The sequence below is a fragment of the Sus scrofa genome, chromosome 8 (genome assembly GCF_000003025.6).
Source record: "Sus scrofa isolate TJ Tabasco breed Duroc chromosome 8, Sscrofa11.1, whole genome shotgun sequence".
Taxonomy (NCBI): Eukaryota; Metazoa; Chordata; class Mammalia; order Artiodactyla; family Suidae; genus Sus; species Sus scrofa.
Window position 1 is genome coordinate 40,868,758 of NC_010450.4, and position 66,517 is coordinate 40,935,274.

General features: G+C 44.7%; 1 protein-coding gene and 1 long non-coding RNA gene across 3 annotated transcripts; one reads left to right on the forward strand and one right to left on the reverse strand.

The window, feature by feature from the left end:
- LOC110262089 lies at positions 4,325 to 11,049 on the reverse strand. Its single transcript, XR_002346634.1, has 3 exons — positions 10,900 to 11,049; positions 6,503 to 6,630; positions 4,325 to 5,307 (listed from the first exon to the last, which is right to left on the reverse strand). It is a non-coding gene; the product is annotated as an uncharacterized LOC110262089 (long non-coding RNA).
- On the forward strand, positions 11,336 to 15,171 carry GSX2 (GS homeobox 2). 2 transcript variants are annotated; one of them, XM_003128986.4, is made up of 3 exons: positions 11,336 to 12,042; positions 12,857 to 13,567; positions 14,274 to 15,171. In XM_003128986.4, exons 2-3 carry the CDS (start codon positions 12,994 to 12,996, stop codon positions 14,612 to 14,614), a joined length of 915 nt encoding a protein of 304 aa, XP_003129034.1. In that variant the 5' UTR covers positions 11,336 to 12,042; positions 12,857 to 12,993; the 3' UTR covers positions 14,615 to 15,171. The 2 variants fall into 2 exon arrangements, with proteins under 2 accessions (XP_003129034.1, XP_020956922.1); XM_021101263.1 differs by having other exon boundaries at positions 11,336 to 11,744.

Genomic DNA, 66,517 nt, shown 5'->3' on the forward strand with positions numbered 1-66,517 from the left:
CACGGCAACACCAGATCCTTAACCCACTGCGTGAGGCCAGGGATTGAACCGGAAACCTCATGGTTCCTAGTCAGATTCGTTTCTGCTGCACCACAATGAGAACTCCAAGACCTTATTTTATTTTATTTTGTTTTGTTTTGTTTTATTTTTTGTCTTTTTGCCTTTTCTAGGGCCGCTCCCGTGGCATATGGAGGTTCCCAGGCTAGGGGTCCAAGGGGATCTACAGCTGCCAGCCTACACCAGAGCCACAGCAACTCGAGATCCGAGCCGTGTCTGCAACCCACACTACGGCTCACAGCAACGCCAGATCCTTAAACCACTGAGCAAGCCAAGGATTGAACCCTCAACCTCATGGTTCCTAGTCGGACTCGTTTCCGCTGCACCACAACAGGAACTCCAAGACCTCATATTTTAAATTGGCCATTATTCTGATAGGTTGTGTCTTGTGTTTCCAACTAAATACACCAAGAGTCCTGTCTGGACAGGGGTCATTCTCCGGCAACATAAATAGTATTGTGACCATTATTAGGTCCATTGTTTGGAACTCCATGAACTTGCCTGATCTCAGAAAAAAGCACAGGTGAAAAGCCCCCTTTAGAATGGCACCGATGCAGTTAACTTTGGCTGCCATTGTTCCTTTCTGAACTATGCCTTCTGCATTCATAATTAACATCTCTGTTGCTTTAGAGCACCTGGAACTGAAAAATAGTGTATAACTGAGACAGGGATTAACTTCTAAATGGAGATGGCATGGAGATAACTGTGAATAACCAAACATTGAATTAATATTTCAATAAACAATTAAATTGTTCTTTTCCTTTTCTTGTCTCGAAATGTTTAAATTTTCCCCATTCAGATAAAAAAGTAACAATTTATGCCATTCGAGGGATAACAAAGAAGCAACTGTCATTTATTTTATTACATGCGAACATCTTTGAGGAAAAAGTATTATCTTGAAAAATTTGTTCAGAATTGGTAATTTTATATTTACATCTATTTTCTGAATCACATTACATTTTTTTTACTACTTCTGTAGTTCAATACAAGACACTGTTGCTCTAACAACAGTTATTGATGAATGACCATTGAGAGATCCATGTTCTTGAAAGATGTCAATTATTACTAGTATCTGTGGAAGATAATGGTGCTGTGTATGCCCAGAGAATGAGGGACATTGTCTTGCTAAATCAGTTTGTAGTCAATGAGCTCATCAGCTAAATCTGATGGACTGACAGAAAACCCAAACATGAGGAAGGAACTGTAACTCACTAAGAGAGTATGGTGGTTTGCCCAGAGCAGTCAGACAAGGCAGGGCATCCAGCCAAGTCCAGAGATTCAGGGCAGACTCCAAATGAGCCTGAGCTAACAAGACAATATCTCTTGTTTTCAACCCTGTGCAAATTATAAACACAAGAGGATGTGGCCATTATGTTATGTTCCCCCAAACCCCGCTCATTTAGCTGGGGCTTGAGCTGCTACATAATACTAAGGGCAGACAGTGGAGGGAGAACCTCAGCCTTCATTCTGGGGCCAAGATTTAAAAGGATCCACAGTGAACCCAGTAACCTACTAGTTATCCTTATTGAGCCAAGTGTCTCTCACCCCAAAAGACACTGATTTAGATCCTAGTCCTAGATCTGATGTGGGCAAATCCTTTAACCTCTGAATACATCCTTGTGGAAATAACAGTTATGGGGCGGGGGGTGGGGGGAGTCCTATCTAGCTTCTAAAACTGTGCAGATCCAATATCACAACGTATTTAAGAGTCTTTGTAAACTCTAAAGTGCTGCGCAGAGGTAAGAAAGAGGTGCTGTTAGGCATCTACCTAGAACACTGGCATTCTTCTTTCAATTGTGTGTCTTGTATTGACTGAGCATCTACCATGCCAAGCACTGTTCTCAGTGATGCCAATGGACATAAATATCTTCTAGGAGCTTTCATTCTAGCAGGGAGATTCAGACAATAGACACGGTACAGTATACAGTATGTTGGAAAGTGATAAGTACCAATAGAGAACAAAATAGAGTGTGGCAAAGGGGGTGAAAGTATAGAGGACACAACAGGAGCTTTGGTATTTTTTTCTTTTTTTTTTTTTTAGGAGTGCACCTGCATCATATGGAGGTTCCCAGGCTAGAGGTGGAATCAGAGCTGTAGCTGCCAGCCTACACCACAGCCACAGCAACACCAGATCCGAGCTGTGTCTGGACCAACACCACTGCTCATGGCAACACTGGATCCTTAACCCACTGATCAAGGCTGGGGATCGAACCCTCAACCTCATGGTTCCTAGTTGGATTCATTTCCCTTGTGCCATTATGGGAACTCCCCTGGTATTTTTTAAATAGTGAGAAATGACATTAGAGGGAAGACTGGAAGGGGAGGAAGTGAGCTTGCGGGGAAGAACTCTCAGCAGAGGTGAAGGCCAGGGCAAGAAATGGCCAGACAAGCAAGGAAAGTGGAGGAAGCAAGGAGACCAATAGCAGATCAAAGAAAAAGACAGGGTTAGATGGGGGGCTCTTGGCCATTGTAACATCTTTGGTTCTTTCTCTGACCTGATTTGACTACTATTTTTAGAGGCTCATCTGGTTGCTGGGTTGAGAACAGACTGTAGAGGCAAACCCTGGTCAGGAGGCTAGAGTGTGATATAGACCAGTGGAGGGGAAGGTTGAGAGCGGTCAGGTCCTGGATACCTTGAAAGGTAGAGCCCTTGAAATTTCCCAACGGATTAGGTGTACAGAGAGAAAGAACAGAGTCAAGAAAGAGTCCAAGAGTTTGGATCTGACCCTCCAGAAAATAGAGGTGCAAGCAATAGAGACGTGCTTTTGTGGAAGGAAGCTGGAAGTCCTCCCCCTTTTTTTCCTCGGAGTTGCAGGGCGTCTTCCTGCAAATGTAAAACTGGAAAGAGGAACAAAAGTAAGATGGTCTACTTGGTGACTGCTAGAGGGGCTGACCATTCACACTACTTCATTTCTCTGGATGGCAGTTTCTCTTGTAAGGTGAGAAGGGTCAGCTCGGTAATGGCAAATTTCCCTTTCATCTGCTAAATGCAAGAACCTAGATGTGGGAGTTCCCTTGTGATGCAGCAGTTTGCAGCAGTTTAAGTATTTGGCATTGTCACTGCAGCGGCTCCAGTCACGGCTGTGGTGCAGGTTCGGTCCCTGGCCTGGAACTGTCCACGTGCCACAGGCACAGCCAGAAAGAGAGAAAAGCAAAACAAAACATAGATGCAGCAACCAGCTATCACACTTTTCAAGATTTATTTCGTCCTTGCTTCCTTCCTTTCCCTCCTTCCTTTCTTTTTTTGTCTTTTTAGGGCCACACCTTTGTTACATGGAAGTTCCCAGGCTAGGGGTCCAATCAGAGCTGCAGCTGGCCTGCACCACAGCCACACCTACGCCAGATACAAGCTGCATCTGCAACCTATGCCACAGCTCACGGCAATGCCAGATCCTTAACCCACTGACAGAGGCCAGGGATCGAACCCACATCCTCATGGATACTAGTCAGGTTTGTTACTGCTGAGACCCAACAGGAACTCCCAAGCTTTCTTTGATTTATTTGTTCTTAAAAAAAAAAGATCTCAATAAGGAAATTCAATCTTTGAACATGTCCTTTTCGGTTGAAAATAAAATTATTTTGTGATCCTAGTTAGAACTTCAAAAGAAGAAACTTAATGAAACAGCCTTCTTAAAAAAAAAAAAAATTATGTCCTGCAGGTGTTTATACAGTATCTTGTTCCAGGGAGGTACATGGCTAATCAGGAAACATATTTCCTGTCTTATTAAGCCCTCCATACCCCTCTGCTTGAGGGCAGAAACCAAAATTTATATTTGTATCATCAGCATTTGGCAGAGCAGTTACACACAAACAGAAAGCCCTGTGGAAACTCCACTTTGAGTGAGACAGGCTATCTTGTTCTCCTGGTTTGCCCAGCACCTAAGGCAGAGCCTGTCACACTGCAGGCACTCCATAAAGGCTCATTGAGTAAATGGATGGAGAGATGATCCAGAAGGGAGTGAAGAAAAGAGGGGATCCCCAGGAGGCAGTGCTCCCAGAGACCCTCCCACTTAGCACGCCCGGGCTTCAAAATGAGGTTCCCGTCCCCGCCCCCCTCCTCCTCTGGCTGGGCAGTTTCCAAGAGGGCCTGGCAGTGAGAGATGATGCCCAGGCTGTGGAGCTGCCCAAAAGGTGGGAGGGAGTGAGCAGTCGAGAGGCAGGTAGAATGAGCCGCGCGTCCCGCCCCCCACCCTCCAAACATTCTCTTCCACATCCACAAACTCAAACACTCACCACTCCTACTCTTCACATATACTCTGGAGCGCTCACACACGTGCTTCCACGAACGCACACACCCTGGCACATACTCATGGGACCCTACACTTTTCTCACACTCACATGCCCACTCATACACCCTCGCCAGCACATACATTCTCACACCCTCAGTCTAACCCTCACATTCTTATAGCCACACACTCCTATATTCACAGGCACACTTAGGCTTACAACCTCTCCACCCAAGCTCCTAAAACACCTACACTCTTCACTTTTACACTTACACCCACGCTGCTCATATTCACACTCCACAGCTCTTCACACACTTGCTGACATGCACATTCACTTGACACACACCCTCCCGCACACACCCATTCTCACGCTCATGCACGCTCACCCCGTCACCTTCTCACCCACGCCTCACTCGCGCGTGCGCAAACACGGAATCGCACTCCGGGCTAGCTCAGCCGCTCGCGCATGCGCAATTGCACCAGCTAGGAGGCGAGGCTGTTGTGTGGAGCTTGGAAGCTAGTGTGCTTGGAGTTTGGGGGCTGTTGCTCACGGAAGTGTTTTCAGGCAGTGGGTTCAATGTAATCTCTTAGAATCGCTTCGTTTTTCACAGAGAAATAAGTTAGCCAGGGAGAGGGGGAGACAGACACCGGAGAGTAGGTTGTGGTTCTCCCGTGGTGGCAGCCGGAGAGCTGGGGAGGAGCGGACGCACCCGCACCGTCTCAGAGCCTATTTACCCCAAACTGGGGAGCTGCCTTGAGGGCCTTGTACACACTCTGCCTCCCTCGGCTTCGCCCAGACCTGGAGAGCGGAGGGACTGAGCTCGGACTTCGGACAGACCCTGGCCGCGCAGATTGGTTCCCAGGCTCCCGTCCCTGTCACCCCGAGGACACAGCGCGAGAAGTTGTGGGCTAAGGTGAAAAGGGGGAGGGTCTTAGAAAGTCCTCAGTTTAAATCCTTCTGCCATTTCTGAGCTGTGTGGTCTTGGACAAGTTGCATAGCCTCTCTGAACCTCATTTTTCATATCTGTAAAATGAGGGATTAATTGCTCAACAAATATTTATTCCACTTCTAATATATACTGAACGTTTTATATCACTAGCGAATGAACAGACCCTTCTTGCAGGGGAAGTAATCAACGAGGGGAGGTAATCAACCAGGACTGAAATAAGCCTGCAGACATTTGTATTGACTATGATGAAGGCCTTTGAAGTAAATGAGTAAGATGTTGCTTTTGCTTGTTCAAATGTCTTTCAGCACTTTCTATGTTCTGGGAGAAAGTGAATAAAAATAATCACATTCCCTCTCATCCCAATTCCAGACTGTGCCCCTTCTGTCACATAAGCCACATTAGACTAGCCATTGTAACATTAACCCAGGAGTGGACAATAAACAAATGAGAAATAATAAAAATGCCTACCTCACAGGGTCATGAAAAATGAAATAATGCATTAAAGGCTTAACTCATAGCTGGGCATATAGTAGGTGCTCAATAACTGCTAGATATTAGGAAATAGTATTGCCGAGTGCCTACAATTCCAGGCTTCTACATTCTGCAGACAGTCGGAATCCTGTCTGTGTCATCTTTAGCTGTATTATCTTGGATAAGCCTTTGAACTTTAATAAGACTCAGGATTCTCATTGGAGAAACAACCATAAAAATGGAGCTTTATCCAGCAGGGCAGTTTCACAAGTTAAATGAGGTCTTGTGGGCAAGGCTCTTGATTTAGGGCAAGGCACACAGTGAGAGCTGGAGATGTGATGGCTACAGAGATTGCCATACCCTCTAATGGCAGCTGTTTACTGTAAAATAAGTCAGCAGAGCTGGAAGTTTCTTCAGGCCAAAGGAGCCTTGAAATTTGGGTCGGTCGTGGTCCAAAATAGGGGCTGCCAGGACAGGCCTTTGACTGGGGATGAGGAATGGGACGTGGCGTGGCAAGGTTCTCCTGGCAGGGCCAGGTTGACAGGATGGTTAAATGGTATCCCTGGAAACCGAGGGCTAGAGAAACTCCGGGCTGGACGCCTTTAGGGCGCAGACACTAGGCTGCAGAGGCGCCTTAGCAGGCAAAGCACAGCCTGGAAAAGGCGTGCTGGGGCCGGGAGGCGATTGGGCGTAGGCTTCTGCTTCCTGGCTTCTCACTACCTCATTCCCAAGCCTTAGGACCCATGGAGCTGCAGGTTGCTGATAATAACAAAAACTAGTTACGCTGCAAGTTCTTACCTATCACCAGGGCCGGTGCTAGGCTGTCCTTAGTTCCTAACAAAGACTAGAAAGCGGCGTGCATTTTTCTTATTTCACAGAGGTCGAAACAGATTCTTCTATCAATCTCCCTGGCCTCCTTTCCGTTCCTGCAATTAGTCAAAAGAAACTCTTCCCGCCTTTTGTGTGCACCCTTCGGCAGCCCGACACCACCCACCCCTCCTCCCACCACCCCCTGGTCCCAGGCTGATACCCACTTGTCCAGTAGGTCACTTCAGACTTGGGGTTTATCCACTCCCCAAAGCTGTGAGGGCTTTACTTTCATATTCACGCGGCCTTTTGTAATTCACCAACTCTGAGATGATTTGTCGATTTGACATACTGGAAACTCCCGGGGACCCACCTTGTGCAAAGGAATCCCGGAGCACCAAGCCTGGTGGATAGTAGGCACTCAAGACACACTTTCAACAACTACTAATTGCTGAATGAGGCTCAAAGTGGTTGCTATTATCGCGGATAACTGAGGGTATGTTTTACTTGCTCATTATTTCTCAACCCTCACCTGCCTCAGAACCATGTAGAAAGTTGGCTATGGTTTGTTTGTTTTTAATTTCAGCCTTCTGGCCACATCTTTAAATCAAAATCTCTAGAGCATTTGTAGTCTCCGGTTGATTTTTGTAGATGACCAAGATGGAACACCAGATAGGCCAGATTGCTGAAAAGTTATAAAGGTTCATTCTATTTTTGGTAACATTAAAAAACAAAACAACTGTCTCAAATCCCATCACTAAGCAGCTATTTAGGCCTAGCGCTTTCAGCAGCTTTAGGCCAAGGGAAGTGGAGAACTGACGCTAACTCAGCCCTCCCCTTACGCTCCCATCTCCTAGCTTCCAACCAAAAGAAAAAAAAAAAAAAGCCAACTTTGCAAAACGTAGTTTAAAAAAAAAAAAAAAAATGGCAAGCGCCAAGAGAACTGGAGAGGGAAGGAGGGAGGTGCAGCATTTGCTTCAATTATCCGGATAATTGTTCCCCACCTCAAACCATTGTTACTAAAATGAAACAATATTCTATTGGATGCAGTCTCGGCCTTTTCAGGCTTGCTCCCCGCGGCGTCTAGCACACGCTGGGCACGGAGTTGGCGCTCAATAAATTTTTTTCCGATGACAGAGGAGCGCTTTAAGGATGGGGGAGGGATGCCTCGTTGGGCTTCTGGATTTGGGGTGGACGAATATTAATTAAGGTGCAGCGGGAAGCAGAGAGGCTATGGAGCAGAGGGGATTGGGCACCGTCAAAACTCTGTTCTGTTCGGAAGGCTGTTCCTGAAATTCTCAGCCAAACTCCTCACTTCTTTCCCAGAACCTCCCCCACCCCCTTCTCCAAGGGCCGAATTGAACTCTTTCGCCTGCGGTGAGCACAAAGGCGAATTCAGGTTTCTCAAAGGCCCATCCGTTCTGAATAAACACTGGGGAAAGGCAAGATCATTTTTTGGTGCTGGGTGAGCAGCACAAGGCCCTCTCCAGGGACCGGCCTCTCCTGGCGGTGCATTCAAAGTAACAGTATTGGGGCAGCCCGAAGGGGCAGCTGAGCCCCTCGCCACTCAGCCAGCGCGGGAATGTGGGGGCTGACTCCCAAAAGCCCTTTTTCATCCGACTCTCGGCTTTTCAAGAGGAGCTTGGGTTCTCTGAGAGTGTGTATTTGCTAATTGCAGCCTCGACTTTAATGAGATTCTTTTAACTCCCCCAAGCCTGTATGCAGGTTACAGCCTTATCTGGGGACCTTCGTTTTCCACCCTGGCTACACATCCTGTGAACAATCGCCTCTCCGGCTCCTGAAAAGAGAGCGAGCGCCCCATTTCTGCTGAATGCACGTCTCGGTTCATCCAAAGCTGGCGGGCTTTTGATGGCCACAATGCAAGTTACGCCCAAAGAGTGTCTCTTTGGTCAGATCGACAACGCTTGGCTTCACGTTTGCAAGTTAAACGGGCAGAAACCCGGCTGAAACTCCCACGCCAGACGCCGCCGGGGACAGTTCCCTCCGCCCCGCTCGGGGCAGAACTGGCTAGTTGGTCCAGGCAGGGGGAGGAAAGAAGAAGGGGGAGTTGTTGGAAGGGGGAGCAGGGAAAGGGTCCTGATTCTCAGCCACCATCTAGAAGAATGAGGAGGGTCATTTTCTCTGGCATTTTCCTCATATATGTACATATTTTTCCCCATTTTGCTTTGTTGGCAGCTTTGCCCAAACAATAACAACAACAAAAAATCAAAAGAGAGCTTTTCCTCGTCTTCACCTAGGTAGCTGCTTTCCTCCAGCCCCTGAAAATGTGACTCTTTCAAAAAAAAAAAAATCAAAATTTATGATTATTCAAATGTTGGGGACTGTGAAAAGAGAGGAAGAAAGAGAGAAAATTAATATTGCAGCTGTTCTTCTGATTAATGAGAGATAATTGCTCATGAAAAGTCACCCCTGTGGCATTTTGTTGTCTCCTGGATCTTTGTTCTTTTCCACTATTATTGAGGACTTTCTTGAAGACTAAGCGGTTCTTTTCAATTTTTGGGTATTCAGAAAGGGTTGCCTGGTTACAGAGAATGGGGAAATCTCGGGCTATATCGGGTAAGATGTGCCACAGACAGCAATATCACAATGCCACTCGGAGAAAAGGATGGATACAAGTTAACGATGCGCTTTCAATAAAACATTCATAGACTTGTTCACGCTTTGATAATGACCTCATTAAAGGGAGCTGGGGGCAAGTAAGTCCTGTCTCCTGTTTGTGTTCGGCTAACAAAACCCAGCTTTGAGATCATTCATCGCTTTGGAAACTAATATGAAATCAATGTAAGAGGAGCAAATAAATCGAGGCAGCCCCGCTAACTCCTGGCTGTCCTGCCCTGCTCTCGGGCCGTTTGGTGCAGGAGAACCATGTAGCCAAATGCTGAGAGTGAGAGAAAAAAAGGACTGGGGTGAGGGCACAGGGCGGGTGTGTGTGTGGGGCACTTTGTCCAAAAAGTGGGAGTTACGGCAGGAAAAAAAAACACAAAACTGTAGGTCCATCAATGCATCAATGGGTCAGAACTCTAGGGCTAGTTGACTAAGTAATGCTAAGTCCATGCCCTTTACTTTCCCTGACTTTGCCTGGGAAAGGAAACTGGAAGGGAATGAAGGAAGAGGAACATGTGGGGTTCAGGTCTGATGTCCTCCCAGACAGGGGGGAAAGTAGTGGAAGACTTTCTAAAAGCTATATCCAAGAATTCAGATCTCAAGGTTGAGCTGCCAGGAAACTGCTCATCCAGACTCAAGTTGGAGAGTCCAGAGGCAAGAAGGTGGCACCTCTTAACTAGCTTTGACTTATTTTTTTTCTCAGTTGGGAGCAAGGGTGGGATGTCCTGACTGGGCAGGGATGGGGGATGGTGAGCGACAATTTTGTTACCTTCAAATCTGTGACGTCTTCTTGCACTTAAGGAAGACAAAGCCATCCTCTGTCATCTCCAACAAGGGGGGGGGGAATCAAAGGAGTTCCCCCCCCTTAAAAGAACTAATTTTCTCCTTGAATTATGAAAGTAATGGCTTAGGTAACAGCCTGTACTCTGTACCCGACTGCTTAATACCGAATAAATCCTTCCACGTGGCTCCCTGAGTCGTGGCAATTAGAGCTCATTATAGGCTCATAAGAGCTCTCATTTCAAGGATTACTTAATGGACGATGAAATTTTATCGGACAGGATCACTGAGAAATAAAATTGGGTGGCAGCAGGGGCACCATGAGGGCACGCCAACGGTCTGCCCAGGGTCCCTTTCTGTTCCGAATGTATCTGAGGTGCTGCTCTTCTGGGGAAGGGTAGGGCTGGGCAGGGGCAGCTGAAAAGCTGCCCAGTGCCATAGGAAGGGGGATGGTGGCAAGGCACAAGGCGGGAGGTGGGGGGCTGGCTTAAGAAGAAGGGGCTGGAGTGGAGGAAAGAGGGGTGAGAGAGGCAGAGGGAGGGAGGGGGAGAGAGAGAGAGGCTGAGAAAGCCAAGGAAAATGAAAGAGTGAGAAGAGAGACGCCAATGTGGAATATGACCCCAAAATATTTGCCCTTGGTGGGTCAAGCAATTAACTGAGTACCCTAATAGACAAATTTCTCAGACATGGTCTCCTTCCAGTCTCAGTATGACCCTAAGCCGCTGCTCCCCTTGCAGACCTAAGCAACCCCGTGGGCCTCTCACTTTTCTCAAAATTCCTCCGCACAGCAACGGGATGCTTCTGTAGTCAGACATAAATTGAGTTGAATGTTCAAGCATCATAATTAGGAGTCTCTAAAATAAAATGGTCCTCACATAAGCACAACTCCCAGAACACTAACACAGAAGTTTCCCCTGTGAGCAGAACTAGACCCACCACGGAGGAGATAGCATATTATAAAGTGAATTAGGAAATCAGGTCACCTTTCTGGACAATTTAGGCCCGTAAAAACATCCTGCCATTAAGCGCCTCCCAAGGGTTGAGCTGCTTCTTTGAGGCTGGTGTGATTCTGAGGAGACTGCTGGGATTCTCCTGTTGTGAGTGAGGGTGGGCTGGGCCAGGCCGGCTGGGTTGAGGCTGAGCCCCTGCGATGGCTGCAGCAAACCTTGTGGTGCAAAAGTAGTTACAGCTGAGCTGCCCTGAGTTAAGCCCTGAGACTCCTTAATTGTTGTCACAAGATGTTGGATTAGCACATTTCTGGAATAGCTGTCTGTTTACACTCTGGAGACCCACCGTCCACTAACCGCTTTCTAATTGAATTCTAATCACATTCAAATAGCTCAATAACCAGCCTCAGCTGCAATTCATAAAACTTTAATTGCCATCCATAAATCCTGGGCTCCCCAGAGCGGGCGTCCCTACAACTCAATTACACTTCTCTAGCAGGCAAGAGAGACGATGGTCACAGAGATGGAAAGGGGAAAGGAGAGGACAGAGTGAGAGCCGTGCCTCTGCGAAGCTGATGCTCCCCTAGGATTTGGGCCCTTGGTTCTCCCAGGTGGCGAGAGACCGTCCCCAAGTTTCTTAGCACCACTGTGATCTCAGGCCTGAAGGCAGCTATTTGGGGGAAAGGACTGAACTTGTATGTGCTGCTTTGCCCTCCCTACTCCAGCCAGATGTCACTAGGGCAGCCTTGCCATCCCTGAAAGATCAACAACGCCTATCTGGGCAGTCACCTTCTCCCATATAGCCACTGATACACCCATCCTCCACTGGACCCTATACCACTCAGAGGCTTCCTCTATCAAGCCATTGCTCCCATCCTGAGGTAGGATTCATTGACTGGCTCAATTCCCTTCAGCCGTTTTGGGCTTTAAAAGGGGTGCATAGGGGAGAGTGCTCCCTGGTTAGCCTGATAGCTACTTGAGATCTGTAAACTGCAAAAGGGCAGAAGTTGGGAAAACCCAAAGTGAAGGCTTCCCTCAGCCCATGCCCAGGCTCCAGAAGGGCTGGGGTTTGGTCCTCTCTCCAAAGTCCTTGTGATGGAGTTTGTTATGGTTGGCCTGGAAATGCAGCTGTGGACCCACTTGGAGAAAGAAAAGAGTGGCCTTTCAGTGTCTCTCTTGGTAAGTTTAAGGTTAGGAAGAGGCACAAAGAAGGGTCATTGATCTGAGTGGCCCCAGGAAAGCCTCAAGTGCAAAGGCAGTTTAGAGCTTCTCAAACATCAGAATGAAAATCTCGGTGGCTTCTTAGCTGGGAGGCCTTACTTTATAACCCAGGATCCCTCACCAGTTAACCACCTGAATGACCTTGGCCAAGTCCAAAAGCTGAGAGACTGTGTGTGTGTGTGTGGTGTGTGTGTGTGTGTGTGTGTGTGTGTGTGTCTCTACCCCAAGCTGCACTCTGGGACTGGGCAGCTGCCAGTCCACCTCCTGCACAATCCGGCTCTAAACCTCAGGCCGTCACTCTATGGTGTCTTATCCACGACCGACACAGAGCAGGGAGTACGGGGCCTTCCTACTAGAAAGGCTTCAAGGTCCCCACCAGGTGCGCTTTGCGGCCGAGCTCTAGGAGGAGCTGGGCTGGGGCCCAGGCTAGGGAGAGGGCCAGGAGGGAGGATGCAGCTCTGTGATTTCTCTGGAAAGCGTGGAGAAGAGGGGGAGGAGGCCGGCCTCCCCGCGAAATTAACAAAACCTACACTTTGCAAAGTCTCCCCCATCCCCCTCCTCCAAGTCCTTCCCTGCCGCGCGCCCGCCCCTCCTCGCCGTTTCTGTTGTGACTCTGGCAGCCTATCCCGAGGGTGGGGAGCTGCCGAGGAGCCTGAGCCGAACCGTACTCGGCAGCATCACGTGTCGGGGTGGGGGCTATAAAATCCCGGAGCTGGGGCGTCGGGCGGGGGACGTGAGGACCAGACCTCTCCAGGGACCCCTTTGTTCACAGCCCAGACTCCGACACCTCCGCGTCCCCAAGGGCTTGACCGCCTGCGTCCGCGCCGCGCCCGGGGCAGAGGCTCAGGACAGGAGAGGGGAGGGGGCGCCACGGCCGACCAGGCCCTCCAGCCACGAACCCCTCCCGACATGTCGCGCTCCTTCTATGTCGACTCGCTCATCATCAAGGACTCCTCACGGCCCGCGCCCTCGCTTCCTGAGCCGCACCCCGGGCCAGATTTTTTCATCCCGCTGGGCATGCCATCCCCGTTGGTGATGTCCGTGTCTGGGCCCGGCTGCCAGTCCCGCAAGAGCGGCGCGTTCTGCGTTTGCCCGCTCTGCGTCACTTCGCACCTGCACTCCTCTCGGGGACCCGCGGGCTCCGGAGGCGGGGGCGCAGGGACCGGGAGTGCAGGGACCGGGGGTGGCGGGGCGGCGGGAGCCGCTGGGGCCCTGCCCCTGCTCAAGAGTCAGTTTTCTTCGAGTCCTGGGGACGCACAGTTTTGCCCGCGCGTGAGCCACGCGCACCATCACCACCATCCGCCGCAGCACCACCATCACCACCACCAGCCCCAGCAGCCCGGCTCGGCTGCCGCCGCGGCGGCAGCGGCGGCGGCGGCGGCGGCAGCGGCGGCCTTGGGGCACCCGCAGCACCACGCACCTGTCTGTACCGCCACTACCTACAACGTGGCGGACCCGCGGAGATTCCACTGCCTCACTATGGGTAGGGCGGGGTCTCTGGGCACCTGCGCCGGGAGCAAACTTTCCGCCTTCGGTGGAGGAAGTGGGCGCTGGCGGGGGTGGGGGGCGGGTGGAGGGAGGAGGGGCTTTTAGTGTAGCTGTTGAGTCGTCCCCAGAAGTTCCACGAAGGTGAAAGTTAGCCTTGCCAGCCTCTTCTTGCAGCCGGGTGCGCTTCACGCTCGGCACCTGGTGCTCAAGTCTTACATAATATCGGGGCCTTTGGGACTTCGAACTTGAGGGCTGAGAAACCGGATGGTTAACTGACTGAGATCCGGGGTGAGTGTATTTGAACTTAAGTGTGGCATTCCGGCGTCGGCGCTGGTTAAAAGCATTTCGATGCTTTTGGCTAAGCCTGTCCGTCTGCCTTTCCGGTGGGTTTGAGGGGAGCCGACCGGACAACGCAACCCCACCCCCACTAACTTCAATCCTCTGACTTTACCTCCCATCAAAGTCTTTCACTCGCTCTAGGAGTCACTATTCTTCCCGACTAAGTTCTCTCTAGGCGCCTCTGTCCTTCCCGGCTAAGTAACGATGTGTCTTGAAATGAGAAAGTTCGAGGGATGGATACAGGTGTTTGGTTGAGCTTCGCGGGTGGGTCCTTGAGAAGCATCCTTTCTAAGGGATGGCACGTGGGGTGGGCCGCCACACCCGAGAATTACCTCTTTGCCCTTTCTTGGCCCATTTTGCAGGGGGCTCGGACGCCAACCAGGTACCCAATGGCAAGAGGATGAGGACCGCATTCACTAGCACGCAGCTCCTGGAGCTCGAGCGGGAATTCTCTTCCAACATGTACCTGTCTAGACTCCGGAGGATCGAAATCGCCACGTACCTGAACCTGTCGGAGAAGCAGGTGAAAATCTGGTTTCAGAACCGCCGGGTGAAGCATAAGAAGGAAGGGAAGGGCACGCAGAGGAACAGTCACGCGGGCTGCAAGTGCGTCGGCAGCCAGGCGCACTACGCGCGCTCGGAGGATGAGGACTCCTTGTCGCCGGCCTCGGCCAACGATGACAAGGAGATTTCCCCGTTATAAGGGAGGGCGCTTTCGCCACACGCCCGCAGCAGCCCTCACAATGCCTACAAGGCAGGCACCCAGGAGCCCAAATCCTCGCCCTTCCGCTGGTCTCACCTGGGGAAGGTGGAGCCAAGCGTTCCCCGGGGGTGTAAGTGCCGGGACTGACCCTTCACGTTTTCTCCTTCGCCTGTTTGTTTGGGGCTCCACTCGCAGTTATAGGTCTTTTTTAAAAAAAATGTAAATAATCTAGATTCAACTCAGTCTTATGTAACAGAAAAAACCCGGACTGGTTTAAGTTTAAAACTATATGTGGGTTTTTGAAAACGCATATTATTTTCCTTTCCCTGTCTTTCAGAACGTGGTGAGAACACGAGGTTTCGTGATAATTTTTTGTTTTTGTTGTTTTCATGAAAGTATTGAACTGCAAATAACGTAGAAAATTAAACCCTGTAGGTCTTGCTTCCTGAAAACTTGCTTGGGGAGAGTTTAAAATCCAAGTTGCTGGAAGTCTCCTTGTGAATAGTTTTATATAAAATTTATATTTATATTTATTTAAATAAATGGCACAAAATCAAGGTTTTAAATCCATGATGTTTGCTCTCACCTTCTTCCCTTGTCTTCTCTCCCCCCCACATGGACAGGATTAAAAAGTGAGAATTTAAGTGTTCCTGTTGTGGCTCAGCGGTTAACGAATCTGACTAGCATCCATGAGATTTTGGGTTTGATCCCTGGCCTCGATCAGTGGGTTAAGGACCTGGTGTTACCATGAGCTGTGGTGTAGGTCGAAGATGCTGCTCCGATCCTGCATTGCTGTGGCTGTGGTATAGACCAGCAGCTGCAACTCTGATTTGACCCCTTGCCTGGGAACTTCCATATGCTGCAGGTGTAGCCTAAAAGGAAAAAAAAAAAAAAAAGAATTTAGAGCAAACTGGTGGCTAGAACTTGGAAATGTGGGTCTCTTGGTTGAGAGAGTTTATGGTTCTATAGACTCTCTGTGTCACAGAAACTTCTGCCAAGAAGACACCTTGGTGATGCCACCTACCAGACAGTACTCCCCATTCTTTTTTTTTCTTTTTTTAAAGGTATAGTTAATTTACAATGTTATGTTAGTTTCAAGTGTAGAGCAAAGCAATATATATCAATAGGTAGATATATATATAGAGAGAGAGATTCTTTTTTTCAGGTTCTTTCCCATTATAGGTTATTACAAGATATTGAGTATAAATACTTCCTGTTCTTAAAATAGCTCACTTCCTCACAATTGACAGGATAAATCACTCCATTTAGAGTGACACTGACAATTCATGACAGACTATCCTTTCGATTTATTTAGCAGGTAAAGGCAAAAATCCCTTACCTAGAATTTATTTTCTGTGTCAGTCCTACTCCCCTTTTTTCCCCTCTCCATCTCTCTCAGTCCTAAAACCTGAGTTGTGTGAAGGAATCTGGACGGTAAGAATTGTTTTAGGAAGAGCAACAATCCATCAAGCAGGTTGGAAACAAATACATGGAAACTTACAAATGATGCTACAAGTGACCAGAAACAATACCATTTTTGCCTGTTTGTCTGGCTGAGAAATTAACGCGTTCCCACCACTGCGGAGACAATTACAGTTCAGGGATAGCTCATTATTTTGTCCAAAGACTTACATTCTCACTTTTCCAAAATAGCTCAGAGATGCCTTTGAACTTTCAATTGGTTTAGTTTTTTTCTGGTCTCCCTGACTTTAACCTAGATTGGTTCCATTGTATTCCCTTTCTTCCCAACACTCTGTGGAGTTAATTCCTGCAAGCCTGGCCCTGGAGATTTACTCTGGCTCTCTCAGCCCAGCTAGGTTCTGTCCTTTAAGGGGAGTGTGAAACTGGAAACATGGAAACTAGGAGATCTCATTCCCTGCCAGCTGAGTCCCACAGACACCTACTGGTGTTATTTCTGATTATTTTCTGTAAAGCTGCCACCCAAGAGATCCAAGCCATAGAAACTGTTTACAACACACATACACACACTTCTTTAGGTCTGTAGGAACTGAAACCTCGCCAGGTGGGGTTGGGGCTCTTACAGGGTAGTGAGGAGGAGGGAGGACGTGACACATTTCCCTGCCCAGAGACTCTCTCTGACACTCTATTTCCCTCTCTCTAACACACACACACACACACACACACACACACACACACACACACACCCCGCTCCAGAGGCTCAGGAGAAGGCAAGTCCCCTTCTAGAGAGCCTGTTGTCAACCCTCTTTCTGGTGCTGGCCAGGGCAGGGGCGGTGGCGGGAGAGGCTGGATGGTGTATTCTGAATGGGGAGCTGCCACTGCTTTGTACAGTGACCTGGGCCTAGTCCTGGTGCAGTGGTTGCTGCAGGAAGTGATCGCAGGAGCCTGGGAAGCTCAGGCTCTGGATTGATTTCTCTCTCCCCCAAGCAGAGCCCTGGGCCTGCCTGCCTCAGAGAAGGGGAAAAGGCACTTGCCCACTGCTTTTCCCTAAGATCCCACCTCTGTCCTTCCCAGAAGACAGGCCACTCCAGGCAGCAGTACAGGGGTGGGAGGAAGGGAGTTTAGAAGCACAAAGAACGAGCTTCTAAGGGAGAATTCCTTTGCAGGAAATAACAGGAAGGCCAAAGAGCCCTGGCTGCACCTCCCCAAGCTCCTGCTCAAAGCGAGCCTCATCTGGGCAGTGGACATACAACCCCCACCCCCTCCCATCACCAAACAACCTGGCCTCTCTGTGGCCCCCGCTCTCAGCCCTGGCCCTTCCCAAGTCCCTACCCAGTTGGGACCTGAGCCTCTACACCTTGCCCAACTGCACCCACCCCCACCTCAGGCCCTGCTCACCCAGAGCACAGAGCCACCCAGTTGCAACCCCTGATCCTGCACCACACCCAGATCCACTGCTGGCGCAGAAGACGCAATGCCAGCCCTCCTTGCCTGCTCTTGGTCTGCTTGGATGGTCTCAGTTCTTCTCCTTCCTGTCTTCGGGGAAACTCTTTAGGGTAGAGATAATAAATAGTGGATCCCGCACCAGAAGGCAAAAAGATTCAGGCAAAGATGTTGGACATTCTCCAAAGAAAGGTTCTCCAGTGATCTCAGGGACATCCTTGTTCTAGGACATTCAGAGCCTGGTGAATCTTCTTGCCACTTTCAGAATGGATCATGAGGTCTCCGTATCTACTATCTTACACCTCTCTACCCCCCATCCCCTAAATCAATGGGATGTTTTTTAAGTTTGACATAAGGCCTTGGGAATCTGATGTTAAGGCTTAGTTTCACCTTAGGTTCAGAACATCTAGGCCAACACTCAGATGCACAAATACTCTGCTAAGCAATCTTGATATCAAGCACTCTAAGAGTGTGTGGGGTCACCTATTTTTCTACCCGAGAAGCACTAGATGCTAGCTGTTCAATATACTCCACTCAAAACACAGAATTCTGTTCTTCCAAAACATAGCCTTTTAAGGAGCCTATAACTACATGATGGAAAGAGAGAAAGAGAATGAAAATGAGAGTTAGAAATTAGGACCTTTTCGCTAAGAGGAAAGAAGGGAGCAGCAGGGACTATTCATGTGGACGCGTCCGCTCCTTTAAATAGGAAAAGAGCTGGGGTTTGGGGAGGATGGACAGCAGGAAGAATGACCTCCTGCCATTGTGTCTTGACCCAGTCCAGACATTCCCAGCAAAGAGAGGAGCAGAAACCTTTCCCCCTCACACCCACCCACTCAGTGACTAACACCAGCCCAAGGCCAAGGGCCTAACAATGATAGTGACACTAGGCAAGCCTTCTTGATTATAAACTAGGCTCCAGGCAGAAGGGACCATTCCAGGTGTTCATGGGCCCAGGTAATAGAGACACTGGTGTTATTAGACCTCACCCCTCTTCTTATTTTGAAGTAGCCATTGTAGTTTACTCCCCCCTTCCTGTGTGCCCCTGCCCCCAGCATATTCTCCCAAGGATATCTGAAGATAATTTAGGAGAAACAAAAGCTTTGAGATGCAAAATCTTTGATTTCTGTCTTCCTCCTTCCCCCCATCACTCCTGCTCCTCATCAATGCTGCCCAGTTATATCCAATGGGGTCAGAAACGCAGTTTGCTTAGCCCACTCTGACTATAGTGAGAGAATTGCCAGAAAGGTGATTGTTCAAACTAAATGTAGTCACAGAGGGCAACAGGATCTGTGCGTGTATGTGTGTTTGTGCATGTATGCATATGTGTGTGTTGGGTGGGGGGACTCTATTGGTAGTGGTTGTATATGTGGAAAGAAAAGGGTTTTTTTTTTTTTTTTTTACCAAAATCGTTTTCTTTTCTTTCCTCTTCCTTCCTTCCTTCCTTTCCTCCCTTGCTCTTTTTTTCTTCCTAGTTCTATCTCTCCTGCAGTTTCCACTTTTTTTTTTTTTTTGGTCTCTCTTTTTTTAGGGCCACACCTGTGGTATATAGAGGTTCCCAGGCTAGGGGTCTAATCAGAATTGCAGCCACCAGCCTACGCCACAGCTCATGGCAACGCCAGATCCTTAACCTACTGAACGAGGCCAGGGATCGAACCCGCAACCTCATGGTTCCTAGTCAGATTTGTTTCCACTGCGTCACAACGGGAACTCCACTCATTTTTGATGTCACTACTTAAGAGATTTCTTTGAGGGAGGTGGGAAAATGCCTAGAGTTGGGCTAGCCAAGGGGGAAAAAGGCTGAACAACAAGGCAAGACAGAGAGCCCTGGGTAAGATCTCAAGGGTGTAAGGAGGCGGTAAGAATGACACTTCCAATAGAACCTATTTGCTAGAGGAAATTGGGTTTAAAGGAGCAATCACTGCTTTAAAAGGAGCTCCTCCCATCCTCTCCAAACACAGCCTAAAGCTGTCCTAGACATGAATGCAGCTCAGTGCATCAAAGCAATTGTTCCTATTTTCATTATTCACAGGGAATCTTTGAATGTACCTGTTAAGGTGACAGACCTCTTAAAAGGGAACATTTTTTCCTTGCAATTAAATGGTGCATTTACTAGGCTTCTATTAACATAATTTAATATAAATCTATTTTATAAATCTTTAGGCTCACATTACTGAAAATTGAGCTTCTCTGAAAAAAAGTGCCCACGTCTCTTCCCTAAATCAGATGGAATAGAATCCAAAAACTTGCTATTCTAAGCCAGCTGGAAATATGAAAAGTAGAGGAATCTTTTGTATTGTCTTTTGTTAACGGTGGAGGTAGGAAGAAAAGAGTCAGCTTGTCTCACAGAAGATAAGAGATTCCAGAGGAGCACAGGGCTCCTCACCCAAGGCCCTGGAACTTGAAGTGGGTAACACAAGCTAGAACTGGGAGGGAGCATCAAGAACAGGAACTTAAGAGATCCCAGAACAGAGGTGAATCAGAGCTCACACGGGAAAAATCACAACCAACCCTGACTCAGATTTGGAAGCAAGCTGCTTCTGTTCGGGGAGGGAAAAAATGCAAAGCCTGTGAGTCCTCACAGTCCCTACTCCACGTGGAAGTAGATGTCCTTGTCTGTTCCCATAGCTGGACCCCTTGTTCTCAAGTACACCCTCCAAAAGCTTGGGCACGCCATAGTCTCTGAAAATGGTGTTTTGTGTGCGCTTATAATGATGTCAATGCCTGCCCTTCTGCACTGGGCATTGCTTTTCTTCAAGCAGAGCCCTATGTTTTCCTGAACCCTTGTCCTACCTTTGTTGAGTCTTCCAAATCCCAAACCCAGGAAGGCCCCAGGGGCTCCTCTGAGTGAATCCCGACAGATCGGAAGTGTGTGCTGTGTGCTTAGGAAAGTAACTAGTTTCAGATTAATGAAGCAGTGACAATTTCAATCTGCTTAAAGGCGGAGGTTGGCACTGCCCAGGCCTGAGCGTGGGGAGCTCGCCAGGCTGGGCTTTATATTGTCCGCTTTTCTGAAGAGCAGACAAAGATGGATAGAGAGACATTGAAAAGCAGGGGGCGTATTTCAAACAGCCCCATAAAGAGGGCTGTCACTTTAAGACAAGAACCATAGTGCTTTGATGACTTTGTATTAGCTGCCCCATTTCAAATAAGGAACTCAAGTCTCTAGGGAGAGGGAGGAAAAAGGAGACGGAGGGAGAGGGAGAGGAAGAGGGAGAGAGAGGGAGAGAAACAGAGATGTAGCGATATTTAGCCTTTGTGAGCGTTGCAGCGGGACTAATTCTTAGGCAACTATTTGGTTTCTGAAGTTCAGGAAGAAACAGCCCACAGCAGGTGCAGAAAAAAAAGGCAGGTGGAAGCTGCTCCTTATGGGAAAGCTCCCTGCCCATGGGCGGCAGCGCGCTCGGAGGAGTCGAAGCCAGCTTGGCCTCGGTTTGCTGGGAGGGGCTCGAGAGCGTCGCGCAGCTCTGCCGGCCCCAGGCCGCTGAGGATTATAATGGAAATTTTTGAGAGCGTGAAAGAGAAATAATAGGAAGGAGGGGGAGGGCAGGCTTTTGGAGTCCACCTTCACAAAGCCTAATTTAAATTGTTTGGGGTCAAGCAGCAGCAAGCCACCTCCCCCTTTTCCTCCTTAATTAATTAATGACCACGATTAATTATTAGGGCTTGCATCTCAAGACTTCAAAACACCTTCCCTCAGGGGCTGATGAGTTGCTTGAGCCAGGCACGTGGTTCTAACTTGGGAGAAGAAAGCTGAAAGTTGGCAGCGTTGTCTGTCCCTGTATCTGCTTCCCTCTCATTCTCTGCTTCTGCTGTTTTTTTTGGTTTTGTTTTGTTTTCTCTCTCTTGTTCTCGTTCTGCCTTGTGTGTCTCTGTCTCTTCAATATCTCTGCCTTTTGTTCACCAAGCCAATCTCCCCATCCTCCTCCAATCTCCTTTGCCCCTGGCTCAACTCTCCCAACTCCAGGGTTCCAGCGAGAGGGGAGGGTGCCCAAGCGGCCCTTACCTAGGGCACCTGCAGCTCTGAATCTCACTGGGTCCTAGTGGCAGGAAGTGAGCGGGTAGCACTAAGACTGGATCACAAGTTATTGACAGCCTTTTTTTTTTTTTTTTTTTTTCTTCTCATACCAAAGAAACCCTTTTTTCTTTCTTTTTTTTTTTTTTTTAAGGACCCGAGAACCGGGAGTTGGAGATCACTCAGGCTTTGCAGGCCGACGAAAGGGCTCCCCCGATGGTGGTGCTGGAGGGAGAAGCGTTTAGTCACTGTTTCATTAGGCACTATTTGAACCTTGCAACATGTGGTAATTTCTGGGGCAAGCTGAAAAGGGGGGATTATGTAGGAGGGACACAAGGAAATTAGCCAACGGTTAATTTAACTCGTTTTCTGCTAGACTTTTCGATACATTCCTAATTGACTGAGGGGCAGGTGAAGCTCCTGCCCCATGCAGGCTCATTCACGGTGGGAATAAATGGTTCTTTTTCAACTCACACTGCTCACAATATATCATCAGGGAAAAGACATGCAATGAATATGTTGATTTTTTTTATTAATGGAATTACACCCTGCCACGCAGGTGTGAGGGTAAAAACCTATACTGCAATGAAATAAGATTAACAATGAAATTAGAATTTTATTAGCTTTATATGTCACATAGACCTGGATTTGAACTGTCAAAACAAGCAACACGAAAAGATATTCTCAAGGCAGCCCTGCCAATCAACTGGGAGAAATGGAACAACTTCTACCCACATCACAAGCAGCTTCAGTTCCTTCAGTACCTCCCTTGGGCCTTACGTGGGAGGCAAGTGGGCGGAGGGCCTCCTTGGGTAACCGCCTGGTTTCTGGACTCGCAGGTAACCGCTGAAAACATTACTTGGGCTCAAGAGGCTCTGCCTAGAGCAGACCTCACTCAGCCTAGAGTAGAAGGGCGGGGCTCTCCCAGGGCCTCCCATAGGCCAGCTGGAGGAGCCAGACCACCTTGGCCTGCAAGACTCAGGCTTGGCATCCTCTGGTGCCTGGTCTGTGGTGACCCGAGGAAATGGAGAGAAAAGTCGGAATTTGGAGCTGGAGGCGGAGTGGGGGCCCCTTGGAAACCCCACTGAGTTTTGTTGCCCGGGGGGCCCCTGGAGCTACGGCACTGCTACCTGGGTCTGGCAGGCGCAGAGGTGCCCTATGCAAATGGTTCACTATTAGGCGGAGAAAGAAATACTTCAAATGGCCCTTTGTAACCTTCTATAGAAAATCGAGGTACTCTGCATGACAAAGCACAATTAAGCTTTCTATTCAGGAGTTTTGCAGCTGGTAGGCCATTGGGAAAGTGGGAGGAAACGCGAATATATTAATAGCGTGGCAAAAGTTTTTTGTGTGCGTGTCCTTTTCGGTTGGGGAGTAGGGAGGGGCGGTAGGTGGACCCGGAGGGGAAGAAGGCTCTGCCTTGGATCCTTGCCACCTGAACAACCTCGCCTCTGCCCACGTGGAGAACCCTACTTGTCTAGCACCCTGGGCATTCTGAATGGCTGCGGTAACCCCCACGCGCAGAACAGGGCTGGGCGGACCCTGCGGACACCAGCGCTTGCGCAGAGCGGGACACCTGCCCCAGCCTAGCCTCCTCCGCCTGGGAAAGCTGAGCCGAGACCCCCGCGCCCGGCTCTTCTCGGTCTCCCGCGCAGGAGGGAGGCTCCCCAGCCCTGGTGCTTCGCCCAGGCTCCAGGGCAGGTGGTGCTCACTGGAGTGCAGGGGTTGGGGGGTGGAGGGGTGCTGCGGTGGGAAAGAGACTTGGGAAGAGCAGAACTGGATTTTCCGTTCAGCTCTAATTTTCTCCCATAGTTGAGGTTCACTTCCTGATCGTTCACTTTTACAGATCTCAGGGAGAATTTTTTGCTTCTTAGTAAAGAAGGGCCTTTAGCCAAGTGTGCTGATTGTTCTCCATTTGTTGGTCTAGATCCATGTCCACCCTCCTTCCCCTCTGGTGCTCTGGCCCGCTGGCCACTGTAGATTGTATTACATCCCTTAATGGCATCACCCTGCAGCCTAGCCTCTGGCTTCCATTTGGGTTTGGTGACTGAGTGACAGTGCAAATAACAGAACTACCTGACCTGAGAGAAACTGAGATATACTGATTGTTTCTGTGGGTGTTGTATTGTCTCAGTTCTGGCAGTTGCTATACTTTCCAGAAATTCCCTGTCTCTCTGAGAGGCTCTTTCCCAAGGCTCCATCTCTTAATCAGGCTCCTCTGGCATCTTCATGGAGAAGGGCGGAAACGCCTTCCAGCTTCTGCTAGTCCCTGGATGCATCAAAATTCTTGTCTGTTCCCTCGGTCCTGCACACTTTTCTGCAAGTAGTAGAAATTTTGTTGAAATTTTTCTTTAAAAATCCCAGCTCAGGAGTTCCCTTGTGGCACAGCAGTTTAAGGATCTGACATTGTTGCTATTGTGGCTCTGGTCACTGCTGTGACTTGAGTTCCATCTCTGACCCTGGAACTTCCACATGCTTTGGGCAAGGCAAAAAAACAAAAAACAAAAAACAAAACCCATATCAGAGCAATTGCCTGGTGGCTAACCAGCCATGTTATGCTTGACTCAGTGTCTTCTATAACAGTCAGGACAATTATCTCCTCACTTTTGCTGGGGAAACCTCCTATGAGAAAAGCTGTTTCAGCCCATTCCATTTTCAGACAGCTTCAACCATTAGGAACACTTGTGTTGTATCAGAATCTTTCTTTGTAATTTCTATGCACGAGTTCTACCCAGTTCTTTCCTCATGGGACTTCTAGGTATCTGCCTTCTGCCCTATTCCCAACTGTGATGTCCTCAATGACAGCAACTGCATCTTTCACCTCTACATCTTGAGCATTCATCACAATGCCTAGCACATAGCAGATGCTCAGTAAATACTAACTGGATCAATGCATCATTCTACTTCCAAGTCTCCACCAGTTGCTTAAAATATGGAGGTTAGAAAGTTTTATTTCATTGTAGCTTTATATGCATATATAATAAATGATAAATATATATACATATATAGGCTGAATATCCTATATATAGGTTAAAGATAGGATATAGAGGAGGTTCTGGAATCAGTCTTCGTGCTCTACAATTTACTAGCAGTGTGACCTTGAACAATTCACTTACCATCTCTAACTTCTATATTCCTTATTGTAAAATGGGGATAATTAATAGTACCTCCCTCATAGGGTGATGAGGACTAAATAAGAAAATACAGGAGTTCCCGTTGTGGCATAGCAGAAACAAATCCGACCAGTATCCATGACGATGAGGGTTCAATCCCTGACTTTGCTCAGTGGGCCAGGGATCTGGCATTGCCATAAGCTGTGGTGTAGGTCACAGATGCATCTCGGATCCGCGTTGTTTGGCTGTGGCTCTGATTTGACCCCTAGTCTGAGAACCTCTATATGCCGAAAGTGTAGCCCTAAAAAGAAAAAAAAAAAAAGAAAGAAAAGAAAATACAAGCAAAGATATACAGATATTTAGTTAAGTTAGAGAAGGTCTCAATGAAAAAGTAACTTTTAAATAAACATCTGAAGAGAATGTGGAACTGATCATGTGGTTTGTTGGGACAAGAGAATTCCAAACAGAGGTAAAGAATTCCCAGCAAAGGCCTAGGTGGGAAGATTCCTGAAATAGTTGAGAAACAGTGATGAGGCAGAGTGACTAGAGTGAGTGTGTGTGTGTGTATATGGAGGGGCAGTGGGCAGAGTGATGATGGAATGAGACTGGCAGGTTAGAGTAAGGACTTGGGCTTTTATTTTTATTTAATTGGGAAGATTTTGTCGAATTTTGAACAGAGGAACAATATGCTATAACTAATGAGTAATCTGGATGAAACTGGCTGCTACATTGAAAGAAGCAGGGAAGTTAAGATGCTGTTTAATAGAGCCAGGTAAGAGATGATGCTGGCATGGACCAGGGTGGACATAATGGGAGAGGAGAGGAACATTGAATTCTTGGGTTTGATCTGGTAAAGTGGCCAGGATGTAATAACAAGCTGAATCTGAGGAGTAAGAGAAAGAAAAGGGTCAAGGATGACACTAAGGTCTTTGCCCCAAACATTTAGAAGAAAAATGTTGCCATTAAGAAGACTATAGGAGGAGTTTCCATTGTGGCTCGGGGGAAATAAACCCAACTAGGATCCATGAGGATGCAGGTTCAATCCCTGGCCTCGATTCTCAGTGGGTTAAGGATCCGGTATTGCAGTGAGCTGTGTTGTAGGTTGCAGACACAGCTCAGATCCTGAGTTGCTGCGGTTGTGATGCAGGCCAGCAGCTGAAGCTCTGATTTGACTCCTAGCCTGGGAACTTTGATATGACTCAGGTGTGGCCCTAAAAACAAACAAAAGACTGTAAGAGAGAGAAAAAGAGAAGACCAATGAGAAGCAAATTTTAGGATACATTAAGTTGGAGAGGACAATTACATATCAAAGTTAGGATATCATGAAGACAACTGAGAAAATAATTCTGAAATTCTGAAGTGAGATCCAGCCTGGAGAAGTGAATAGAGGAGTCCCAAATGTAACGATGGTATTAAAGCCATGTGAGAAGGTGAGCTCCTAAGAGAGCGGTATAGAGTAAAAAGGGAAGGAACCCAAGGACTGAGCCCTGGAGAACTCTAAGATTTAAAAGCACTGGAAACATGTCATGCAAGAGTTCCCTTGTGGTATAGCTGGTTAAGGATCCTGTGTTGTCACTGCCACGGTTTGGTTCACTGCTGTTAACTGCAGGTTTGATCTCTAGCTCGGGAAGTTTAAAAAAAAAAGAAAAAGAAAAAGAAAAGAAATAAAGAAAACAAGTCATAGAGATGAAAAAGAATGAACAGAGAGGGAAAAGATGAGGTGAATAGTATGAGGGACTCAGCCTACTGCATGGAGAGAATTTTCTGCACTCAGAGAGGGTAACCCAAACAAAGCACAGCAATGTCCCTTAAGAAGTAGAGGAAACTAAGGTGGTTACAATTCACAGGACACAGGATGTATGCAGTAGCAAAGCCTCTCAGAAAGAAAGCTCTAGAAATCTACAGAAGTTTCCCCACTATTTTTTTTTTTTTAATGGCCACACCCAGGTCAAATGAATCCAAGCTGCGGCCGTGACCTATGCCACAAGCTACAGCAATGCCAGATCCTTTAACCCACTGCACTGGGCTGGGGATTGAACTCACGCCTCCACAGCGACCCAAGCTGCTGCAGTCAGGTTCTTAACCCACTGTGCCATGGTGGGAACTCCTCCTCTCTACCTTTTAGCTGAGTATTCATCAGTACTTGCACATAAAGAACCTACCAGAGTCTAGAACATCTCAAAGAAGCAGGGTGAAAATTTACCACCTCACACATGCCTGTGTTCCCTCTGGCCAGAACCAAAAGCCCTCCTAATATACAAGGGCCTTGTCATTCAAGTAGAGTACTCAGAAAGGCGTTGCTTCAGTAGTAGGGCAAAATTAGCCCTTGACTAAAGGCTACTTAGGTTGCATCTAACAAAGTGTAAAAGCAAGCCTCAAAAGGATCAAACTGGGGAATCCCCATTGTGGCTCATTGGGATAAGAATCCAACTAATAAGAAGGTTTCTGGTTCAATCCCTGGCCTCGCTCAGTGGTTTAAGGATCCTCTGTTGCTGTGAGCTGTGGTGTAGGTCAAAGATGTGGCTCGGATCTCACATTGCTTTGGCTGTGGCGTAGGTCAGCAGCTACTTCAATTCGACCCCTAGCCTGGGAACTTCCATATGCCATGGGTGCAGCCTTAAAAAAAAAAAAAAAAAAAAAAAAGGATCAAACTGGGAGTTCCCTGGTGGCCTAATGATTAAGGATTTGGCATTGTCACTGCTATGGTTCAGTTCAGTCCCTGGCCTGGGAACTTCTGCATACTGCAGCATGTCCGAAAAAGAAAAAGAAAGAAAGGAGTTCCCGTAGTGGCTCAGTGGTTAACGAATCTGACTAGGAACGATGAGGTTGTGGGTTTGATCCCTGGCCTTGCTCAGTGGGTTAGGGATCCAGTGTTGCCATGAGCTGTGCGGTGTAGGCTGCAGACACGGCTCAGATCCCTGCGTTGCTGTGGCTCTGGCATAGGCCGGTGGCTACAGCTCTGATTCGACCCCTAGCCTGGGAACCTCCATATGCCACGGGATTGGCCCAAGAAATGGCAAAAAGACAAAAAAAAAAAAAAAGAAAAAGAAAAAAGGATCAAATTGTTTCCAAGTAACCTCACTGCATCCAAAAAAGTAAAAAATATTTGAAGGAATTAAAAAAAAATCTAGCATTAGAAGGTATAATTCATAATAATAAATTATGAGATATGTAATCAAAACATACCAGGCATATAATTTAAAAGAATAAGGTAAAAAAAAAATACCAGGTATAAAAGGAAGCAGCAAATATAATGAGAAGAAAAACCAATCCATAGAAAGACACAGAAATGACAGGTATGGTAGAATTCTGACAAAGACATTCAAACAATTATAATTTTAAACCCCCTCCATCTATTCATGAAGGTAAAGTATGAGCATGATAAAGAGAGATCTGAAATTTATTTATTTATTTATTTATTTTGTCTTTTTGCCTTTTCTAGGGCTGCTCGCGAGGCATATGGAGGTTCCCAGGCTGGGGGTCGAATCAGAGCTGTAGCCGCCGGCCTACGCCAGAGCCACGGCAACTCGGGATCCGAGCTGCCTCTGCGACCTACACCACACAGCTCACGGCAACACCAGATTGGTTACCCACTGAGCAAGGTCAGGGATCGAACCTGCAACCTCATGGTTCCTAGTCGGATTCGTTAACCACTGCACCACGACAGGAACTCCTGAAAGTTATTTTTAAAAAAGATCTGAATCAAAATTAGGCAGTTAAGAAATATTATGTGTGAGATGAAATATACAGTTGTACAGATTCGCAGACTTTGAAAAACTTAACGGTTTCCAAATGAGACAGGTTGGGGGTGGGGGGGCTGTGCTGGGGGCTTGGGATGGAAACGCAATAAAACTGGGTTGTGATGATTGTTGTACAAATATAAATGTAATAAAATTCACTGAGTAATTTTAAAAAAAGAAAAATACCAGATGTGATTAAGGATAGTTAGACACTGCAGATAAAAGATTAGTGACCTTAAAGACATAGCCATAGAAACTATCCAATACAAAATACAGGGAGACAGGAGACTGAAAAGAAAAGAATAGAACATCAGTATGCTGTGACATAACACCAAGTGGCCTTTACACACATGTTCCTGGAGTTCCAGAAGAAGAAAGAGAGAGGAAGGGACAGAGACATTGCTGCCAACATTTTTTCAAATTAAGTATAAACCTCAGATCCATGTTGTTTAACAAACTCCAAGCAGCAGAAACATGAAGAAAACTGCCCCAAGGCATGCTGTAATTCTAATTATAAGAAGAAAAATCTTAAAAAGAGCTAATGAAAGCTAAAGACGCTATGTACCAAGAAACAAAACCTGAAGATGATAGTAGATTTGTCATCAGAAAGAATGTAAGTCTTATAACAGTGGCTTGTCTTTAAACTACTGAAAGAATCAGTCAACCAGGATTCTAAACTCAGCAAAAATATTTTTCAAAAACAAATGGTAAATAATGTCCTCAACTCATAGATTTCGAAAACAAACTTACGGTTAGCTAAGGGGACCTGTGGCAGGGAGGGATAAATTAGGAGTTTGCAATTAACATATACATGCCACTTACTATATATAAGATAGATAATCCACAAGGACTTACTGTATAGCACAAGGAACTCTACTCAGTATTCTGTAATAACATAAATGAGAAATGAATATGAAAAAGAATGGATATGTGTATATGTATAACTGAATCCCTTTGTTATATACCCAAAACTAACCTAACAATGGACATCAACTATACTCCAATAAAATAAAATAAAAACCCCAAATCTTTCTTTAGACATAAGATGCCGAGAGAATTCATTGTCAGCACACCCTTACTTCAAAAAATAGGAACTCTTTGGGACAGCAGGAAAATGATATCAGATAGAAATCTGCATCTACCAGAAAGAAATGAAGAGGCCTAGAAGTGGTAAACATGTGACAAGTATAAAATGTCTTAAAAAAAACTCTTAAAAGATAATTGACCATTTAAAGCAAAAATATGTATTGTGGAGTTTATTTATATATTTTTTAAATTAAATTTTTTTGTGTGTGTCTTTTTAGGGCCACACCTGCAGCATATGGAGGTTCCCAGGCTAGGGGTCCAATGGGAGCTGTAGCTTCTGGCCACAGCCACAGCAATGCCAGATCCAAGCCACATCTTTGACCTACACCACAGCATACAATGCTCATACCACCTACACAACACCAGATCCTTAACCCACTGAGTGAGGCCAGGGATCGAACCTGTGTCCTCATGGATGTTAGTCAGATTCCTTTCTGCTGAGCCATGACAGAATTCCAATGAACTGTGGAGTTTAAAACATCCAGTTGATTCTCATTATTCACAGTAATTATTCTATTAAGTCATCACAAACAATGAATTTCTGAACACTAAGCAGTGCTCACAAGAGAAATACAAAGTTAGGATCCTATGAGCCTCTGATCACAATATTTTCATCAACCAATCAGTAAATAGCCATGTATGTTTCTGTTTAAAGACACTTCATGTAACGTATGTTGTTGATATACAGCACATTAAACTTGGCTCATAGCCAAAGTACTATATAAATTAAAAATGTCTTAGTCCCTTTAGGCTGCTGTAGCAAAACATCATACACTGGGTGGCTCTTATAAACAATAAAAATTTATTTCTCACAGTTTTGGAGGCTGGAAAGTCCAAGATCAAGGCTTTGGCAGATTTTGAGAGCCCAACTTTCTGGTTTGTAGATGACTGTGTTCTTGCTGTGGCTTATAATGGTAACAACATGAACCAAGGGAAGGGGAACCAAGGGTGCCTGTCTTTTTGGTTTGGTAGATTAGGTTTTTGTTTGTTTGTATGGGGGTTGTTTTTTGGCCATGCCTGCAGCATGTGGAAGTTCCCTAGGCCAGGGATCAAACACACACCAGAGCAGTGATCCCAGGCACTGCAGTGACAATGCTGGATCCTTAACCTGCTGTGCCACCAAGGAACTCCTGGAGTGTCTTTTTTTTTTTTTTTTTTTGGTCTTTTTGTCTTTTTAGGGCTGCACCCACGGCACTTGGAGGTTACCAGGCTAGAGGTCTAATTGGAACTACAGCTGCCAGCCTACGCCAGAGCCACATCAACGCCATATCCGAGCCCCATCTTCGACCTTCGCCACAGCTCACGGCAACGCCAGATCCTTAACCCACTGAGCGAGGCTAGGGATCGAACCGGCAACCTCATGGTTCCTAGTCGGATTCGTCTCTGCTGTGCCACAATGGGAACTCCCTGAAGTGTCTTTTAGAAGGGTACTAAGCCATTCACGAGGGCTCTGCCATCATAACCTGATCATTTTCCAAAGACCTCCACCTCCTAATATCATCATATTGGGTATTAGGATTTTTTTTTCTTTTTCTTTTTCTTTTTTTTTTTTTTTTTTTTTAGGGTTGCACCCACGGCTGGCATATGGAGGTTCCCAGGCTAGGGGTCAAATCCCAGCTGTAACCTCTGACCTACATCACAGCCACAGCAATGCCAGATCTGAGCCGCGTCTGTGACACAACACCGGATCCTTAATCCACAGAGCAATGCCAGGGATCGAACCCATGTCCTCATGGATACTTGTTGGCTTCATTTCCTCTGAGCCATGATGGGAACTCCAGGTATTTGGATTTCAAAATATGAAGTAGGGGGGAATGCAAACATTCAGGATCATGCCTGAATGAAGTTCATCTCACACACACAAGGCACATCACAACCTTCTTACACAAGATAGCACTTTAGCACTATGGGATTATTTTTTAAATTGTGGTAAAATACACATGACATAGAATTTAGGATTTTAATTATTTTTAAGTGTACAGTTCAGGGGCATTAGGTACTTTTACATTCTTGTGCCACCATCACAACCAGCACTACAACCACCATATCTCTCCGGACAGAACTTTTTCATCCTCCCAAACTGAAACTCCATGCCCATTAAACAATAATTTCCCAATCTCCTGCCCCTTGGGCGTAGCAACTACCATTCTATTTTCTGTCTCAATGAATGTGACTACTCCTGTTACTTCATATAAGTAAAATCATACAATATGTGTTCTTTTGTTACTGACTTCTGTCAGTGTAATATTTCCACATTTCACCCAGGCTGTAGTTTATGTCAGAATTTCTTTCCTTTTTAGGCCTCATGATATTCCATAGTACATATACACCACATTTTGTTTATCCGTTCATTTCCCGATGAACATTTGCATTGCTTCCACTTCTTTTTTTGTCTTTTTAGGGCTGCAGCTGCGGCATATGGAAGTTCCTAGGCTAGGGGTCGAATCAGAGCTGTAGCCACCAGCCAACACCACAGCCACAGCAACGCCGGATCCGAGCCGAATCTGTGACCCACACCACAGCTCACAACAACGCCAGATCCTTAACCCACTGAGCGAGGCCAGGGATGGAGTCTGCATCCTCATGGATGCTAGTCAGATTCATTTCCGCTGTACCACGACGGGAACTCCTGCTTCCACTTCTGACTGTTGTGTATTGTGCTGCTATGAATGCAGCTGTACAAATATCTGAGTTCCTGCTTTTGGTATATACCCAGAAGTGGAATTGCTATATTATATGGTAGCTTTATGCCTAGTTGTTTTCAGAATTGCCATACTATTTTCAACAGCAGCTACACCATTTTACATTCCCACCAGCAATACACAAGGGTTTCAATTTCTCCAAACCCTTGACCATTCTTGGGCTTTGTTTTTGTTTTTTGGTAATAGCCATCCTAAAGGGTGTGAAGTGATATCTCACTGTGGTTTTGATTCACATTTTTCTGATGATTACTGATTTTGAGCATCAGTATATCATTTGTATATTGGCCACTTACATATTTTCTTTGGAGAAATGTCAAAATTTCATGCCTATTAGTTTTTATCTTTTTCTTTTTATGGCCACACCTGCAGCATATGGAAGTTCCCAGACCAGGAGCTGAATCAGAGTTACAGCTGCCAGCCTACACCACAATTATGGCAACAATGGATCTGAGCAGCACAGGAGATCTACACTGCCCCTTGCAGCAACTGCCAGATTCTTCACCCACTGATCCAGGCCAGGGATTGACCTGCACCCTCACAGAGAAAACATCAGGTCCTTAACTTGCTAAGGCATAATGGGAACTCCCACCTATTTATTAATCAGATTATTGTGTTGTGGAGTTTTAAGGTTTCTCTCTATATTTTGGATATTATTCTATCAGATATGATTTGCAAAGGTTTTCTCTCATCCCATGAGTTACATTTTCACTTTGTTGATAGTGTCCTTCTATGCACAAAAGTTTGTTTTTTTCTTTTTACTGCCGCACCTGTGGCATAGGGAAGTTCCTGGGCCAGGGGCTGAATTGGAGCTGCAGCTGAGGCCTATGCCACAGCCACGGCAGTGTGGGATCTGAGCCATACCTGTGACCTATGCCACAGCTTGCCTGGGATTGAACCCACATCCTCACGGACACTGGTGTCAGGTTCTTAACCCACTGAGTCACAATGGGAACTCCAAAAGACAAAATTTTTATATTATCCGTTTTATGTAATGAACAAGAAGATGGCCAGGATAGTGAAGGATATCAAGACCATTGTCATTAGAGGTGTGGTAGAAGGAACTAAAGCTGTTAATATACTCGGAGTGTAGGGAGGAGGTACCAGTATTTATGGTCTGACTCATGGAAGTCCTGCTGTAGTATTGGCCTTTCAATAGAATCAGTTTTTTTTTTTTTTTAATCTTTTTGTCTTTTTAGGGCTGCACCTGCAGCATATCGAGGTTCCCAGGCTGGGGGTCTAATCGGAGCTACAGCTGCAGGCCTACATCACAGCCATAGCAATGTGGAATCTGAGCCATGTCTGCGACATATACCATAGCTCATGGCAACACCAGATCCTTAACCCACTGAACCTGCAACCACATGGTTCACAGTCGGATTTGTTTCCACTGCGCCACGACGGGAACGCCAAGAATTAGATTTTTAAAAATATTAGTTTGATCAAGACATGAGTTATCACCTCCCCTCACCCATTTTCCTCTCATCATAACATTCCTTTAATTTAAAAATCAAAAAGAGCAAAGGCTCATGTCTTCAGATGAGCTCTTATATGACTTTTTTGTGCTTACAGGATCCTTTTTCTCTTTTTTTTTTCTTTTTTAGGTCGGCACCTGCATCACATGGAAGTTCCCAGGATAGGGGCTGAATTGGAGCTGCAGCTGCTGACTTATACCACAGCCACCACAACACAGGATCCGAGCCACATCTGTGACCTACACCACAGCTTGCAGTGACAAAGGATCCTTAACCCATGGAGCGAGGCCAGGGATGGAACCCACATTCTCATGGATACTAATCTGGTTCTTAACCCAATGAGCCACAACAGAAACTCCCTTACAGCATCCTTTCAATCCAGAACAGGGGTAGGTAGCATTTGGAGGTAGCCTCAAAACAAAAGCCAACATGTATATCATGGGGAAATCTTAGGAAAATGGAACAGGAAGACGACAGATAGAAATGTAACCTTTGAGGCACATATGGGCTGGAAGGTACTGAGTGGCAGGTCTGGACACCCTTGGGAATTCTTGCCACAAGAGATATGGGAAGCTGATGTCTAGTTAAAAGTTTGCTCAGGGATGCACAAATTAAGATTGATGTTTGGAGCTCCTATTTCCACACTTTCTATTGTTTCTCTTTTTCTCATAATAACCAGTCTATCTTTCCACTTCTTTTATTCAATCAAGTAAGGCATAGTGAGTTTAATGAGTTTTGATTTTTCCCAGGCAGGAAGACCTGTCAATATTTTATAGGTAAGCAGAAAGAGGCAGTCAAAGAGCCCTATTAAAATATGCTCACTCTTGAAGATCCAAAGACAGGTTCTATTTTGCAAAGAATTATTCTCTTTTTATGAATTCCTCTCTTTGCTGATGTGTCTTTTGTGATTACTTAAAGATCAAGCAGCTTCTACAAGGTGTATGAGTCAGTTTTATGGAGCCAGCAGGGGTAGCCTGTTGGCTTGTCCTCATAGCTGTCAAGCTGTAATTAAATTGTCAACATTTTTCAGCTGACAACCTATTTACAGCATAGACAAGTGGTTGCTGGTATTGAACTATTTGTGAATATAGGATTTTTGCACATCCTTTGGCTAAAACAGCATCATTAGCAAAGGAAACCTATATGGAGTTTGTGCCGTGGCTCAGTGGGTTAAGTGACTGTAGTGGCTTGGGTTGCTAAGGAGTGCTGAGGAGGTGAAGGTTTCTTTTTTTCTGTTTCTTTTTAGGGCCATTCCCAGAGCATATGGAGTTTCTCAAGCTAGCAGTCTAACTGGAGCTGCAGCTGCTCACCTGCACCACAGCCACAGTAATGTGGGATCTGAGCAACATCTGAGATCTGCACCACAGCTCACAGCAGTGCTGGATCCCCAACCCACTGAGCAATGCCGGGGATTGAACATGCATCCTCATAGACACTAGTCAGATTCATTTCCACTATGCCACAACGGCAACTTCTGAGGTGCAGCTTTGATCCTCAGCCCTGTGCAATGGGTTAAAGGATCTCTGTTGCTGCAGCTGTGGCTCGCCTTCAGTCCCTGGCTTGGGAACTTCCATGTGCCATGGGTGTGGCCATAAAATGAAAACAAACAAACAAAACCAAGAAACCTACAAAATAGCTGAGATTTTATCAAAAACAGGAAGATCTCAGTTGTGATTTTTTTTTTTTGGCATAATAAAGAGAGAAACAAAGTTTTTGAGAGCTCTGAGCTAGTTCATTGTGATATGGTTATAGTAACGTTACCATGTGCATGAATGTGGCTTTACCAAACAGAAAATATTTTATTTATTTATTTATTTAAAAAAAAATTTTTTTTTTTTTTGTCTTTTTGTTGTTGTTGGCTATTTCTTGGGCCACTCCCGCGGCATATGGAGGTTCCCAGGCTAGGGGTCGAATCGGAGCTGTAGCCACCGGCCTACGCCAGAGCCACAGCAACACGGGATCCGAGCCGCGTCTGCAACCTACACCACAGCTCACAGCAACGCCGGATCGTTAACCCACTGAGCAAGGGCAGGGACCGAACCCGAAACCTCCTGGTTCCTAGTCGGATTCGTTAACCACTGCGCCACGACAGGAACTCCCAAACAGAAAATATTATATTTACTTTATATAATCAGGAGTTTGCTACTCTGAGTGCTCCTTTTTAAAAATAAATTAATTTTTTCAGAGAGAAGACTCAAATCAAAATTAGAAATGAGAAATAATAATGGACATCACAGAAATACAGAGGATCATAAGAGACTATTATATGCAACTATATGCCAATATAGCAGAAAACCTAGAAGAAATGGACAAATTCTTAGAAAGGTACAATCTTCCAAGACTAAACCAAGATGAAATAGGAAAGATGAACAGACCAATCACAAGAACTGAAATTGAAACTGTGATTAAAAAACTTCCAACAGTTCCCATTGTGGCACAGTGGTTAAGGAATCTGATTAGGAACCATGAGGTTGTGGGTTCGGTCCCTGGCCTTGCTCAGTGGGTTAAGGATCCGGCGTTACTGTGAACTGTGGTGTAGGTTGCAGACACGGCTCGGATCCCGCATTGCTGTGGCTCTGGCCTAGGCCGGGGGGGGAGGGGATACAGCTCCGATTGGACCCCTAGCCTGGGGACCTCCATATGCCGTGGGAGTGGCCCAAAGAAATAGCAAAAAGACAAAAAAAAAAACAAAAAAACAAAAAACAAAAAACTTCCAACAAACAAAAGTCCAGGACCAGATGGCTTCACAGGAGAATTCTACTGAACAAAAAAAAAAAGAAAAGAGCTAATACCTATCCTTCTGAAACTATTCCAAAAAATTGCAGAGGAAGGGATACTCATTCTATACTCCCTTCTATACTCCCTTCTATACTCATTCTATGAGGCCACCATCACCCTGATACCAAAACCAGACAAAGATACCACAAAAAAAGAAAACTACAGGCCAATTTCAATGACGAACATAGATGCAAAAATCCTCAACAAAATACTAGCAAACCGCATCCAACATTGCATTAAAAAGATTGTACATCATGATCAAGTGGGATTTATCCCAGGGATGCAAGGGTTCTGCAATATCCACAAATCAGTGTAATGCTCCACATTAACAAACTGAAGAATAAAAACCATAGGATCCTCTCAATAGATGAAGAAAAAGCCTTTGACAAAATCCAACACCCATTTCTGATAAAAACCCTTCCGAAAGTGGGCACAGAGGGAAACTACCTCAACATAATAAAGGCCACAGATGACAAACCCACAGCTAGCATCATTCTCAATGGTGAAAAGCTGAAAGAATTCCCGCTGAGCTCAGGAACAAGACAAGGACGTCCGGGCTCTCGCCACTACTCTTGAACATAGTTTTGGAAGTCCTAGCCACAGCAATCAGAGAAGTAAAAGACATAAAAGGAATCCAAACTGGAAAGGAAGAAGTAAAACTATCCCTATTTGCAGATGACAGGATACTATACCTAGAGAATCCTAAAGACGCTACCAGAAAACTGTTAGAGCTCATCCATGAATTTGGCAAAGTCGCAGGATACAAAACTAATACACAGAAATCAATGGCATTTCTATAGACTAACAATGAAAGAGCAGAAAGAGAAATTAGGGAAGCAATCCCGTTTACCATCGCATCCAAAAGAATAAAATACCTACGAGTAAACCTACCTAAAGAGGCAAAAGACCTGTACTCTGAAAACTATAAGCCACTGACAAAAGACGTCAAAGATGACACAAATAGGTGGAAAGATATGCCATGCTCTTGGATTGGAAGAGTCAAAGTATCAAAATGACTATGTTACCTAAGGCAATCTACAGATTCAATGCAATCCCTATCAAATGACCAAGGACATTTTTCACACAACTCGAACAAAATATTTTAAAGTTGGTTTGGAAGCACAAAAGACCCAGAAGAGCCAAAGACATCCTGAAAAAGAAAAATGGAGCTGGAGGAATCAGGCTCCTGGACTTCAGACTATACTACAAAGCAACAACCATCAAAACCATGTGGTACTGGCACAAAGACAGACATATATATATCAGTGGAACAGGAGAGAAAGCCCAGAATTAAACCCACGCACCTACAGCTAACTAATCTATGACAAAGGAGGCAAGAATACACAACGGAGAAAAGACAGCCTGTTCAATAAGTGGTGCTGGGAAAACTGGATGGCCACATGGAAAAGAATGAAATTAGAACACTCCCTAACACCTTACACAAAAATAAACTCCAAATGGATTAAAGACCTAGATATAAGACTAGATACTATAAAACTCTTAGAGGAAAACATAGGCCAAACACTTTCCAACATAAACCACAGCAACATCTTCTCAGATCTCCCTCTTAGAGTAATGACAGTAAAAACAGGGACATAATTAAACTTAAAAGTTTCTGCACAGCAAAGGAAACCCTAAACAAAACGAAAAGACAACCACAGAATGGGAGAAAAATCCCTGCAAACGAATTGACTGACAAGGGATTAATCTCCAAAATTTATAAGCACCTCCTACAGCTCAATACCGAAAAACAAACAACCCCATCAAAAAATGGGCAGAATATCTAAAAAGACAGTTCTCCAAAGAAGACATACAGATGGCCAAAAAACACATGAAAACATGTTCAACATCACTCATTATTAGAGAAATGCAAATCAAAACCACAATGTGGTAACACCTTACACCAGCCAGAAGGGCCATCATCAAAAAATCTACAAACAAGAAGTGCTGCAGAGGGTGTGGAACAAAAGGAACCCTAGTACACTGTTGGTGGGATTGTAAATTGGTGCAACCTCTGTGGAAAACACTATGGAGATTCCTCAGAAAACCAAAGATGGAACTACCATTTGATCCAGCAATCCCACTCCTGGGCATCTACCCAGAGAAAACTGTGACCCGAAAAGACACATGTATCCCAATGTTCATTGCAGCACTAGATACAACAGCCAAGACATGGAAACAACCTAAATGTCCATCGACAGGAGTGGATCAAGAAGATGTGGTACATACACACAATGGAATATTACTCAGCCATCAAAAGGAACAAAATACCAGCATTTTTAGCAACATGGATGGACCTAGAAATTATGCTAAGTGAAGTCAGTCAGACAATGAGACACCAACATCAAATGCTTTCACTGACATGTGGAATCTAAAAAAAGGACAGACTGAACTTCTTTACAAAACAGATACTGACTCACAGACTTTGAAAAACTAATAGTTTCCGAAGGAGACAGTTTGGGGGGTGGGGGGATGCACTGGGGTTGTGGGATTGAAATCCTATAATATTGGATTGTGATGATCATTGTACAATTATAAATGTAAAAAATTCATTGAGTAAAATAAATAAAAATTAATTTGTTCACCTTTATTAAGGTATAATTGACAGAAGTGTGTATATTTAAAGTGAACAACATGATGATTTTTCTCCCTTTTCATCTGTTTACATGACAGTTATATTAGGGAAAGGCTTTGCTCTGAATGCAGTGGGTAGACATGAACAAATGGATGTACGAATTGTTACCTTAACTGTTTGTTCAAAGTCGAATAACTATGGTTCCTAGTCCTCCCAGCCAGGTGGTGGGAAAGTCAGTCTCAGTTACATATTGGGGAGTTTCCCCCTCTTATTTGGGTCCTCTAAAAAGGCAGGTTGGGTGGGGTTTTGTGTTGTCGAGCAGATGGGGAGCAGCCAAAGCTTTAGTTGGAAGTGTTGGACTTCAAGGGTACAGCTGGTTTTTGTTGTTGTTGTTTGTTTGTTTGTTTTTGTCTTTTTAAGCCCGCACCCAAGGCATATGGAAGTTCCCAGGCCAGGGGTGAATTGTAGCTGCCGGCCTACACCATAGCCACAGAAACTCGGGATCTGAGCCGAGTGTGTGATCTACACCACAGCTAGGCAACGCCAGATCCTTAACCCACTGAGCAAGGCCAGGGATTGAATCTGCATCCTCATGGATATTAGTCAGGTTCGTCTCCCCCTGAGGCACAACAGGAAGTCCCAAGGCTACAGCTCTTCTCTTTCTCCATGTTTTTGCTAATCCAGACCAGTTTCTCCTGTCAGACACCTTGCTTTGGGTAGGCTCAGACTACATCCTTCCTGTGGGCCTCCGCCCTGAACACTGCCTCAGCCACAGTGACCCTCACTGCTGTTCCCAAGGTTGGGATATGGGCAGGGAACACTTTACTGAGATGTCACTGGAACATGGCCTGAGGGAGGTCTACGAGAAAAGCATTCTGGGCAGGGTAGAGCCAGGTGCTCTGAGGCAGAAGTGTTTGAGGAGCAGCAAGGAAGCCAGGGGTCATACAGTAGACAAGCCCTGGGGTGGGGGGAGTAATAAAGGTGAGATCAGAGCAGTGTAGGGGCCTGAATGACACTGTAAGGACTTCAGTGTTGATTCAGAGTAAAATGGGGGACCACAGAAGTGTTTTGAGGATCAGTCTGGCTATATGGAGAACAGCTTGTCCAGCTTCCTATGGTCCATTTCCAGTCTTGCCTCTGCATTCATTTGGCAACTACGTCACAAGTATTGTGCACAGGGGACTGTTTCAGTTGGATCCTGCTTCGGTTACAGTTCTTGTACTTCTAACTATGCCTCAAATAATGTATCATTTGGAAAGTGAATGAAGATGGCACTACTGATTCACCTAGCATCAGTCAAATAAATATAGAGTTATGGAGTTCCTGTCTCAGTGCTTAATGAACCCGACTAGCATCCATGAGGATGCAGGTTCGATCCCTGGCCTTGCTCATTGGGTTAAGGACCCGGTGTTGCCATGAGCTGTGGTGTGGATTACAGACTTGGCTCAGATCCCACATTGCTGTGGCTGTGATGTAGGCCAATGGCTATAGCTCCAATTAGGCCCCTAGCCTGGGAACTTCCACATGCCATGGGTGTGGCCCTAAAAAGACAAAAAAAAAAAAAACACCTTTTTTTAAATTTTAAAAATACAAAAAATAGAGTTACAAATTTTGAAAAGTGCTATCAAGAAAAAGCACATGACCAAGAGCTCAGAATTGCCAGCAACCATCAGGCCATCAGGAGCTGGAAGGGGCAACAAGGATACCTCCCTTGAGACCTCAGGGGGCTCGAGGTTGTGCCAACACCTTGCTTTTATTTTAGACTTCTGGCCTCCAGAGTGTGGTTGTCTCACACATGCACACACACAAAGTACATGAAGCTTAGACAATATGTGATGGGAAAAGGGACTTTGGGTAAACCCTGTGAGGAGATGCCTTTGAACGAGATCTGAAAGATGTGTAGGGGTTAAAACATGTGTGAATGGGGGCAGGGGAGGATGTTTTTGCAGATAGAATGGTATACACAAAGGCTCTAGAGAGGGGGAAACATGCCGTAACCCATTAAATGAAGGAAGGTCAGTGTGAGGAGTGCCAGGGTGGGGCAGGACTGGAGCTGAGTATAGAGAAGTACCCCATGCAAGTTTTGGTTTTAGAATTTGGCCTCAACTCACAAAACTTAGTCCATCCAAATTTCTATAACACAAATATGACATACTGGCTTATAAACAACAGAAATTTATTTCTCACAGTTCTGGAGGCTAGAAGTCTGGGATCAGGGTGCTAACATGCTTGAGTGAGGGTCCCCTTCTGGGTTGTAGACTTCTTGTTTCCTCACAGGAAGCAGCCAGGGAGCTCTCTTGGGGCCTCTTTTATAAGAGCATCGATTCCATTTATAAGGGTTTCACTCTCATGACCTAACCACTTCCCAGAGGCCCTACCTCCTCCTTACCATCACCTTGGGAATTAGAATTTTAATACATGAATTTGGGGGCCAGGGGAGACACAAACATTCAGACCATAACAGTCATTAAATCTGTGAGCATGTTTCTGGATCAACTGACACAAGCAAAGAAAGAGATTCTCAATCAAACCATGTTGTTGGGGGCATCCCGTGTTTGGCTTCTTAGCATCTATTTGGCTTCTTTTCATTTTTGGACATGCCCACAGGAGGCGGAAGTTCCCGGGCCAGGGATCAAACCCACACCACAAGAGCAACCCAAGCCACAGCAGTGACAACGCCAGATCCTTAACCCACTGAGCCACCAGGGAAGTCCTGTGTTTTTTATCCTGGCAGCATCTAGGCTTTCCTTAGGAGAATCCACTCTTTCTCATAGGAGTATTCAGCACATTGGGAAGTGGGACCCTACTTCTAGCTCTAAGGATAGGCTTCAATTGCCATAAGTCAATCAGTGTTTTTTTTTTTTTTTTTTTTTGAGACCTCAAGGAGGTCCCTGGTAAGTGTCATCTTTTTCCTGCTTTGGTTGTGAACAACTTGAAAAATAAAGCAAAGAGTAAATATGCTCCCAAATTTCACATTTATTGTTATAGAAGCACATGGCTCAGGTTTGCTAACCTAGTAGACTTACTACTAACCAAATAGTATTAGTAAGTCTACTTGGTTAGCAAACCTGAGCCATATGCCTCTATGACAATAGTGGCCTCTATAATAGCTGAGGCTATGATGGACTTTGACAGGTCCAGCTACAAATAATAATAAAAGAGAAGGGAGGAGCTGAGAGAGTGTTCTCAGTCCTTACAGAATTACCATATCAGATGAGTGGATCCATCTTCCCAGGAGAAGAAAGAGGCTGGAGTTACATTAATTTTGTTTTTCTTTTTAGGGCCACACCCATTATATAGGGAAATTCTCAGGCTAGGGGTTGAATCACAGCTACAGCTGCCGGCCTACACCACAGCCACAGCAACAAGGGATCTGAGCCATATCCTATACCACAGCTCACGGCAGTGACAGATCCTCTACCCACTAATTGAGGCTGAATCCTCATGGATACTAGTTGGATTTGTTTCTGCTATGCCACAACGGGAACTCCCTGGAGAAACAATATTGGGAGTGGAAAAGAAGCATTCTCCACAACCAGCACCATGTCATCCCTCATCCCACAATGATTATTTCGGGGAAGGGCAGTCACCCAGGCCAAAGCCAATTAGCACATAGAAGCATAGAAGTTCCACAGCTTCCAAGAGCATTTTTTACAGAAATAGGATGATGTTAACATTTGTATGGAACTACAAAGACACTGAATATTGAGAATGAACAAAGTCGGAGGCATCACTGATTTCAAACTACATTACAAAGCTATAGTAATCAAAACAGCATGGAATCAGTACAAAAACAGACACATAGATCAATGGAACAGAATAGGGAGCCTCAGAGTTTCCCTTGTGGCTCAGCCAGTTAAGAATCTGACTAGTATCCATGAGGATGCAGGTTCAATCCCTGACCTCACTCAGTGGGCTAAGGATCCAGCGCTGCTGCAGGCTGCAGTGTAAGTTGCAGATGTGGCTCTGATGCTGTACTGCTGTGGTGTGGTATATGCCAGCAGCTGTAACTCTGATTTGACCCCTCACCTGGAAACTTCCATATGTCACAGGTACCACTCTAAAAAGAAAAAAAAAAGGCAAAATATATAAAGAATCCATATAGCACAATAGCATAAAACCAAACAATCCAATTAAAAAATGGGTAGAGTATCTGAATAGACATTTTTCCAAAGACGACATACAGATGACCAACAACACACTGTAAAAGGTACACTGAAATTGTATCTTTAGAATTGCACCAACAGATACATTAAGGTACTCAATATCACTAGAGAAATGCAAATCAAAACTACAATGAGATATCACCTCACATCTTTAGAATGGTTATTATCAAAAACAGAAGAAATAACCAACATTGGACAGTATGTGGGAAAAGGAAATCTTTGTGCACTGTTGGTGGGAATGTAACTAACTGGTGCAGCCACTATGGAAAAAGTATGGGAATTCCTCAAAAAATTAAAAATAGGAGTTCCCGTCGTGGCGCAGTGGTTAACGAATCCGACTAGGAACCAGGAGGTTGCGGGTTCGGTCTCTGCCCTTGCTCAGTGGGTTAACGATCCGGCGTTGCCGTGAGCTGTGGTGTAGGTTGCAGACGCGGCTCGGATCCCACGTTGCAGTGGCTCTGGTGTAGGCCGGTGGCTACAGCTCCGATTCAACCCCTAGCCTGGGAACCTCCATATGCCGCGGGAGCGGCCCAAGAAGTAGCAACAACAACAACAAAAGACAAAAAAAAAAAAAGACAAAAAAAAAATTAAAAATAGAACCACCATACGATCTGGTGGTTCCACTCCTGGATATTTCTCTAAAGAAAAATGAAAACATTAACTTGAAAAGATACTTGCACCCCCATGTTCATTGTTGCGTTACTTACCTGAGCCAAGATATAGAAACAACACCTAAGTGTCTATCAATGGATAAGTTCTTACAGAAGATCTCTCTCACTCTCTCTCTCATACACATACACACACACACACACACACTGGAATATTATTCAGCCATGAATAAAGATGGAAATCTAGCCATTTAGGACAACATGGATGAACCTTGAAGGCTTTATGCTAAGTGAAGTAAGTCAGAGAAAGACAAATACCTAAGACCTCACTTACATGTAGAATCTAAAACAAAACAACCAAAACACAACAACAACAGCAACTAAACTCAAAGATAAAAAGAGTACATTGGTGGTTGCCAGAGGTGGGGAATGGGATGGTGAGTGAAATGAGTAAAGGGAGTCAAAATGTACAAACCTCCAATTATAAAATATGAACTTGGGGATGCAATGGCCAGCATGGTGACTATAGTTAATAATATTGCTAATAATATTTGAAAGTTTTAAGAGAGTAAATCTTTAAAAAGTTCTCATCACAAGAAAAACATATTTTGTAACCATATATGGTGACAGCTTTTAAACTAGACTTATTATGGTGATGATTTTGCAAAATATACAAATACCAAATCATGTTGTATACCTGTAACTAATATAATAAGTCAATTATACTACATGCCAATAAAGAACAAAGAAGTTCTTTAGCCTCAGAGATTGGTCAGGATTGCCCCAGAGTGAAGTGCAAGGGTTTGCTACTGAAAAGGAACCTTAGAGACAAGATTTCTTGTAATTACTTTGCTTCCATGAGGGAAGTCAACCTGAGAATGAAGCTAATGTGGAGACCCAAGTTGTGAAAATTAGGGAAATGCAGAGTTGGAACCGTGATCAAAATTAGCCTGAAAATGTTCCCTAAGCATTTTCAGTTAAATGAGTCAATAAAATATCATTTAAGCCAGTTTGAATTAGATTTTCTGTTACTATAACCCAAATTATCCTAATGAATACACATATATCTCATCTCTTTGAAAACTAGACTCAAATCTCATCACCTCAAAAAGGTTTTCTATCATTAACTCTCTGTATCTGTAGATTACACTTATTTTCTGGCAGTTGTACATTACCTAGTATATACTATAATTTTTGCACTTAATTAGCATTATTAGTGTTTCCATTCTTTTTCCTTCCAATCTACCTGTCTGTCTGTTTATCTTTAGTTTGGATAATTTCTTTTCATTTATTATTTATTATTTTTTTATTTTTTTGCTTTTTAGGGCTGCGCCCATGGCATATGGAAGTTCCCAGGCTAGAGGTTGAATCGGAGCTGTAGCCAATGGCCTATACCACAGCCACAGCAACGCTGAATCTGAGCCACGTCTGCGAGCTACACCACAGCTCATGGCAATGCTGGATCCTTAACCCACTGAGTGAGGCCAGGGATCAAACCCGCAACCTCAAGGTTCCTAGTCAGGTTCGTTGACTGCTGAGCCACAATGGGAACTTCGTATTTAAATTTTTTTTTTTAATTTTAAAATGGCTGCACCCTCGGCATATGGAAGTTCCCAGGCCAAGGACTGAATCTGAGCCACAGCTGTGACTTATGCCACAGCTGTGGCAATGCCAGATCCTTTAACGCAATGTGCCAGGCTGGGGATCAAACATGTACCTTCTCGGCGACCTGAGCTGCTGCAATCAGATTCTTAACCCACTGTGCTGCAAGTGGAACTCCAAGTTTGGATAATTTCTATTGACCTAACTTGGGATTTAATACTTCTTTTTCCTATAATATATGTCTGCTATTAAGCTCATCCAGTTGAATTCTTTTCTTCTTCTTCTTTTTTTTTTTTTTTTTTGGATGTGCCTGTGGCATGTGGAAGTTCCTGGGCCCAGGATCAAACCTGTGCCACAGTAGTGACCTGAGCCACAGCAGTGACATGGCTGGATCCTTACCCCACTGAAGCAGCAGGGAACTTCTCAAATGGACTTTTAAAAAACTCTCTTGCTAGCAAAGACTTACTTGCTGTTTGGAGACCTATTTGTTTCAGATGCTTGCCTGAAAAGAAAGGACAATCAGTATTTCTCCCTCCAAACCATATTCCTGTTTCTCCAGACAAAGTTTCCCTAAGTAAACATGATTATGGGTGCTGGGGTGCTATATTTTGTAATTAAAACCTAAAAATCACTCCTTATTACTATATTCCTCTCCACACCCAAGCACAGGCACACACATACACATTCATCTCATCCCACATCCTACATGCACAGAACCACAATTCTGCAACTGACCAAAATGAATATATCTTATGATGGATGTATTTACTTCTCTCTCCAAGCTCTGAGAAAAAACTTGGCTAGAAGCCAATGACCATTAAGAACTCACTTTTTTTGCCAAGCAGCTACTGGTATTTTTCAAAACATATTCACAAAGTTGCCAGTGAAACAACTTGGAAAGTGAATCAAAATCACTACCATCCTTTTCCACCCCCAGCAATGTCACGTTTCATGGTCTTCACCGAACACTTCAGGAATAATCCACAGGACTCAGACTTTTCAAATTTGACTTGCAGGCTAGAAGGCTCTTGAAGGTATGACTAAACGCCTTTTCCTTCTGCCCTTAAGTGTAGGCATTCCTTAAGATTCTGTCCTTTTCTTTTTTTTTTTTTTCGTGTCTTTTTTGCCATTTCTTGGGCCGCTCCTGTGACATATGGAGGTTCCCAGACTAGGGGTCGAATCAGAGGCATAGCCGATTGCCTATGCCACAGCCACAGCAATGCAGGATCTGAGCCACGTCTGCAACCTACACCACAGGTCACGGCAACACCAGACCCTTAACCCACTGAGCAAGGCCAGGGATCGAACCTGCAACCTAATGGTTCCTAGTCGGATTCATTAACAACTGTGCCACGACGGGAAGTCCAAGATTCTGTCCTTTTCTTGTTCTTCACTCTTCCTCAGAGCTCACACTTCTCCCATAGGATCAATGACCTCTTCTAATAGGACAATTTGCAGATCAAGCATCTTTTTTTTTTTTTTTTTTGGTGTGGTAAAATATACACAACATAAAATATACTATCTTAACCATTTTTTCAATGTTTTGTTCAGTAGTATTACATACATCTAAATTGTTGTGCAACCATCACCACCATCAGTCTCTAGAATTTTTTTTTTTTTTGGTCTGTTTTAGGGCCACACCCACAATATATATAAAGGTTTCTAGAAGAAATGTTAGAATAGATAGTTATACACCCATGTTCACAATAGACAAAAGGTGGAAACAACCCAAATGTACAGCCCTAAAAAGACAAAAAAAAATATAAAAAGATATGGGATGGATGATCAATGAGGGCCTACTGTATAGCACAAGGAACTCTACCCAATATTCTAAGTAATCTATTTGGGAAAAGAATATGAAAAAGAACGGAGAAGTTCCCATTGCGGCTCAGTGGTAACGAACCTGACAGTATCCATGAGAATGAGAATGAGAGTTTGATCTCTGGCCTCGCTCAGTAGACTAAGAATCCAACATTGCTGTGAGCTGTGGTGTAGGTCACAGATGTGGCTCAGATCTGACATTGCTGAGCACAATGTCTTCAAGGTGTATTCATGTTTTAGCATGTGTCAAAATTTTATTCCTTTTTTTTTTTTGGCTGTGCTGGTGCATACCAAAACCCCTCAGCCAGAGATTGAACCCACATCACAGTAGTGACCCAAGCTGCTGCAGTGACAATGTTGGATCCTTAACCTGCTGCACCACAAGGGAACTCTCAAATTTTATTCCTTTTTAAGGCTAAATGATATTTTATTGTATGTATATACTACCTTTTGTTTACCCAAATGTACATCAACAGATGGGTAAAAAAAAATGTAGTGTCTACGAGGATATGGTTTCAATCCCTGCCCTTGCTCAGTGGGTTAAGGATCTGGTGTTGCCGTGAGCTGTGATGTAGGTCACATGGCTCAGATCCCACATTGCTGTGGTTGTGGTGTAGGCCAGCAGCTGCAGCTCTGATTCAACCCCTAGCCTGGGAACTTCCATATGCCCTCCATGTGGCCCTAAAAAGACAAAAACAAACAAACAACCCCCCCCCCCAAAAAAAAAGACTACAGTTTTTTAGACCAGGCTTAGGTTCATTGCAAAAGTGAATCTAAAGCATGGAGATTTCCCATATGCTCCCTTTCCAATACATGCATAGCCTTCCTCATTATCAACATCTCCTACCAGAGCAGTGCATTTGCTAAAACTGATGACCTTACGCTGACACACCATCACCCCAAATCTTTAGTTTACATTAGGGCTCACTCTTGGTATTGTACATTCTATGGGTTTGGGTAATTGTATAATGCCACCGTCATAGTATCATCCACTCTCCATGTGATTTCACACATGGCGAAACCTTTTTTTCTAAGTTTCATTAAATGTATGGTGGACTAGGAATTTTCCGACAATCACTAGGGCTTATCAGGAAAGTCTTACAAATGATAAAGTCTAACCTAAAACTAATTTTCAAATGTGGTGAAATACTTGTGAATACTAATCAATAGTAAGTGACGGTGGCAAAAAGCAATGTTTTATAACATATAATTGCCATTCACCAATTTTCATTTTGTTAATTAAAAAAAAATTCTGGTCTGAAATTTCTTCCATGTACTCTTGAACCCCTAATAACCCAAGGCCCTGAGCCCAGTGACCTGAGAGATGGCTAGCCCCAGATTCCCCAGTCCCAGTTCTCCCAGACTGCTTGTCCTTACCTCTGCCTCTGGCCCTGGTCCGGGTCTAGAATTCCCAGTCCCTCCAGGCTGAAACCATGTTCTAAACCTCTGCCCAGAGCTGGGCATCTGCAGCTTTGCTTTCCCCTGGCCAGCTATAGGAGGCTGGAGCTTTGCCCTATAGTTCAAGGCATAGAATCCAAGAAAGCCATTCCAGATGACCTGACCTGCTCACATGCCTTCTGAGCGTCGTCTGCCACTCAGTCCCCCTCCACTCAGCCTATTTGGATTGGAAACCCAGGAGCTGACCACCTCTGAAATAAAGGCCCAAGGGCTCAATCTATTATGCTTCCTGTACTCTGTGCCTGCCCAGGCAGGATCATCTCAGGCACCTCTATCATCCCAGCCTCCTATCAGCCCTGGAATTCAGCATTTGTGATGGTTCCACTCTAATGCTTTCTCCTCCCTTTTCCTACTGTCTTTCCAATAGACTATCTGGGTACTGAATTCCTTTATATTTGCTTATAGATTATTTGAATTGAAGTTTATACCATAAACTCCACAAGATCAGGGTCCAAACCTGGCCCTCAGTAGGTACTCAACATACATTTATTGGATACATGGATGATACTGAGATGCCTTTTCTTTTTGTTTTGGCTCCATCTGCAGCATGCAGAAGTTCCTAGGCTGGGGATAGAACCTGCAACCCTAGCCACAGCAGTGGCAATGCCAGATCCTTAACCCAATGAGCCCCAAGAAACTCCCCTGAGATGCTTTTTCTATTCTGTCTTCTTCTGTCTCTTCTCCTTTCCATTTTTTCCCAATTCCTCTCCTTTCTTGTCTTCCTCAAATTCGTAATCTAATCTCTTTAGCTGACAAGAGATATTTTCCCTTCCCTTGTTAATGTGTTTTGAAGCAAAGGATTGCTATTTTTTTCCCTCCAAATTTTCATCTTTATTTTCAAATGTGTGGTCATATAATGCTGTTCCCCAAAAATAGCAGCTTCCGGCAAATGGAGTCATGAGACACATGTATTTGAAACACAGTAGCACTGGAAAAAAAAATCAGATAAGAAAGAGAAGAGCTCTACTTTGATATGGAAAAAAGACAGTGTGAAATATTTTTCACATGTCTTTATATTCTAAGTCTCTCAAGAGTTGATAAACATATATATTTTTTCCTTTGGAAACTGCCTGCGAAATATTTTCATGTTTCAGATTTGCTTTGGTTTTTCAGCTTATGTAACCTAATGAAGCAGAAATTAAGTTAGAAAATTCTTATCCATGTTAGCTATGGCAATAACCCACTAATCTAGGCCTCTTTAAAATGAGACTATTGCTTGAAATAAATGCTTTTGTTAAAATGCTTGTCATCTGAGGCCCTTCAATTACCAGAAAATACAAACAATTTTACTTTCCTGTGGATAAATGTAATGGTAATAATTTGTATTGTAGGTAATGTTTCTTCCAGAAGCTCTGGCCAAGTTCACTGTCAGCCCTATGGAATAGGGAGGGAAGTATGCACATAGACCAAGAAACTTTCTATTTTGCAAGGGAAGAAATGGTTACCAAGAAGTAAAATGACCTGACAAACATTTTTAGAGGAACAAAAGAAACAATGGAGAACATTAGCAAAGCCCAGACTTCCCTTCTAGGGATCATTAACCTGAAGAATTAATGGAAAAGGGAAAGCTTGGTTTGTCCCACACTGCCAAGTTTTTTAGCCCTTTATCTCACTTATTTTACAGGACTCCTCCCCGGTCTTTTTATACTACTAGGGCATACATTTAGAACAGCTTTCCTGGCATTTTCTTTCTGTCAAAATATGGAGAAAGCAGGGGGTAGCAGAAGTCCCTTGAGTTCTGACCCCACCAGCAATCAGCTGCATACCCTTGGGCATAATGTCACTGCTCCATCCTCAGCTCCTCAACCACAAGAAGAGGTGGAACAAATGATCATAAAGTCATGCTTTAGATGTGATAGTCAACACCCTGATTCTTTCCCTTTATTTCCTTTTCAGCTCTATTCCTCACGATGCATTTACAAGAGACACCTCAAAAGAGATGATGTAAAGTCATGCTTGATACACATGACTTTCTCCCTTCTGGGTTTGTTGGACATTTAATGATTCTTTGGTTCTAAAAAATCCTGTTTTTTGTGTTTCCTCACACAAAAAGAGCGGTTAACAATCAGGCTGCTAGTTCTTTTATGACGCAGTGGGTTAAGGTCCGGTGTGATCACTGCAGCAAAATGAGGAGCTGCCATGGTGTGAGTTTAGTCCCTGGCCCAGGAACTTCCATATGTTGTGGGCCCGACCAAAAAAAAGGAAAAAAAGAAAAAAACCCAACAGCCCAAACCAATCAACCAAACAACCAAAAGCAACTGTGTTGGGTCATAAAAGAGTGCCTCTAATGGTGTATAATGTGAAAAAAGGATTGTGTGGGGGTGGGGTGGGGGGGGAAACTGGGTCACTTTGCTATATAGCAGAAATTGACAGAACACTGTAAATCAACTATAATAGAAAAAATAAAATTCTTAAAAAAATAAATAAAAGAGTGCCCATCCTGCTTAGTAGAGGGAAATCCTTTTGTGCAGCAGGGGCAGTATTTCAGGCTGGCAGAAAAAGGCACTGCAGGGGATGCCTGGACATTTCTGCCCATCTTAACTCACTGTCCAGACCTCTACTGCATACCACATGGACAGCAAGTGGCTGCCTTTCCTCCTGCTTTGCTGTTAAATCATATCAGTGCACGTGTATGTGTACCGAAGTTCTAGAAAATAATGTGGATAGTATGTGGAATATAGTGCCACCAAGTGCACTGTCCCTATCCCAGTGAGATTTGGGTGGGCATAGAGAAACATGCTCTTTCTCTTTGTGGTATGCAGCTTATCCTTTTTTTTTTTTTTTCGTTTCTTCTTTCTTCTTTTCTATTTTGCTTGGAAACGAAACAAAACAAAAACTCTAACTAAAATTGACCTTGGCAAATTGGGGAACTCCAGCAATTTTTTTTTTTTTTTTTTGGTCTTTTTAGGGCTTTACCCATGGCACACAGAGGTTCCCAGGCTAGGGGCTGAATCAGAGCTATAGCTGCCAGCCTATGAAAAAGCCACAGAAACACGGGATATGAGCTACGTCTGTGATCTACACCACAGGTCACAGCAACACTGGATCCATAACCCGCTGAGTGAGGCCAGGGATCAAACCTGTGTCCTCACGGATAATTGCTGGGTTCATTAACAGCTGAGCCATGACAGGAACTCCTCCACTGATTTTTAACACTGAAGAGTTAGGACATAGCTGGATTTCAGCTCCTAAATGATATCACCAGAGTCCAGTTCTCTTGGCTAGACTTTTCCCTGTGTTGACTTTGCTATCAACAAGCCCTTGTTGGAAAGGGGAAGACCAGCAGAATGGCCAGCCTAATCTTCATAGCTTGAGTTTAGCAGCACAGAGAGTACTCATCGCCTGGTCCCTTTAGCAAAAGTTGTGGGATTGGCTCAGAGTCAGACTAACTGGGTGGAGTGCTATCCCTGAACCAGTCATCATGGCTGGAGAGCTAGGCGAGGTGTGGGGTTGCTTTGGTTGGTTGGGTCTTAAAGGTCAACTCCACTCATCTCTATTGCAAGATTGAAGAGGGAAGGGTAATATATCCAGAGAAAAAGGAGGGACACTGTCACTGCAAGAAGAGTGAATTAACATTGGATAGGCTAAGAGAACCCATATTCACACCAGCCCACAATATGAACCTCTTCATTCAGAATAATAAGTGAAGGCGGACTAGACAAGCAGAGGGGACCAGGAGATCAACCAGGTGTAGGCTGAATACCTGACTAATCCAGGACTGTCTTGTTCTAAAGACTGACCGGACCAAATAATAAATCTACTGTCCACTCTCTCTTTATCGTGGTCATATCACATGTTAGAATTCTTACAAATCCTTAGGAAAACTGCTCCTTACAATGAGTCCTCAGAGTTTTAGTACACTATTGTTTAAATGTTGAAAAGGATTTCTTTTTTTCTTCTTTCATTGCATTTTGGCTTTTCATAGTGTGCAATTTTGCTGCATTTATAATCATTATGTATTTTGTTTTGGGAGAATGCATTTTGTCATAAAAGCTTTTCATACAACTAGAGGAATGATCAGCTTCACTATCAATATTCCAGCATGACCTGTTTTTTTCCTCCTGAGAATATTTAAAATAAGTTGCAAAATTCAGATGTATAGCAATTGAAAGAGAAAACTGAAACCAATTTAATTCTCTTAATTGAGAAATAATTAATTTGTGCATGACAATATTAGATACCATAAAAAAGACTCCCTGTATTCCTCTCCCTTTTTCTTTCACAAAGTTATCATTTAAATCTAGCTTTGTTTGTGATATAATAATGTAGAGCTTGTGCACAAAGTGAGACTAAACTAATGCAAAGGCTCCTCTTATGAATAGGAAAAAATGAATGTTTTTTTTAATTTAAAGGAAACTGTATTTAAAATGCAATTTTTGGAAAATATAATAAAGTCAAATATAAATATTGTGAACAGATGTTTCTTGAGACGCTTCTGAAATGAATAGTCACCATCTGGAACCATTTACAATGAGAAGAAGGTAAGCATGCACCTGTTCCTTTCTTTGAAAAAGATATAATTTCTCTACCAAATTATAAACAAGTATGGAAGTTTCCATAAAAATGCAATATTCAATTTGACAAACTGTTTAGAAAAATATTGATAATAATGTAGATGGTTTAGAAAAGCATGCTTCTAGAAGGCTTAGTCTGTTTTCAGATTTCTTGGCTTACTTGTTATTTTTATTATTTATTTATTTTATTATTATTACTTTTTTTTATGGCCGCACCCACGGCATATGGAGGTTCCTAGGCCAGGGGTCTAATCGGAACTGTAGCTGCCGGCCTATACCACAGCAACGGCAACATCAGATCCAAGCCACAACTGCAACCTACACCACAGCTCATGGCAATGCCAGATCCTTAACCCACTGAGCGAGGTCAGGGATTGAACCTGCAACCTCATAGTTCCTAGTCAGATTCGTTTCCTCTGCGCCATGATGGGAACTCCTTATGTGTTATTTTTAAAAGAGAACTCTTCAAAGTAGGAGCATGTTCTACATTTTTAAAGATATGCCCAACACCTGAATGGACACGACTATTGCTGCTGCCACCACCATCACTCAAAAAGTCTATTTGCCCTGGAACACAATTTAGATGCTCCACAATAGGAATTGAACATAAAATTCTTACAGCCTTGACAAACTGATTGCAATGAGTGTCCTTAGTGATTTCCTGTATACATAGCCTTTGCAGTATGTTATTGCAACAACTGCACCAAGAAGTGGAGTCTTCTGTCCTTTGTAGCAGGGCTGAATTTGTGACTTGATTTAGCAACAGAACATAGAAGAGCCAGCGTACTAGTTCCAAGCCTAGACCTCCAGAGCTTTGTATACTAGGTCTTGTGAATAAGCCTGGGCTAGCCTGCTGGAGGCTGAGAGACCATGTGGAGGAGAGTCCTGTTAGCTTTGTGAACAAAGGCTATCCCAGAATAGTTTTGCAGTCAACCAACTCCCCAACATGTGAGAAAGTCAGCCAAGATCAGCAGAGTTGCCTGTATCACAAGACTTTAGCCTTTTGCCTACACAAGGGTTTTGAGTTCTCCATGACTAATGAATGACAGGGGGTGGTGCAAGTTGCTGAAGGATTTTGAGGGCTTCTGGTTGCTGTCCTTTTATGTCCTTTAACTACAGGGAGGTAGGTGCAGTTGCAGGGAGAGAGTTCAAAAGAGAAGATGATGGAATTTATAGACAGATTTTGACATGCAGGTTGGAGGCTCTAAATAAATGAAACAGAAAACACACACTGAATGGATATAGGAATACGGTTAACGTACTGAAGAGGAAAACATACTTCTAATAATTTTAGCATATTTTTGAATATGATTATAAACAAGGCTAATCTCTGCTGAAATCATCCTTCCTACAGTGAATTCTTATTTCAGCTGTTGGTTCTACATGCTATATGTTTTTTTAAAAATATTCAATTAATTCATATATAAATTAATTCTACTTTTTCCTAGCTAATTAATCTTAGAGTAGTTCTACTGTAATTAATTGGGTTGTATTAACTCAGTTATTGGACTGACCTGATAGCCACTGAAGCCGAATTTCAAATAAAGCAATCAAAGGTAATTTCTTGTATTTATCATGATCATTTATTGATCACTTCCCTGGCATTCATCTTTACTCCAAAATTTCTTTCCCCCAGTCATGTGATTTGGGTGGGAATAACTTTACTACAAATTCCACGCATAGGCTGACTGGCTTATGTCCATGGTTACTTGCATTGGCTCTGGGGTGAAGCACCACACAGTCAAAGCCAATAAGTTTCAGGGAGATGCCAGTTGGACTTCTTATGAGGAGAAACTTACCTGTTTTTCTGAATGGTATAAGATCTGGAATTATGGAAGCTAGTAAGTTTGCCAGAGGGCCAAAACAGAGCCCAAAGATGAAGCCACACCATAGAAAGCAGACTGGGGGGGGGGGTCTTTAGAAACATTGTTTGAGTGGCTGGATACAGCTTTTATTTTCTTTTCGTCTTTTTGCCATTTCTTGGGCCGCTCCCTCGGCATATGGAGGTTCCCAAGCTAGGGGTCTAATCGGAGCTGTAGCCGCTGGCCTACACCAGAGCCACAGCAATGCGGGATCTGAGCAGCACCTGCGACCTACACCACAGCTCACGGCAAGCCGGATCGTTAACCCACTGAGCAAGGGCAGGGATCGAACCCTCAACCTCATGGTTCCTAGTCGGATTCGTTAACCACTGAGCCACGACGGGAACTCCTGGATACAGCTTTTTAAAAAATTCCTTATAAAAGTACAGTTGATTCATAGAGTTCCCCTTGTGGCTCAGTGACAGTGAACCTGACTAGTATCCATGGGGATGTGGGTTTGATTCCTGGCCGGGATCAGTGGGTTGGGGATCTGACATTGCTGTGAGAATGGGTATGTGTATATGTATGTGTATGACTGGGTCACTTTGTTGTACAGCAGAAACTATCACAGCCTTGTAAATTAACTTTACTTCCATAAAACTTAAAAAAAAAAAAAGAAAAAACCACTAGGAAAAGTACTCTTTTTGAGGTAGGACCCCGATGAAGGAGGGCTCATCCAAGTATACTCAGGGTGGGCAGAAGCATTCCCCATTGGAAATGAAATGGCAGCCAAAATGGCTAAAGTATTCATAAAAAGACATTCCCCAGGTTTAGGCTCCCAGGATCCCTACAAAGTGACAATGGCCTAGTATTCGTGCCTCAAGTGACAAAAAGGATAAAAAGGGCCCTGGGCATAAAATGGACCTTGCAGTCGGCCTGGAGACCCCATTGTGGGGGGAAAGTAGAGAGACCCGATTAGACCTTAAAACCAACCTTCGCCAAGCTCTGTCAGAGAAACACAAGAAAATTGGATCAAGGGACTCCCAGTTGTCCTGCTCCGCAGGCAGTTACCCCAAGGGATAAGTCAAAGTGACGTGCATTTGAACTCCTGGGTGGTAGATCCAGCTCCCACATCAGAGAAAGGAGACCCTGGCCCCCCTGAAATGGAAACTCTAGTGTGCCCTCCAGAGTGGAGAAATCACAAAAAAATCACAAAAGCGCTCATGACCAGGTGCTGCCCATACCCACCCACCTGGCCCTCCACCCCTCTGGCCCAGGAGACTGGGTGAACCTAAAAACCTGGCAAGACAGCGGCCAGCAAGATCAGTCCACTGCCAAGTGGAACGGACCCCACCTAGTGGTCCTAACGACCCACTCTGCCCCAACGTGACGAGGATTGCTCCATGGGCACATCACACGCTAGTGAGGAGGCCTCCAAGCTCCAACTTTCGGAAAGACAACCTGGGATAAATGGGCCCCCTTGACTCCTTGTATGAACCTGAAACTTCTCTTCCAAAAAGTAATAAAATTACATCCCACAAGAGAAGACTACAAATTGCAGGAGTTATTACACCCATAAGGGTGCTAATGACCTTGGCCACAGGAACCATATATAACACTGCCATCATCAAAAAAGGTAACAGCCAGGGAGTTTCCTGGTGGTCTAGGGGTTAGGATTTGGTGTTTTCATCACTGTGGCCTGGTTCGATCCCTGGTCTGGGAACTGACATCCCACATCAAGTTGCTGGGCACCACAAGCCAAAAAAAGGCAAAGCCACCAAGATGATGGCAGCCAATGTGACCCGTCTCGACTTCAAGCTATTATAAGTGTCCATTGACTTACCGCCCAGTAAGGTCCTGGATAAATGTCTGCCCTAGATTATCTGTTAGTTGACAGGGGGGCAACTGTGCACTGCTTTTATATTGATGCAAATGACTTATCTGAAGAAAGTGCAGACAGTATGCTGGAAAAAGCAACTTGGCTTGCAGAAACCAGGCAGCCTCATCTGGCCAAACACAGGTGGAGGGGGTAAAACAGGTCCTCCTGGGCCCTTTAATCACCACTCTTCTCTTGCTAATATGTGGGCCAAGCATCCTAATTGCCTGGTGTCCTTTGTCTCCAAAAGTTACACAAATGGTCGCTGGTCAAGGAGAGGAACAGTCAGGGCTGAGTTCTGGGAGACAAACACTTTTTTTTAAGGCTGCACCTGTGCCATATGTAAGTTCCCAGGCTAGGGGTCGAATTGCAGCAGGACACCACAGCCACAGCAACACCAGATTCGAGCTGCATCTGCGACCTACTCCACAGCTCACGGAAACGCTGGATCCTTAACTCACTGAGTGGGGCCAGGATTGAACCTGTGTCCTCATGGATAGTAGCTGGGCTTACTACTACTGAGCCACAACGGGAACTCCAAGAAACGCTTCTAAAGGCAGCTGGGGAGAAGCTGTGCTCCTCCACCAGGGCTTATGACAATGCCCCAAATCAGGAAGAAGCCGATTCAGACAACAGACTTATGCCCCTCAAGAACGGAGGAGCAGGACAAAAGACAGGAGGGACTGGTCACCGGCAAAGCCTGCTAACAATTCCCCGGAAATAAAAACAGAACCTGGGTAGCAAAATAAAGTCTAACCTTTTTCTTTCTCTCTGGGCTTAATCTAATTTCACTTGCTCACACGGTGTTCCGCATGCAGAGGCCTCACACCTATTACTTCAAACTGGAATTCCGGGTGCCAACACCTCCATTCAAGATGGCGGAGGCGGGCCATGCGCAGAAGCTGCGCAGGACCCCGTGATCTGGAGCGGAAGCCCCGCGAGAACTCCACCCCCACCCCCACCCCCACCCGAGATCCTTATAAAGCCGCCCCGCCCACAGCGTGTGGGGCGGAGCTTGCAGAGACGGATCCCAAAGCTCTTCTCGCTTTCATCCAAGAATAAACCTTCCTGGAGCTCCCTTTGTGGTGCAGCACAAATGAATCCAATTAGTAACCATGAAGATGCAGGTTCCATCCCTGGCCTCAATCAGTGGGTCAGGGATCCCGCGTTGCTGTGAGCTGTGGTGTAGGTTGCAGATGCGGCTGGGATCCGGTATTGCTGTGGCTGTGGTGTAGGCCGGCAGCCACTTCGGCCCTAGCCTGGGAACCTCCATATGCCGCAGGTGTGGCCCTAAAAAGCAAAGCAAAGCAAAACAAAAGCAAAAAACTTCCTTTGCTTCTGAACTGAATTCGGTCTCATGTTATTGGTACAAGTGACACTGGGCAGGAGGACCTTGCTGGGGACCAACTTGGAAGGGTCAGTAAAATTTTTGCCTATATGGCTCCTAAATCCCTGTTATTATTTCAGCCTCAATGAGTTGTTTTCTTCACTTGCAACTGAAAGGTCACTGACTGATACAACCTCTCATTTATTATCTAATTTTGCTTCAATCTCCCTCTAATTCAGGAGCTTGTTGTCATCTTGCTTGCTGTAGCCTTTTAACTACCCTCCCTACTCCCAGTCTGTGTCTTTGTGATCTAGACTTTGTTACTGGGTTAATACATTTTAGGCACAGCAGTAATCATACCCCTTGCCCTGAAATGGCAATGGTTCCCTGTGTCCACTGTGTGAAAAACCAACATCTTTAACATTCTGTGCCTACTCAGTGCATGCCATCTATACTCCTTAAGGCTTCCTGTGGCCTCTGTTCCATGTTGGCAGGTACAGAAGATATTTGCTATTCTTTTTCTTATTTGATAGCTCAGAAGTGTTTAACGTTGTCCATTGCCCTCCCCTAAGACATGTCTCTTCCCTTGTTTCTGTGATACCACACTCTCCTCTTCCCAGCATCTCCATCTCCTCAGTCATTATGTGCTGAAGTTTTTCCAGATTGTGTTCAAGGACTGTTGATCTTCTCGTCCATATATATTTGCTGGGCATCTCATCAACTCCCAGCACTTAAAATTTCTTTTAAATGCCAAGGACTCCTAAATCTCAGCCTTCAACCAGACTTCACCTAGTTTCAGACCATCTCTCTCTGTTTCCTACCGTCAAAACTATAGTTTTTGGGACAAGCCAAAACGATCTGTCTGCTGGTCTGCTAAACTAATCACTTCATTTCCCTGCTTCTGCTCTGGCTCCTTTATTCCCCTTCTCCACCTGAGTTACCTTTTAAAAATACAAAACATGGGAGTTCTTGCATGGTGCATCGGGTTAAGGATTAGGCATTGCCCCTGCTGTGCTGCAGGTCACAACTGCTGCATGGGTTTGATCCCTGGCCAGGAAACTTGCCCAGGCCAGGGGCGAGGCAAAAGAAAGAAAGAAAGGAAGGAAGGAAGGAAGGAAGGAAGGAAGACAAGGAAGGAAGGAGGGAGGAAGGAAGAAAGAAAAATACAAAATATGGTCATGCCCCTCTCTTGTATACAACTTCTCAATGACTTTCCAATGCTCTTAGAAACAAGTCCAAATCCATACCATGTCCATAAGGCTCTGATGAGCCAGCCCCTGTCTCCCAGCCTATCCCTCTAAACCTCATTTTGGGACCATACTGTATTTTTTTTTTTTAATTTTTATTTAAACCCCACTCAGCACACTCTTGTCTTTAGGCTGTACAGAGGCTGTTTTCTGTATCAGTGATCTCCTCTTCCTACTTTTCACTGCTTTAACCCAAGGGGCCCAGCACAGGCTTCCTTCCCCAATGCCCCCAAATTGTTGACTGACCTCTTCCTACCCCAGTCTCTTTGCACGTCACTTTTTCTAAAGATCATCACAGTTGTGATGACCTCTTCAATGTCTGTCTACTCTCCTGAACCTTAGTTTCATGAGGGTGGGGACCGTGTCTGTTTTATAACCTTTGCTTTTCTAAAACTTTCTTTCCTATTGAAAATAAAATGAAAAACTTAAAAACAGGGAGTTCCCATTGTGGTTCACTGCATTACCAACCTGACTAGTATCCATGATGCAGTTTCGATCCCTGGTCTTGCTCAGTGGGTTAAGGATCTGGCATTGCCATAAACTGTGGTGTAGGTCACAGACAAGGTTCAGATCCTGTGTTGCCGTAGCTGGGTGTAGGCCGGCAGCTGCAGCTCCAATTCAACCCCTAGCCTGGGAACTTCCATATGCCACACCTGAGGCCCTAAAAAGAAAAACAAAACCCAAAAACAAAAACATAAATAATTAAAAGTTTATGTTTATGCAAACATAAAGAACTAGAAATAAGCTTAAAAGCAAGGTAAATATTTTTCATAAAATGAATTTCTTAAAATACATATCTACCTTATAAAATAAAGAAGAGCATACAGATGCCCTCTTTAAAAGACTATTTAAAACCCATTATTTAAATAAGTTTCTTACAAGGCAATAAATTTGGAAAAGCAAAGAAGTAAAAACTCTCAAACCTCTCAAACATGTTTCTATTTTTGTGCCTATTTGTTACAGCGGAGGGAATTGCTGACAAGAGAAGTTAGATCCGTGGTGTAAATAAAGAGGCAAATGCTAACTACAATGTTATAAGTTAAAAATTTGAATTATAAACGTTTACTAATTGTCATTACATGTGGTTTCTTTTGATAAGATCCTTTCAAATGTAGTCTAAATTTTAGTTTAATGCACTTAAAAATAAAATTTATGCCACTTATCAAAAGAAAATGTGGGCTGATTGTTAGTTCAGCCTTTGTATTTGGGGTAAATGAATCAGATTCTTCCAGAACTTAAGCTTTTCTTAGGTAGTAAAGGAAGATTCTTGGAAATCTTTATTAACTCTTTTTAGCCACATGAGCGTTGTTCAAAAAGCTATGGGTTTTTCTGTTTGTCTTTCGGGGGCCGCACCTGCTGGCAACTTCCCCAGGCTAGGGGTCGAATCAGAGCTGTAGTTACCGTCCTACACCACAGCCACAGCGATGAGGGATCTGAGCCTCATCTTTGACCTACAATCCAGCTCACTGCAACGCCGGATCCTTTTAACTCACTGAGCGAGGCCAGAGATCGAACCTGAGTCCCAGTGGAGACTAATTGGATTGGTTACCCCTGAGCCACGATGGGAGCTTCCTAAGGTTTGAAAGCTGTGCTGTAGAGAAGATGGGAGAGACCAGAATCCGAGCTGATTTCATTCTCTTGATTCACTCGGTAAACCTGTGTCAAATACAGATAATCAGGTTTTTTAAATTAGCACATCATCATTGTATTTAAATAGCCTCAAAATATACTAAACATAATTTTAGATATTTTTGTCTTCTTAATGATAATGATTGATTCTGTTCATATTACTATGGCACCCTGCCCACATTATATTGTTTAAGCCTCACAACAATCCTAGGCATTGGTACTTAACCGTTATTCACTATTCCTTTTATACAGTGGAGACGGGAGTCTCAGAGAGGTTAAGTAACTTGCCCACAGTCACACAGCTAGGGGGAGCTAGAATTACAAGCCTGGATTTCTGAATCCAAAGCCAGTAGATTTAGCTACAGTGGTGTACTGACACTTGTCAGATTATGAATTTGAATCTTACCATTCTGGTTAAGGCATGGCAAGGATGATACCAATGTCTGATTATGCAGTAATGAGAAGCTTAATTTGATACCATATTTAATTTTTCTAATTTCCCACAGCCTATATTTTTTCCTCATAAAGAGTTTTAGCAATCGAAAAACATTTCTTGGAGTTCCCACTGGTTAACGAACCTGGTTAGTATCCATGAGGACTCGGGTTCCATCCCTGGCCTTATTCAGTGGGTTAAGGATCTGGCATTGCTGTGATCTGTGGTGTAGGTGTCAGATGTGGCTTGGATCTGGTGTTGCTGTGGCTGTGGCATAGGCTGGCAGCTGTAGCTCCAATTGGACCCTTAGCCTGGGGACCTCCATATGCTGTGGGTGTGGCCCTAAAAGACAAAAGACCAAAAAAAAAAAAAAAAAAAACTTTCTTCCAGGAAAGGAGAGGACTTCTTTTATCTTCTCTTGCTGGCTATCAGTTTGATTTCCAAACACTTCTGTTTTCGAAGAATTCGAATTCTGTTTATTGAGATAAGCCCTGCCCGTCTAACTCCCTATCAGTTTTCTCCCTATCAGATATTCCTCCCAGAGCTCCTGGAAGTCAGACTGTCAGTCTGACGGGAATTCTCCTTGGAGCACAGCGGGGATCTGCCCTGAGGAGGATGAACTAGACACACACTTCAAATACAGAAAAATTTTCTGAAAAAATAAATGCAATTTAAGCATAGAATGGGGAAGCCAAGAGCCCAGCTTAAGGAAATAATGGTTGAGCTGTTGCTGTGATCCCTATTTTATTCTGGCTTTCCATCTTCTTTTTTTTTTTTTTTTTTTTTTTTTTCCAGGGCCTCACCTGCAGCATATGGAGGTTCCCAGGCTGGGGCTCAAATTGGAGCTGCAGCTGCTGGCCTACACCACAGCCACAGCAATCCCGGATACTTAACCCATGGAGCAAGGCCACGGATCAAACCTGCATCCTCATGGATACTATTTGGGTTCTTAACCACTGAGCCACAATGGGAACTCTTGGTTTTCCATCTTCTTGCTGTACCCCCACTCCCACCCCAAACCTCCTGTGCTAGAGTCTGGAATCCTACAGAAACATATGTAAATCTCACTTTTTCCCTGCCTGTACCCAAAGGCACATCATTAGGCCCCTCCCTGTGGAAAGGGAGGCAGATGCCCAGATGCCAGTTTTAAGCCCAGCTCTCAGTAGCAGGGCCATTAAATGGACTTCCATGATCCCATCCCACCTCTATGCCTGGCCACAGGTCTGGGGTCACCCTGGATTACACCTCAGGACAGAAGCAGATGGAGCGAGTGAGGGAAGAGATATTCCTAGGCTACAGCGATCCAGTGGAAAATTCCTAAGCAGGAGATGGAAGAAATGCTAAAAGCAGTGCATGCTTGCGGATTTGTGACCCGCCGTACTGTACCTGTGCTACCACCAGCCCAAGCAAGGGAATGGTGTTATTGCATTTCACAGAAAGGGACACAGAGCCTCAGACAGGTTGTCACATCCATGGTCTCACAAGAACTGCAGAACTGTGCTTTATGACCTAAAGTGTCTGACTTGAATCCCATACTCCACTGCAGATTCGCAGAGGAGCTGGGAGGTTGGCATCCAGGAACACTTCACCTGTTAGAAACCCAGGGTTAGGAGGCTCCAAGCTCAAACCCTGACGTCCAAGACAAGCCTGTCATATCGCCCTCTGCCTTTCAGAACAACGTAGTTTAACCTCCTCTGGGAAGTCCAACAATTTTTCCTGATCTTGGTTACATTTTTATTATTATTATTATTATTATTTTTTCATTGCTGTGGCTCTGGCGTAGGCTGGCAGCAACAGGTCCGATTAGACCTGGGAACCTGCATATGCCACGAGTGCGGCCCTAAAAAGACAAATAATAATAATAATAAAATTATTTTAAAAATATTATTTTAAAATTATTATTATTTATGTGTGTGGCTGCGCCTGCAGCACAGGAATCCAACCAGAACCACAGCAGCGACCTAAGCCACAAGGGAACTTCCCTGAATCTTAGCTTTCTGGTCTGTAATACAGACCAAACCTGCCTACTAATGACTTACAATGCAGTGTTAGGACGGGAAAAGGAATATTTACAACATTCAAGGTAGTTCTTGGCTGAGAGTAAGCTCCCAATAAAAGGAAGGATTTTTATTATCTCATCATGTTTTAGGGCTTCGACTTTGCATTTCTACACAGCTCTCTAAACTGCAGCTTCAATTACTCTTTCTAGTGCCATGGCCATTTTCCAGTTGCCACCTTTTCCAGACTGTCGTCCAGCTCTATCAATTCAAAATATTGGAGACCAGGAGTTTCAGTTGTGGCGCAGTGGTTAAGGAATCTGACTAGGAACCATGAGGCTGCGGGTTCGATCCCTGGCCTTGCTCAGTGGGTTAAGGATCTGGTGTTGCTGTGAGCCGTGGTGTGGTTTGCAGATCCCGAGTTGCTGTGGCTCTGGTGTAGGCCGGTGGCTACAGATCCGATTCGACTCCTAGTCTGGGAACCTCCATATGCCACGGGAGTGGCCCTAGAAATGGTAGAAAGACAAAAACAAAACAAAACAAAACAACAACAAAATATTGGAGACCAAAGCCATCATCTCCCCCTTAAACTAGTTCTGAGGAACAGTGTCTCTTCCCACTTTGAGGATTCCCAGGGAGCCAGGGCCAAACAGCCCTGGCTGTCTTTTATTTTATTTATTTATTTTTTGGCTGCATCTGGACATATGAAAGTTCCCAGGCCAGGGATCGAACCTGTGCCACAGCAGTGACTTGAGCCGCTGCAGTGACAATGCCTGATCCTTAACCCACTGTGCCACATGGGAACTCCACCCCTGGCTGTCTTTGGCTTGCTCTTCTCTCTTCTCACCCACATGTAGTCAGTCCCAAATCTGATTAATTCTGAGGCACATTTCACAAGGGTCTCTCCTTTTGATTCCCAGTGTCATTTCTGGGCCCCCACCTCCCATTTTTGTACCTCATTAGCTTATAGCTGGACGATTTCAGTAGCCTCTTAACTGACCCATCAAGATACAGAGTGCCAGTTTCTGCCTGAATAAGTTTCCGAATGCAAAACTCTAAAAGACCTTCAGCGTCCAAGAGACTATCAACTCATGGGTCCCACTTTCAAGGCGAAAGCTCCAAGCGTTTCCAAAATGGCTCCAGGAGCAGATTAGCCCAATCATTTGGTTAATGAATGTCTTCTGAATATTCACATTCCAGTAAACTGCTGGGGAAATACTGCATTGTTTCCTTACAGTGCTTTAATCAGGATTTGTTTCCCACCCTCCCCAAACTTTGCTCTTAGCAAGCTCACTGATGATCCTATACTGGAAAATCCTACAATTGCTTTTCCCTGAATTCATATCACCCCACCTCTTGGCTATCGGGCTTTGTTCTTCTTTACAATTTCCTCTCCTTTGCCACAAGGAATGGTGGCAAGGATGATTCCAAGGTATTTGGCCTGAGGATCCAGAACAATGGAGGTCTGAAAGAGGGAAGTCATGAACTGGAACTGTAGAATGGTGGCTGGAGACCGAGATGCTTGACTGAGACTATGGAAGGATGCATAACAAAAAGAGTACAAGGGAGTTCCCATCGTGGTGCAGTGGAAATGAATCCGATGAGTATCCATGATGATGTGGGTTTGAACCCTGGCCTCCCAGTGCGTCAGGGATCCAGCATTGCCATGAGCTGTGGTGTAGTCTGCAAACGTGGCTTGGATCCTGCATTGTTGTGGCATGCGCTGGCAGCTATAGCTCCAATTCAACCCCTAGCCTGGGAACTTCCACGTGCCTCAGGTGCAGCCCTAAAAAGCAAAAAAAAAAAAAAAAAAAAAAAGAAATATGACATGACAGAATCTACAGATGGCCCTGGCAGTGAGTGACTGAAGTAAGACGGAGACACAGTCATTACAGGTGAAGAGATCAAGAAAATGAGAGGTCTGGATATTGGCAGGAATATTGTAAATACTGAAATCAGCAAATATCGGAGTTCCCGTTGTGGCTCAGCAGTAACAAACCCAACTCGGATCCATGAGGATGCGGGTTTGATCCCTGGCCTCACTCAGTGGGCTAAGGATCCAGCATTACCGTGAGCTGTGGCGTAGGTCGCAGACGAGGCTTGGATCTGGTATTGCTCCGGCTGTGGCATAGGCGGGCAGCTGTAGCTCCAATTCGACCCTTAGCCTGGGAACTTCCATAAGCCGCGAGTTCGGCCCTAAAAAGACAAAAAAGAAAAGAAATCAGCAAGTCTCATGACAGAACCACATAAAACATTCAATACATGTATAGACAATTAAATTGGGAAGGAAGTATTTTGCAGAGATACTCTGAGAGGTATGTTTAGACTAGAGCATTGCTCTAGTAATACTATACCATGAGGTATCAGCCTTAAAGCAAGGGTATCAGCCCTTGCTTTAAAGGACTATGTAGTAAATACCTTAGCCTTTGGTTCATGCAGTCTGTTATACCTGCTCAGCTCTGCCACTACAGCAAGAAATAGCCACAGGCGATACAAGAATGAGCGTGGTTTTGTTCCAATAAAAATTTATTTCTAAAAAAAAAAAAAAGAAACAACAACAACAACAAAAAACTGCTCAAGCTGAATGAAACCTGGGGAGAACTTTTTGGTGGTAAGATATTATTTGTTTTTAGCAATGTTGAGTTGGTTTTAGTGGAGTATCAGTTAAGGTAGACTGTGTCATGCTGTGGGAATAAGCAGCCCCAGTGGCTTAAAATAAGCAAGCACAACGTATTATAACACAGCTTAACATCACCAAGCATTTAAGCCAAATGTCTAATGTGGGTCAGTCATCCCACAAGTCAGGGTCATGGAGGCATCACCCTGACACATAATTGAAGGTCTCAGAGGAAGGAAAGGAGAGCTGACTTTAAAATTTATCTTTTTGGAAGTGTAATTTCTTTTTGTCTTTTTAGGTCTGCACCCAAGGCATGTGGACGTTTCCAGGCTAGGGGTCCAATTGGAGCTACAGTGGCCAGCCTACACCACAGCCACAGCAACATGGGATCTGAGCTGTGTCTGAGACCTACACCACAGCTCACAGCAACACAGGATCCTTAACCCACTGAGCGAGGCCAGGG

Coding starts and splice junctions, on each gene's coding strand:
- GSX2 (XM_003128986.4), top strand. CDS start 12,994: ATGTCGCGCTCCTTCTATGTCGACTCGCTCATCATCAAGGACTCCTCA. Junction 13,568..14,273: donor ATTCCACTGCCTCACTATGG/GTAGGGCGGGGT, acceptor CCCATTTTGCAG/GGGGCTCGGACGCCAACCAG.